The following is a 72,089-nucleotide window of genomic DNA, read 5'->3' on the forward strand; positions in this document are numbered from 1 at the left end:
TATATGGGGTGCGATTAAACTCGCACTCCATATGGAATAGCCCCTGAGCCTTAGGTTGAATCGAAGACACAGGCTGAGAGTGAAATTAGTCTTGAATCTTCTATCCTTATCTTCCAAAAGATTTGCAAAATAAGTCGCTAATGGCACGTGTCCCGTAGCCCTCGAGCCTTGAATCCAAATCCCAAAGATTTGGAAAAAAGGATTCAAAAAATCATGGCATGCAATATATGACGGTATTTGATGGTTAAGATGGGAAAATTGGTTCAGAAATTCGAAAATTACTTTTTCGGAACGAATTCCCAGAAAAAATGGTTGAACAAATAACTTCTCCAAAAATGCACTAAATTACCGCTCAAATCAAACACATTCCCTTGATTTAATGGCTAGATAACACCTCTAGGTTAAAATTTTGAAAAGCCCCTTATTTCGGAATAAAATCCCTGGTTAAACATTTATCTTCCCGAGATAAATCCTCAAAAGGCTCTTAAATTGGGTTCTTCTATAAATCTTTTGAGTACTTTTGCGGAATCCAGCCTCCGAGCGTGAGAGCTAAACGATCCACCAAAAGCACGCTGAGTGCCCTGTCGAGCCTAGCCCCCGAGCATGGGGGCTAGATGAGTCGGTGAAGGTACGCCAAGTAACCTTATTGCGCTCAGCCCCTGAGCATGGGAGCTAGATGAGCCACCGAAAAGCATGCTGAATGTCTTGTTTGTAGTTGAGATGAGGAGTCGAGGTTGCTGACGGCACGTAATACTAGTCGGGAACTAGTAAACGCAGTGTTATGGGAGCAGGGCCCCTTCAGTAAACTACTCATAGTACTAGTCGAGAACTAGTAAACGGAGTGTTACTGGAAGTATGAGAGAGAGGCCCCTTAATAAACTGCACGTAAGGCTAGTCGAGAACTAGTAAACAGAGTGTTACTGGGAGTATGAGAGCGAGGCCCATTCAGTAAACTACGCGTAAGACTAGTCGAGAACTAGTAAATGAAGTGTTACTGGAAGTATGGGAGCGAGGCCCATTCAGTAAACTACGCGTAAGACTAGTCGAGAACTAGTCAATAGAGTATTACTGGAAGTATGGGAGCGAGGCCCATTCAGTAACCTAGAATACTAGTCGAGAACTAGTAATTAGAGTGTTACTGGAAGTATGGGAGCGAAGTCCCTTTAATAACATAGAATACTAGTCGGAAACTAGTAATCTAAGCATTACTGGAAGTAGGGAGCGAGGCCCCTTCAGTAAACTACGTGTAGTACTAGTCGAGAACTAGTAAATGGAGTGTTACTGGAAGTATGGGAACGAGGCCCGTTCAGTAACCTAGAATACTAGTCGGGGAATAGTAATCTGAGTGTTACTAGAAGTATGGGAGGGAGACCCCTTCAGTAATATAGAATACTAGTCGGGAACTAGTAATATGAGCGTTACTGGAAGTAGGGAGCGAGACCCCTTCAGTAAACTACGCATAGTACTAGTCGAGAACTAGTAAACGGAGTGTTATTGGAAGTATGGGAGCGAGGCTCCTTTAGTAAACTACGCGTAAGACAAGTCGAGAACTAGTAAATGAAGTATTACTGGAACTATAGGAGTGAAGCCCCTTTAGTAACATAGAATACTAGTCGGGAACCAGTAATCTGAGCATTACTGGAGTAGGGAGCCATGCCCCTTCAGTAAACTGCGCGTAGTACTAGTCGAGAACTAGTAAACGGAGTGTTACTAGAAGTATAGGAACGAGGCCCGTTCAGTGACCTAGAATACTAATCGGGAACTAGTAATCTTAGTGTTACTGGAAGTATGGGAGCGAAACCCCTTCAATAAACTACGCATAGTACTAGTCGAGAACTAGTAAATGGAGTGTTATTGGAAATGTGGAAGCAAGGCCCTTCAGTAACCTAGAATACTAGTCTGGATCTAGTAATCAGAGTGTTACTGGAAGTATGGAAACGAGACCCGTTCAGTAAACTACAAGTAAGACTAGTCGAGAACTAGTAAACGGAGTGTTACTGGAAGTATGGGAACGAGGCCCGTTCAGCAACTTAGAATACTAGTCGGAAACTAGTAATCAGAGTGTTACTGGAAGTATGGGAGCGAAACCCCTTTAGTAACATAGAATACTAGTCGGTAACTAATAATCTTAGCATTACTAGAAATAGAGAGCAAGGCCCCTTCAGTAAACTACGCGTAGTACTAGTCGAGAACTACTAATTGGAGTGTTACTGGAAGTATGGGAGCGAGACCCCTTTAGTAAACTACGCGTAAGACTAGTCGAGAATTAGTAAACGGAGTATTACTAGAAGTATGGGAGCGAAGCCCCTTCAGTAACATAGAATACTAGTCGGGAACTAGTAATCTGAGCGTTACTGGAAGTTGGGAGCGAGGCCCCTTCAGTAAACTATGCGTAGTACTAACTAGTAAACGGAGTATTACTGGAAGTATGGGAACAAAAGCCCCTTCAGTTATATAGAATACTAGTCAGGAACTAGTAATCTGAGCATTACTGGAAGTAGGGAGCAAGGCCCCTTCAGAAAACTACGCGTAGTACTCGTCGAGAACTAGAAAACAGAGTGTTATTGGAAGTATGGGAGCGAGACCCCTTCAGTAAACTACACGTAGTACTAGTAGAGAACTAGTAAACGGAGTGTTACTGGTAGCATGGGATCAAGGCCCCTTTAGTTACCTAGAATACTAGTCTGGAACTAGTAATCAGAGTGTTACTGGAAGTATGGGAGCGAGGCCTCTTCAGTAAACTACGCGTAGTACTAGTCGAGAACTAGTAAACGGAGTGTTACTGGAAGTATGGGAACGAACCCCCTTCAGTAACATAGAATACTAGTCGGGAACTAATAATCTGAGTGTTACTGGAAGTAGATATAGGTGACTGGAAATCAATTGACAAAGGAGAAATCAATCTTGCTTGTAGCTTAGTCGATTCCTTGGGCGGGCCATGAGAATTCACATGTTGCCATGTGAAAACTTCACGGTTGGCCCGAAGGAAGTCACGACGATGTCCTTCATGTGATTTTGATCAGTTCCTTGGGCGGGCCATGACAGGTCGTATGTTGCCATTCGAAGATGTCTCGGTTGGCCCGAAGGAATAGATTACGCAATCCTTCACATGCGTTGTTACGAAAGTGGTCGTCATGCGAAGATGACTCGATTGGTCCAAAGGAATTCCTTGGGCGGGCCAAGACAGTTCGTACGGCACTGAAATGTGGATGAACGGACAAAGGCTTTATTTTGTGTAAATTCATTGAGTCCCTGACCAAATGGATAAACGGGTTCTTTGGGAAGAAACCCCTTGTTTCGAGATAAAACTCAAGATAATGGTTAAATAAGTTCCCTAAAGATCTCCGAAAAACCTCCTTGAATCGGGTCTCAGTCTTCGTTGAGTGGTGGAGCTCCCAGGGCCCTTTGGAGGGTTTGACATTCAAAGGTGGAATGCTTGCTCTTCGGGTGCCATGGGCATCGCTTGTGCAGAGCCTCCTCGAATCGCTTCTTTGAGTTGAAGGTTCTCTTTCTTTGGGTGGGTTGTTCCCCTGCTTCTAGCTTGCGCTTTCAAGTTGTACCCAGGTAGTCGAGGTGGATATGATAGTTGGTGGGGCTATAGGCCTCCACCTCATCGCGCTCCTGCTGCCTGGCTATGATGATGTTGCGGGCATCCCGGCCACGCGTTGATGATAGTGCGGAGATCACTCGTGGAGGAGTCGTAGAGGTTGCCTTGCTCTTGCTGGTGTTGCTCGACTATGCAGTGGCTGCGTTCGGCGCACTTGTGTTTATAAGCCTACCGCGTTCATTTCGCACGCTGTCCTCGTTTTCCTTCTTCGTGGTGTCAATGGTGTTGAGAGCGAATTCGGGTGGCTTCGTGTGTCGCGGTTCGGCGTTGTAGGGGTGTTAGAGATGTAGTCATCATCGTCAAGGTAGAAGTTGTCGAGTTGGACGCGATCTGATCCTTCCGCCTCTTTGAATGGGATTTCTTCAATGAAAGCCATAAAGATCTCCTGATCTGGCGAGGAGCTTTTGGCGATCCACCCCTCTTCTTCGTTGAAGGAATCGAGGGGCCTGCCTTCCTGGAATGGTAGTTCATCGGGGTTGATGGCGCAGAAAGTTGGGCTGAGGTCGGGTAGCTTGGAGGACTCCGTGCCCTTCCGATGCTCGAGCCCACCTGACCAAGCTGATGGCACAGGAAGGTGGGCTGAGGTTGGGTAGCTTGGAGGACTCCGTGCCCTTCCGATGCCCGAGCCCACCCGACCAATGTGGTGGCGCAGAAAGGTGGGCTGAGGTCGGGTAGCTTGGAGGACATTGTGCCCTTCCGATACCCGAGCCCACCCGACCAAGTTGATGGCGCAGGAAGGTGGGCTGAGGTCCGGTAGTTTGGAGGACTCCATGCCCTTTCGATACCCGAGCCCGCCCGACCAAGTTGATGGTGCCCTCAGGCCCTGGTGGCAGCTTGATAAGGGCGATGCGTCGTCATTGAAGTCCGAGTAGTCAACGGAGACAGGAGCCCTCCGATAGACGTTGGCTAGTCCTCCTCTGACTTGTAGTGGACGATCCAAATCCTCCTCCGACTCAGAGAGGGACTTGTGGTACGGGACCTCGGACCGAGGAGGACTCGGTTCGAGGGGTTCTAGGTTGTCGATAAAGTCGTCGATTGCACGGTTTACGTCCATGGCGGGTGCTTCAGGCTACTTCTGATTGGAAAGCTGAAGACTTGTTTCCACGAGCCCAATGCATTCCGCGATGTTGCAGTCGACTCGATCGATACGAGAGTAGATGTCGCCAGAAGCAGCAAAAAAAATGCGAGAAATCTCAGGGCTAATTGGGGGAAGCTGATTACCGGAGTGTTGAAGGGCGGCCTCTGCAAGCTTGATGCACGCAGTGATGTTGCGGTCGACCCTGTCCACTCCGGCGATCAGGTCATCAGCGTTGACCTGTGGACGTGGGATCGCTCCGAGGTGACTCGTGTGGTTTCCGATTAGATCGGAAAATTGAATTCCGCCGAGACTGTCTGCGGGATCGTCGGTGTCGCGACGTGATGGTGTAGTTGGCACCTCCGGCTCCTTGGTGTCGGCCAGGCGGCTGTTGTAGCTACCTGAACTGTTGGCGATGCAGACCCAGGAGCCAAAAATGAAAGTTGTGCCCTCGTCGAGCACAGCGCTGGTAAAGTCGAAAGATGCCATGGATGCTCGATAAACACCCCTACCTAGCGCACCAACTGTCAGTGTTTTACTGCTAAGCCCACCGAGAGATACCCCCGAGGTGCTGAGTTGTAGGTGGGGTGTCATCGAGATCAGGAACTCAAAGGTGCAAGGAACACAAAGTTTACACAGGTTCGGGCCCGTAATACCCTACGCCCTGTGTGGTGGTTTGTATTGCCTTAGGTGTGTATATGGAGGGGGTCCCTGCCCGCCCTTATATAGTCTAGGGGGACAGAGTTATATGGAAATCCTAGCTAGATACGAGCTTAGGAGTCATACCCGAGTACTACTCGGGTAGTTTCCTTCTATTCCGACTAGTTCTACTACGATATGAGTAGTTACGACTGATGTAGGGCGTGGGCCATATCCCATCCCTTATCCTAGGATATGTACGCCATGTGCGCAGATCCATGGCCCGAGGTCTGACAGCCGACCCGTTCATTAGTGTTTTTCAAGGCATGGAATATGACCATGATGTTAATCAAGACGACCCAAAATTTGAAAGCAGAGATCTTGATGATGAGGAGGCTAAAGGCAGCAAAGAATCTGACCTGAATGCCATGCAAGACGTCCTCCGAATACAATCCAGAGACCAAAACGTCCTCAGAAGACATGGATCCTGATGACGAGATTCCTAGAGGCAGCAAGGGTGACCGTAAAGAGAGCATGGAAGTGGATGAGGAACGTGAAGAGAAAACAGAAAGTCAGAATAGCAACAAGGACACTGACACTGACAACAAAAACAATATGGAAGTGGATGAGGAGGGCAGTGAAGTGAAACCGGAGAGCCGGAAGACTGATGAGAATAGGAATGAGGAGAAGTTGGAAGACAAGACTTTTGAGAATCATCAACACAGCAAAGATGTCCGTGAAAAGCAGAAGCGAGCTATTAAGGAACTTGACCAAGGGTTGGTACTTCCTTCAGTGACAAAGAGGGCCACAAAGAAAAGGCCAAACCGAGCTACAACAGACACAGAGAATAAGATACTAGAGAGGTGTTTAAATAAAAAAACAGAGAATGAAAAGTGGTTGCAAAGATATGTGAAATGGCCTTGAACTAGTAAGCTTCTCGAGACTTACATGATGTTTTCTTGGGAGTTGTAGAACTTCCTATACTGACTGACATTATATTTTCAATCTGAAAAAGTGATGAACAGGTAATATTTAGTTTGGGTGAGATGTCACTGACTGGCACTCAAATGAAGCAGTCATTAGAGGGAGGTGAAAATGCCATAGACCTTCTCTGGGGATTCGTGGAATGCTTCAAGCATGATGCTGATAGGACCAAGATCTTTCTCCCGCCAATGAATGTGGTGAATGTGGTAAGTATTCTGTAGAAAACTTTAAGAATGATAGCAAATAACTTGCACTTATTATTTCACCGTGAGTGCAGGACAACATGTATATTGTAGAAATATTGTACCCGCACTCCCCGCAAAAGGCACCAATCTGTCCTTAACTGACGTAAGTTGTGCCACATTTTATTACATGTTTGTTTTAGGGTTTAGGGGAAGTGATACAAGATGTGTTACATGTTTGTTTTTCAGATATTTTGCGCTGTCTTCTCTGAAAAATGGATTGGGTATTGTATCCAAGTTGGAGGACAAGCCCAGATCCATGCTTTGTACGACAAGGCTCTAGATCAAAGGAAGGTTCAAACTTTGGGCATTTCTGTCGCATGCAAAATAGATGAAGCCTTAGAACAAAAGGGCCACAAAAAGGAAGGTTTTGATGGCAAGACAAGGATGGGAGCAATATTTTTCAAAGAAACAATTCCCAATGACTGTGTTGCTGTCGTGTATTTTTTTTCAAAAATTCCAAGGTAATTCATTAGGACCCAAAGAGCAGAATCACCAAAAGGTTGGTGTACTTTCTAGAAATTAATCTCCTTTTAACCTGCTATGACGTGCACAAAAATACTGACTAACCTGCTTTCAAACTTCTTTGCAGTGTTTGTTGGACAAATAGTTGCAACAATACAAGGCAACAGTTACGACATACCTTGTTGCTCATGAAGCAAACAAAGCAAAGTTGCCTACAGAACTTTCAGATTGCATTGCCAAAGGACGAGCTGAGAAAGGTAGCAGGAAAAAGAGCGACTGGAGCTTGCAAGAGTGATTCATTACGACTCAAAGAGCGTACATGAGTTGGAACAAAATACTTTAGATTTTGAAATACTTTACTGGAATTATACATCGTGATGTGACATTTGGTCGATGTGAGGAGCTGTTTCTTGATCCTTTACGATGCCTAGCTGTTCCTTGACCAATGCTACTTGATATACTTCTCATGTTGTGTGCCCAATTCTACTTTTCTTAAGATAAGGATGTTATTGTACCAATCCGTTTGTACTGTTGTGGGATATGAACTTCTCATGTTGTGTGCCCAACAGGCTGCTGAACTTATGAGGAAGGTTTCACTATAGGCTTTTTCTACGTAAAATAAACTTCTAATGATAAAACCAGCATGCAGGCTGTTGATAGAACCGTTATGACGATAGAACGCTGCATGAACGAGGCCAACACCACACGGTGTTCACTTCAGCCAACTGTGGTTCCTGGCGACGCAGCGGTGGTGGTGGTGGCTCTTCTTTTGGTCACCGTACCGCTCCGCATTGCCGTCCGACCATGGTGTATCCGGGAGGGGCAGACTTGGCAACACAGATTATTTGGAGGGCCAATGATCCGCAGCGCCCCGCCCTAGGCCAGGCACCGGCTTCCTGTTGCCACGCCGCCTGTCGTCCTCAATCCGTTTGTGAAAAAGCAACATCTCAAGAAACAGCAACACCTTGGGAAAAGCAGCACGATAGGAAAAAAGTGACAGAACGGTAAAAAAGCAACATTACAAATGTGTGTTACTTTATATTGATGTGTCGCTTTGAAAAGTAGCTGTCCGCATCAGAAACCGCCGAGCTTTTTCGACAGCGCACTTCGTGAGTTCTAGCCCTCCAAGATCTGCGCCTAGGGTTTGGGACGGTGGCGTGGAGCATGGCTGACAGCGGGAAGCCGAGTCCGACAAGGCGGCAACGGAGAGCTAGCCAGGGAGGGAGTCTGGAGGCGTTGCCGCGAGCTTGGACGACGGCGGATTGGTTCCGACGCGGCGGGCCGGCGGCGTGCGCGAGCGAGCCGCTGCGGTGCGCGGCAGCACCCTCCAAAGCTCTGCCGGCGCTGCGGCCTGCGGCATTGCGGCGGCTCGGCACGATCGCCACTTGGTGGCTCGGCCGGCACTGCGGCGGCGCGGCGCACTTCGCCCCTCAGTAGCGTGCAGGCCACCAGGAAGAACTGAAAGGCGCCATTCGCATTACCATTTGCAAATTGCTAGCATCAAGACACCAATCGAAAAGTTGGAAGGTAATTAGCTCGCAGTCTCGCACTACATGACTACGAATTTGCAGTTGGTAGCTTCTAATTCAAGATTGGTAGCCAATTACTGGTAGCATCAACTGGTAGAAATGTTTGCTTGGGGGTTGGTGCAACGGAAAATTATTGGCCTGGTCCGAGCTTGTTTGGGAGTTGGCGCAGGCTTTCACCTTTTACTCCCTAAAAGGTTGGCGCAACAAATTGTTTGGAGCTTGTTTTCTGATTTTTCTTATCTCTTTCATTGCTTACACGAGTCATTTCAGATGTACGATCTCAAAGTGTGGATACTGGATGACTGACAAGGATTCGACAAGTCTATTTCAGATGGAGGCGATGGAGGGCACAAATGTATGGTGGATGAGGAGATCGGTTCTTGATTGTTATTTCAATATGCGATTTGTTAGCGTAGGATTTTGAGCAAGACTGAATATCTTCTTGTTTCATTCTTCTTTTAGCATAGGTTCTCATCAGTTAGTGATGCAAAGTTCCCAGATGTATGCCCTATGGAGCAATCAAATAACACGCTGAAACATTCTTGGCACTCTAGGAAGATCCGAGAATTCGAGAGGTACAATGAAACACTCCGCCTGGAAGTGATGATGGTGGAGCAGAAATTAGAGGTAATTACCGAACTTTAGCAGGAAGTAGCAGCAGGGATCGATGATTTGAAGGTATGTAAATATCATCTCTCTCGTAGGTCATTTGTTATTGCTGAAATCTGCATGGTGATTTTGAGTATGTGATCACTAAACATGGTCAACATGTTATTGCAGAATTCTTCTTTTGCCAACATGTTATTGATGAAAGCAGCAGGTGTCAACATGTTATTGACGAAAGCAGCAGTTGGCCTCGCTACAGTTCATCTGGGTTGAAATGTTGATACTGATGTTGTCAGCTTTCTGTTGTAAACTATGTTCCTGTAAATGCCATGATGTTGTCATGAAAGCAGCAGTTGTCCTCATGTACCCATTTAGTCTGTCTTATTCAAACTAGCTGTGTTTGAATTTAAATTTAAATACCTTACTGATCCTTTTTGGAAAACAAAATGGTACATTTGTAAGAAAATTGGATAGAAAATTGGAAATGTTAGACAGTTTGGCTTTAGAAGTGGATAGAAAGGAAGAAGAACGGAAGCGTAAGAAGATTGGTAAGGGCAAGTCTTTTTTTTTCTGCTGGCAAAGATCAAAAACTGTCCCATCAGTTAGTGCCGGCAAGTGGATGTGTACTCTGCATATTCTGATGTGGCCTCCACAGCCGTCGGTTTGGCTGAGTCCTTTTATTTGGCTGTGTGCTTGTATCCGCCCAACCATTGGTAGGAGTGGTAAAAGGATCTTGATTTTTAGTCTAGATAATCTAAGGGCCGGGCTCTGATCTTATTCAATTTGAGATAAAAATATTAAAAGCCAAGTTGGATTGTGAAGAAAGAATTAGAGCCATGATCCGTTACCACCCCTAGCCATTGGTTGAGCACCAAAGAAATTTCAAAAAGCGCTGAAGATAACAAAGCGAAGTCTGTCCCAGGCTCCCAGCTAAGTATGTTGGGCTGAATTCCTACCACCGGCCCGTGCGTTCTTCCCTATCTCACCAGCACATGTCGTCTTCCCTATCTTCTCTCTGGTCTCCTCCCTCTTCCCTATCTACTTCCCCCCCTCCCCCACCCCCCCCCCGCCACGGTCTCGCCGCCGCCGCCTCTCTCTCTCTCTCCCTCCCCCTCCCTCCATGGGCCCACCTTCCCTATCTGCTTTCCCGATCGTGCGCTACCACGGCCGGTCACCATGGCAGTACAGAGAGTGATTCATCTGGCAGTCACAATGGCAGCCTATCTTTGCTCGCTACCCTGTAGATTGTGGTATGTGTTCTATCTTACCCTGGCAGTATGGAAATTCCATTCATTCTTTCGTGCTCAAAATGTTGCTTAATCCAGCATTGTGCATAACTGCTACAGGATTGTGCCTACCAGCACTCGAGATGAATGCTTCGCCAACCATGGTTCATCTGATAAGTGGATGGAAAATCAATGTAAGATGGGTGAACAAATCCAATCGCTTCAAGAGGAGATAAGTAAACTGAAGCAGAAAATATTTACGCTGAAGTGTGAAGCTGAAGAAATGCATGATGCATTTGTAGAGGCAAAGGATATGCTGAGAATTGTCCGTGTATGTGATCTTTTGCCATTTCCAGATTTTCTTACATATAAATTGTACCTAATGCTGTCTTGTTTTTAGAAATTTCTTACATATTTCAAACCTCCTGCGAATGCTTCTCATTAACTTTTTCTTATCAGAGGGTGATAGAGATGCAGAGATGACTTATTTTTGGGTATGTTATCAGAGGTGCTTCTTTACATTAGTCAAGACATAAAAAAATTTAGTATACAGTTTTGTTGTTCCAGGAATTTTTCAGCTACTTCATCCCTGGAGAGCTTCTACAGTGAATTCATCTTCCTCGAGGAGCGTCTTCACCTGTTAGCTCGAGTGTTTTTCACCATTTGTGCAAGTTGTTACTTTTCATGTTATTTTCAGGTATGTTACCAGAGGTGCTTCTTTACATTAGTCATGACATAAAAAATCAGTTCTAATACAGTTTTGAATTTTTCAGCTACTTCATCCCTCGAGAACTTCTAATTCATCTTCCTCGAGAGAGCGCTCGAGCGTTTTTCACCATTTGTGCAAGTTGTTACTTTTCATGTCTTCTTGTATGTTTCTCTCTATAATAAATGTTTCTCCCAAAGTAATATCTAGCATCAGTGGAAATATTTAGTGCAAAATGTAACAAAGTGACAGATAGTAAAGTAACACATGGAGCGAAAAGTAATATTGTCTCACCGAGCTGACTCTAGGGCTGCGTTCACTCGTCTGGTTTCTCCCTCCCTCTCACTCCTGCATTCACTTGTTTGGTTTCTCCCTCCCTCTCCAGAGTTGCATTGAATTGCCATCTGGTTTCTCCCGTGCATTGAATTGCATTCACTCGTCTGTTTTCTTCTCCCTCCCTCTCCTGCTCTCTACCTGTCTTGCTTTCTCCCTCCCCAGCCCTCTCCCAGTCTTCCTTTCTCCTTGCTCTTGCTCTGTATGTCTGCATTCACTCGCTTGCTCCCTCTCCTTGCTCTCTCCCTGTCCTGATTTCTCCCTCCTTAGTCCTCTCCCAGTCTTACTTTCTCCTTGTGCTCTGTATGTCTGGTTTCTCCTGCATTCACTCACTTGCTCCCTCTCCTGCTCTCTCTCACTGTCTTGCTTTCTCCCTCCCAGCTCTCTCCCTGTCTTACTTTCTCCTTAATCTTGCTCCTTATCACTCATGGATAAGGTAATGATTGTCGTTTTCGATGGACAGCTCAAGGTTAGTAATTTTTACTTCTCTTACAGTAGTTGCATTTGTTTCCATCTCTAATGTTGCTTTCTATTATCTAATATTCTTGTTTCGCCTTGATGTAACTTTATCTAAAAAGGTTTATTGCTGTTGCTATTTCTTGAGAATGTTGCTTTTAATTGTGTTGCTTTTTTCTGAGACTATTTCTTTTACACTCTTTTCTCGTACAATGTTACTTTCTACCATTCTATCACTGTTTTCCTAGCATGTTGCTTTTCCTTCGGTGTTGCTGTTTCTTGAGAACTATTATCTAATATTCGTGTTTCGCCTTGATGTACCTTTATCTAAAAAGGTTTATTGCAAGAACCATGCACAACCTTCCTTGCATCCCAAAATAGTGTTGAAAGATCTTTTAATGAATTTTTACCATTATGTCACTGTTTTCCTAGCGTGTTGCTTTTCCTTAGGTGTTGCTATTTCTTGAGAACTATTATCTAATGTTCCTATTTCGCCTTGATGTACCTTTATCTAAAAAGGTTTATTGCAAGAACCATGCACAACCTTCCTTGCGTCCCAAAATAGTGTTGAAAGATCTTTTAATGAAGCACTATCCAACTAGAGCAGAATCTTCTAATGACGTTGTTGTCGGTCAAAACCTACCAGCGAGCAGCGACAGGCAACACGAGGAGCCGGGAGGCTTCCGAGACGGCTGGTGGGTCCCGGTCCCTCGGTCAACGACCCAGAAGTCCGGCACACGCCCTGGCTTGATGAAATGCTAGGCGTGCCACCTGACCTATACCTGATCAGGGAGGTGAAGAAGTCGTTATCAGTTATTTCCCTGCATGCACAGCCATGTCAAACGTTAGTCCGAGCCGCGATCGGCTCTTAAAATGACTCCCAAGATCGGTTAGAAGAGCCGATGGTGCCTCCGCACTGGGTCGGACCTGTCCTTATACTAGGTCGGACCTCCGGGTAACCCTTAAAATTGGCTGAAAGAAGCTGATTGTGCCCATTTTAGCAGATCGGATCTACTAATATTTGAATGCCCGTACAAATCCGATGGAAAAGATAAAAGCCTGCTCTGTAATCACCAAGCTAATCCAATCTACGACAGTAAAAGTCTTCACCGTGCAACCGGAACATCCTACGCATGGTTAAGCCTAACGAACATGAAAGATAACAAGACGCTAACCTAAAAAGAGGCCTAAAAACCAACTAATAAGCCAATTCCCGGAACAATCCCTCCTTAGATCACCATAAAGCAGCAAACATGCAGCCGGAACATTCAACCTGTTTGAAGGGCCTAATCATACGGATATTAAACCGAATTCTTGTAGTACAAAGAATTACCATAGCAGATTAGATCTACTAGCCGAGAACAGAGCAAGGTGCTGCCCTTGCACCTGGGATCGCGCACAAGGGCAGCTAAACGATTATCTCCTTCAGCCCATGTTGCTCTCGGCCCATCCTCTGGCCCAGTCAAATTATGGCGATAACACATGCCCCCTGGTTTTGGCAATGATAATTCTAAAACCATCACCTCTTCGGCTTCTAAGGCTTGTACACGCACATGCCGCTCCCAATGCCATCGGACGCGACCCCTCGGCTTCCAGGGCCTATACGCGCGCACTACCTCCAAAACCACCGGACACGACTCTTCGACTTCTCCCTCGGAAATCGTCATAGCGCCGCTTCACCTTCCATCTCCGCCCTTATAAACTGACATCGCCGGATTTACTTTTATTCATCTCCTTCCTCCGTGCATTACCCGCACCAACGTATTCTGCATCCTCCGGCGATGGCTTCCTTTTCCTCTGCCTCCTCCGATTTCTCTTCCTCTTCTACTTCTTCCGTAATCTCCATTACCTCTCCTGACTCCGAAACCTCCTGGGAGGCGACACCGGAGTTTGATTTGGTAGCTTCATACGAGGCTCTCGCCCCTCTACATTGGGATGCAGAGGAGTGGGACTTCAACATTTGGTCAGAGGATGATGAGTCCCTGACCGATGATGAGGACCTCCAGATTCCCCTTATTGGGGATCTGGATGAAGGCGACGACGACTCCTGGGATGACGACTTCTTCTTTTCCTTAGAAGAAGACACCAAGAACACTTCAACCGACGACGAATCGGCAGCAGGAGGGTTCCTGCGCGGCGGATCATCAACTTCAGAAGACGACGAGGACGCCAGCGACGATGCCGGTCATAGCAGCGATGACGGCGGCAACAGTAGCAGCAACGGCGGTGGCGGCGATGGCAGCAGCGACGGTGACACCAGCGCGTCTCCCCCATACAAGCGTCGCAAGTCCTTAGGGACTTACTGGTGGTAGTTCGTAGGGTCATCAGCCATTATGTACAAAGCCGGTAGATCGGCTTCTTCTTTTGTAATGATTTCTTGTAGATGAACTCTTTTATTTTTTAATCCAATGTCTGAAAATCCAATCTTCTAAAGTCCGATGGCAGAACATTGGTCCACCTACTTGAATTCTCTGACTCAACCCCAAGCTTTTTAATGAAACAGACATACTCCTGTTGTTACTGTCTCCCCCAAGCCCAAATCAAGTCGAGAAATATGGTTATCAAGAAAACCCGCAAAGAAGTCGAACCTTTTCTTTCCAGATCAAGAAACCCCTGTAGTTTGCCTGGTTTGAGTCGCGCTGTGGAATCCATTCTGCCGACCTTGATAGGACACCTATAATCGACTTCCTTGCTTCTTGTCGAAGCCCGGGACTTACATGTTCCGATTATTGCTTCTAAAGTCGATGGCTTAGCATCGGCTATTCAATCTTTAGCTTCGTGCGCGGACCTGCATCTGTTCTTTTTTTTCTTTATAGGATCGACTTGTTCATCTCGTTCTACCTTACAGCCTGATGTACTGCACCAGCTCTTAAAGTACCCGATCCTGTCGACTTGCAGCCTGATGTATCACAAAGTACCCGATCATGTCAGCCCGATGTATCACATCGGTTTTCCTCACAAATACCCTTATTGTGTTGGCCCATAGCCTGACGCATTACATCAGTTTCATCACTCGTCTTCCCACATGCTCGGGAAATATTTCTTGAGATGTTGGCCATTGATAGCTACCGAAATTTGACTCCATCCAATTATTTAAGCATGTACGCATTCCCTGGTAGAACTTGATCAACTCTATAAGGCCCATGCTAATTTGGAGACTATTTACCATATGTCGCATCCTTAGTCCCCAATGGTAGCACCGCTTCCCATACTAAATCTCCAACTTGGAATTCCTTCGATTTAACCTTCTTATTGTACGCGTGGGCTACCTTGGTCTTATTTTCCTTGATCTTTTCCAGCGACCAAAGCCTGAGTTCCATAATATCTTCCACATTGTCGCTCATCAAAGCGGCATATTCTTCATCAGTCAAATCATTCTGAAACTCTATCTGTCTCGAACCGGCCGTAATTTCCCATGGTAATACGGCCTCCTGCCCATACACCAAATAATATGGTGAGGTTCTTGTTGCCCCGTGGCATGAAACACGATAAGCCTATAAGGCTTCTGATAATACTTTATGCCAACACCGTGGGTATTCATCGATCTTCCTTTTGATCAGCTCGATCCAGCTCTGATTGGATGCTTCGGCTTGTCCGTTTGCTTGAGCGTAGTACGGAGATGACCTGATCAATTTAATCCCCATGTCGGCAGCAAACTTTTTGAATTCATCAGATATAAACACCGACCCTCCATCTGTTGTAATGGTCTGAGGAATCCCGAACCTATGAATAACGTGTTCTTTGACGAAACTGATGACATCCCTCGATGTTACTGACTTCATAGGAACGGCCTCTACCCACTTGCTAAAATAATCTGTGACAGCCAAAATAAACTGATGGCCTTTACTCGATGGAGGATTAATCTTACCGATCATGTCCATGCCCCAGCCTCTTAACGGACAAGGTTTGATGATAGGATTCATTGCTGATGCTGGTACTATTTGTATTTTTCCAAACCTTTGACACGCCTGGCATCCTTTATAACACTTGAAGCAATCTTCCAGCATAGTAGGCCAATAATATTCCGAACATCTAATCAACCACTTTATCTTGTGGGCTGATTAATGAGTACCACACGCACCTTGATGGACTTCATGTAAGAGCCGATTGGATTCAATCAGCCCCAAACAGTTAAGCAATAGCCCTTCCAGAGTCCTGTAGAATAAGTCATCCCCTATCAGGACATACTTCATGGCTTTGTAACGTGTCTTCTTAGGTGCCTCCCGAGCCGGATCCTTCAAGTAATTGAAGATATCGGCTCTCTAATCCCCCTGATCCAGCAGGTTTATTGGGAAATCAGCTCCATCCGCCGTATCCTTATAACCTGAAGCCATCTGGGCAAGATCATTGGCCTCCGAATTTTGTATTCTTGGTATCCAATAGAAATTTATATATCTGAACCGGACCATTAGCTCCTGGCATTGTCTCCACAATGGAAACAACAACTCACTCTCGCATCGGTACTCTTCCGTGAGCTGAGAGATGACCAGTTTCGAATCCCCAAAAACTTCTACTGCTTCTGCTCCAGCCTCAAGAAGTAATTCCATACCTTTGTGCACTGCTTCATACTCGGCTAGATTATTGGTGCAAGGTGTTGGCAATCTGATTGAAAAGGAATATGTCGCCCCCCGAGGCGAAACGAGCAGGATACCTATGCCAGAACCATCTCCACAGATCGACCCATCAAAATACATTGCCCGTGCGCAGATGGAAAGCGCTGCTATGTCTGAGCTGGTCCTTTCTGCAATGAGGTCGGCCAGCGCCTGCCCTTTGACTGCCTTCGCAGGTTGGTACCGGATATCAAACTCTGACAAAGCAAACATCCACTTACCGAGTTGGCCTTTCAACACTGGAGCCGACAACATATGCTTGATAACATCTAATTTGCAGATGACAATCGTCTCGGTGAAAAGCAGGATGTGGCGGAGTTTTGTACAGGTAAAGAATAGACAAAGGCATAATTTCTCATTTTCGGGGTACCTGGTCTCTGCATTTAACATCCTTCTGCTGAGGTAAAAAACAACTCTCTCCTTGCCATCATGCACTTGTATGATGACCGAAGCAATAGAAGTGTCACCTACTGACAGATAAACATGGAATGGCTTACCCTGCTGGGGTGGGACTAACATGGGTGGTTTGGATAAATACTCTTTGATATCTTCAAACGCCTGTTGTTGCTCTGCCCCCAGCAGAAATTGTCGTTGGCTTTAATCTTTACCAACTCTATGAATGGCTCGATTTTTCCTGATTGGAAATAAATCTCCTGACAAAATTGATCTTGCCAATGAGTTGTTGGAGTTCCTTCTTTGTAGTAGGTGGCACCATTGTTCTTACAGCTTCTTGACTTTTTAGGCCGATCTCAATTCCTCGTTCATGAACCAGGAACCCCAGGAACTGACCGGCCGATACACCAAAAGCGCACTTCTTTAGATTCATTCTAAGCGCGAACTCCCTGGTTCGTTCCAAAACTCGCCATAGATCTCCCAAATGCCCCTCAGCCGACGCAGATTTCACTACCACGTCATCAATGTATATTTCCACCAGCTTGCTGATTAAGTCATGAAACATATAATTCATAGCCCATTGGTATGTAGCACCAGCATTTTTCAGCCCAAAAGTCATGACCACATACTCGAATAATCCCACTGCACCTGGTACTCTGAATGCGGTCTTATGGATATCCTCTGGAGCCATAAAAATTTGGTTATAACCAGTGTTGCTATCCATGAAACTTAACTTCTTATGACCAGTAGCTGCATTAATCAACGTCTCCGCAACTGGCATCGGGTACTCATCCTTTGGTGTTGCTCTGTTGAGATCTCTGAAGTCCATGCAGACTCGCCACCAGCCATCTTTCTTCTGTACAAGCACAACACTGGAAATCCATTCAGCATACCTGCATGTCCTGATGAAGCCTGCTTCTAACATTTTTTCGACTTCTTTCTTGACTTCTTCTAGGACTTCGGCCTTCATTTGCCGCGCTCGTTGCTGGAACAGCCAAAATCCTGGCTTAAGAGGGAGCCGATGCTCAACAATGCTTCTATCCAACCTAGGCATCTCTGTGTAATCCCAAGCAAAATAGTCCGCATATTCTTTCAGCAGCGTTATCATCGGCTCTCGCAACTCTGGACTCAACTTCTTGCTGATAAATGTTGGCCGTGGCTTATCCCTAGGACCAATATCGATTTCTTCCAACTCGTCAGCAGATGTAAATCCGTATCCTAGTTTTCCTTCAACTATTAAGTCAACACTACAAATAAACAATGAATATGATGTAAAAGAATTCGGCCGATCGCAGGGACCGGCCAACTTGTTCTTTTCATTAATTTGCGCCACTTTACAATCAACGTATGGCCGGCTGTTCGAGTGGGCCTCTTTGTGATCGTTATAATGATGTAACATGATTGACAAAAGCAATTCACTTCTTATTTTTTAGGGCCGATCGCAGGGATCGGCCTCTCCTGGTACCTTGGTACAATCTAACTTTGGCACCCCATCTACTCCGTAAGGCCAGTGGATAAGTGTAACATTCTAAGGTAATTTCCTTAAATCTTAATGAATTTATTTTGGGCTCAAATAAAATTTCCAGAGTTCTCCCTAATTTATCTCGCATTTAAAGTAATTTTATAACGCAAGTAAATAAAATTTATTATAGGATTAAATTGTTTGTGCATTCATGCTGGAGCATTATTTTTCTTGTGTTGAGTTTATAGGATTTGAATTCAAACTTATTTGGATTCAAATAGATTGTTTGAATGGTTTGAGTGCAAAAGAAGGAAAGGAAAAAGAACAAAAGTAGGCAGCCCAACCCAGCAGCTTTGGCCCAGCCCAGCCTCCCTTTCCCCTCTCTCCCGCATGGGCCACCCGAGGCCCAGCTCTCTCCCCTCTTTCCTCTTTTTCCCCCGCGTGGGCTGCGGCCCGACCCAACTTTTCCCCAGCCCAGCGTCTCTCTCTCTCTCTCTTTTCTCCCGCGGCCCAGCCCGCACCAGCTCCCCCTCACGCACGCGGCAGCCACGTGCGCTCGCTCTCTCCCCGCTCTCCTTTCCTCTCCCGCTGCCAGGCCGGCCCCACCTCTCATCCCTCTCCTCCCGCAACGGCCGCGCCGTCGCAACGGCCGTGAGCTCCGGATCTCCTCCGCCTCAACTGTTCCCCGAGACCCCCGGCCCTGCCCCTCTTATTTCCCTGCGCCATCCCTTGGACCCCCCCTCATTCCAAGCGCGCCGCCCCTAAGCCCTAAACGCGCCGCCGCCTTGCCTCCGCTCGGGGCAGAGCGCCGCCGCCGCGGATCCACCGCTCTGGTGCCTTTCAGCTCCAGCCAAGGGCCGTAATAGCTCCACCTTGCCATCCAGGAGCTTCCCAAGCCCGATAATTGGGTCTTACGCCCCTGCATCGTCACTTCCCGCGAGGGCCCGATCCCCTCCGCCGCGGAAGCTCGTCGCCGGCCACCCTCCACTACGGCACCGGCTACCCCAGGCCCCTGGTGAGCACCACCTGTTCCCCCGCATCTTATGCACTAGATGTCGAAGCCTGGGATCCCTCCTAGCCCCCGGAACGCGCGCACGCCGGAGTTGGTAGCCACCCCGAGCCGCCCTCTCCGTCGACACACCCTAACTGTGCCCAAATTCACCGCCTTGAGTGCATAGATAAGTTTCCCATGCCATGTTCCACCCCTAGGGCTTGATTTCATCCCGAACCGAGCCCGGAGCACCAAGATACGCTACGCGCCGGCGAAGCGCCGCCGCGGGGAGCGCGTCTCCGGCGACCCCCACCGCCACCCGAGCCTCCGGGGCATCCCAGCCGTCTGATCAGTCTCCAACGCGTAGGATTAGATCCCACATACCCCTTCACCGCGAGCCGTCCGATCCGCATCCTGCGCTCGGGATTAGATCTAGATCGTAATAGATCCCAACCGCCAGATCCCAATCCAAGGGCTGAGATTTGCGCGTACCCCTTCGGTTAATGGATCTAATCTCAGCCGCCCGCCTTAGATCTAACGGCCCAGATTAAAGCATACCCTTTCGTCCCGTCGTTTTTGCTAAAGAGCCCCTGTCCTTTAGGGAAATCAACCCGCAGTACTCTTTAGTTCAAAAGTATTTATGTTTTAGTCCTGTTTTACTCGTTTAGACCCCTGAACTTCCTGGAATTTGAACCCGCCGTCCAGCCTGAGGTTTTTAAGCCAGCTAGCCCCTGCGTCTAGGGTTTATTTATGTTTAAGTCCTCAGTTTTTGTGCAGAAGCCCCTGTAAGTCATGTTTTTCTCGCAAATAGGTCCCTGGATCTTGTTTTAAGCGTAGTTTTCGCGTTTTAGCTCAGTTTTAGGTGTTCTTTATATCAACGCGATCGTTGTAGCGCGTAGAATAGTTCTAGGCCAGTTTTATGTGCTGTTCTATTGTATTGGTGTACTGTTTCTTATATTTTGCTATTGTTTGCATGTGTGTGCATGTGTGGCCCATATATTGCTGTTACGATCGTGAATAGACGTCGAGCCACCGGAGCAGTACCAGGAGCAGCCGTCTTCCGAGCAGTTCGAGCAGCAGCCGGGAGAGTACGAGGAAGGCAAGTATAATATGAACCTCCTATCACTTTTTAAATACAATTTCATACTGCATTTTAATACTGTACGCCTATAAGGATTTCCTAGCCACTTTATATCCTATATATATATATATATATCCTTTGGGTTGCATTTTGGTTAGTTGTGCTAGGTTGCTGCGCTATAACACACTTGGTCCTTTTTAATTAATTTGTTAATGGTCTTATGCAACTTAATTCTGGAGCCGACCCTCTGTGCTGTGTGCTTGAGTGGTTTGTGCGTCCTTAAAAGATGTTTTTATTAGAAACAAGGTTTAGGGGGCCAGCATGGTGCTTAGTGCTTGGTTGGCCACTCTCCATAAGGACCGGTTCATAGAGCGACAACCTGGGACAACCGCGCAACCACAAGACTGGAATGGGACGGTCTTGACTTACTAATTAGGTCATTTTGGTTCGGGAGTAACTTACCTGCGTGGGCAAGAGGGGTGGTAAGCTTCAATGGTCCCTGCTCCTCCGGCTTGGTCTGTGCTGTGTGTCTTGTACCCCCGGAGGTGGGCCCCATCGTCGCTGATCCAGAAACCTTAGCGGTTACACCTTACCAACGTGATCCTTTGTAACGGTCTCGTAGTGTGCTTGCTAGCCATCTCACCTAAGGAAGTGTGATGAACAACTAGCGTAGCCCACGACTTGTGGGTAAAGTTGTGCAACCTCTCGAGAGTGTAAAACTGATATATCAGCTGTGCTCACAGTCATGAGCGGCCCAGATCCTCCGTCTGATTAGTGGGGTTATCAACCTTTGATTAGGGAGATTCCCCGGGTGGTTTGGTTTGGGTGGTTCTCAGTAATTCTTAATTAATACTGATTAATTTCTTATGCAATTTGGGTTATGGTAATTCATCCACTTGTAGTAATTAGCTTTAATAAAATTTGCCAAGACTAAAAGCTAATGCAGTTGAGTCAGCCAGCCTAGAGCCTCATAGTTTGTGTTATACTTGTTGAGTACTAGTTTGTACTCACACTTGCCTCTCCACTTTTCTGTTCCATCTCGGATATCTTCGACCGCTGCTCAGTGCCCGGCAACGTGGAGGACTACGTCAGCGGCTTCGACGACTTCTAGGCATTTGTCTCCCAGTCAACGTCCCTGTGGCGCCCAGCTCTTCATGTATTCATTTTACGCTTCCGCATTCCTTGAACTGATTCTTGATTCAGTTATAATAAAGATATTCATTTTATAATTTATACGCTTTTATTCGTGACATGTGTTGTGATATCTTGACAATCTGTTGTATATATGCGTGACTTGATCCTGGCGCATATATGATTGCTCGATTTATGTTCTTATAAATCGATTTATGTTTTTATAATTTATACGCTTTTATGTTCTTGATAATCTAACTTTGGCACCCCATCTACTCCATAAGACCAGTGGATAAGACCAGCCTCACCCCGTTTTTTGTAGCTTCCACGCGGTCGCAGCCCTCCAAGCTAATCCCTGAGATAGGCTCCTGGTCTTCCGCGTCCTAGACACTCATGGCGGCATATGAAACTTCAACGGAATCGTCCGCATGGACCACTTCTACTTCATCTCCATCCCATTGAATCAGACACTAGTGTATTGTGGAAGGGATACAGCAATTGGCATGGATCCAATCTCTCCCAAGCAGGACGGTGTACGAGCCCTTGCTGTTGATAATAAAAAACAAAGTAGGGATGGTCTTGCCTCCTACCGTCAAATCCACACTGAGGACTCCTTGCGCCTCCGAAGTTTGTCTGTTAAAGTCACTTAACATGATGTTGGTTTTGATCAGATCCCCAACAGAATGCCCCAATCAGCGCAGCACTGAGTACGACATTATGTTAACTGTCGCTCCTATGTCGACTAACATCCTACTGACAGGCTGGCCGTTTATGTAACCCTTGAGGTATAAAGCCTTCAGGTGCCTGTAATTCCTCTCTCAGGCCTTCTCAAATATGGCTGGCCGTGGCCCCAAGTCAAGCTGAGCTACTGGCACCTCCTCATGGCCTGGTGCATGAAACTCTGCAGGAAGAACAAACACCATGTGTGCATCAGCCGATGTCTTTACATTGGCTTTCGACTTCTTGGGGAGACACACCTTCTTAGAAGAACTCGTCTCTGCTTTTTGAGGGCGGTGAACTTTCTCCGCCAAATCCGGTTGCGCCTTCCTCAGTGTTTCCAAATATCGGGCCTCGGCTTCTTCCAGGCTGCGCAACTGCTGCACCCTCCGCTTCTGGGACCGGTTAAGCCCGTCAGGGCACCAGCGTGGTCGGTGATATTTGTCTTCCTCATCTTCTGAGTTCCCCCTCATGCGTGATGACTCGGCTTGTCCATGGCGGGGCTCCACTGGTCCTAAACGCTGAAAGACTGAGGCACTTCTGTCATCTTGTTTCTGACACTTGCACTCTGGGCAATCCTCAAGAGTGGGTAATCGTTTCATATCAGAATCCCAACAGTACTTGAAGAACGGGCAATGCCAATGATCTTGCGTATCCTCTTGCTTCCTGAGGCGTTTCCTGGTGCGCCGCTCATACTCTTCTTCTTCAGTCTTGCGTTGGAGATGCTGTTGATATTGATACTCGTACTTTCTCAGAAGATGAGAGGAAACTGGTCGTTGATTCCTGACATGCCTCACTTGCTCTTCGGTGATATAGTTCTTTTCTTCTTTTTGAGGCCGATCGCGGGAATCGGCCTCCTGCTTCCTTGCATACTGACATGATGTGTGTCCCGCCATGTTAATATCGAACGTAAAATCCAGCTGACGACGTGTTGACCGGTCGCACCCTTCCACCATGTTTACATTCGGGAATGGTTGAGTATCAACCTTCATGGCGTACTGCCCCAAGATTAATCGGCCTTGGTCAATAGCCGATTGTATATGTCGCCGGAGTTTCTTGCAGTCACAGTACTGTGAGTGAAAGAGTTATGCCACTTGCAATACGATCTCCCCTGGAGCTCCTGAGCTGTTGGGATCTTGCAGCCTTCAGGGAACTTCAACTGCTTCTCTTTCAAGAGCAAGTCAAATATTTGTTCGACCTTGCTCACATCAAAATCAAATCCTTTTGAAGGTCCTTGTTATTTCACCCACTTGCAAGACACGGGTTTTGCCCCCCGTGCCCACTCTGCAAGTGCTATCTCTTGGTCGTCTCCAAAATCTTCGGAGTCTACAGCGTCAACCATTACTACTTGACATTTGAACTTGTCTTGGTATAATTCTGGGTGGCATTGCTCGTATACCATCATTTTCTGCACCAGATGTGCTAAAGAGTTGAACTCCAGCTGGAAAACTAGATCTCTGATTGGTTTTACCAATCCCAAAGATGCCAATTCAACTGCCTCTTTTTCTGAAATCCGAGTCGAGTAGCACCGGTTCTTAACTTCTCTGAAATGCTGGATGTATTCCGCCACCGTTTCTCCCCGCTTCTGGCGGACCTGTGCCAAATTGGCAATCCCCGCCTCTGCAGCTTCTGAATGATATTATATATGGAATTGTTCCTCTAGCTGCTTCCAGGTGCGGATGGAATCAGGACCCAATGATGTGTCCTCTGTGCTTCTGGTCCCAGCTGGCCCTGTGAGAGACTGCGAGAAAAACCTCAGTCGCAATAGATCCGACACCGGGATCATCCCTAGCTGCGCCAGATATCGGCTCACGTGCTCTATGGAGCTGGATCCTTCCGCTTCACTGAACTTGGTGAACTCAGGCAGCCGATACTTGGGCGGTAGGGGAATCAAGTCGTACTCGCTTGGATACGGCTTGGTGTAGCCGATCGCTCACCTTCTCGGAAGAATGCCAAATTGATCTTTCAAAATGGCACTAATCTGATCCACTGTATGTCCTCCTGGGGCCGAGTGTGTACCTTCGTGACTCGGCTCTGTTGCGTAAGTAGCCAGCCATGCTTGTTTGTCGGCATCGACTACAGATGTTCCCCCGGTTGTTCTCTGCGTGAGTTGCGCCGGGTTACCGCCATCCGGTATGTATGCACAAACATACCCATACGGTATCTCCTTGGGGGGTTCACTGAAGAATTGGTGATCAGCAGGGTCACCTCCTACCTTGTACATGACATATGCTGGAGAACTATGTTGCTCTAGAGCTGCAAATGCGTAAGGTACTGGTGGCCTGGTTTGAGAAGGCAACTCCCCTTTGTGACTCCCCAAAGCAGGTCCTGTCGAAGAGTACTGGTATTTCATAATCTCTTGCACTACACGCACCGCGACGCGCTCAAGGGTGTTTACCAAACTCTCAGAATGTCGATGTAACGAATGAGCCACCATGTAGTTGACTTCCTAGTGGAGAGCTCGCGTGCGTTCTTCTGTAGGAGTAGACAGATCCACCTCGTCGAGCGCACCTTCAGATGAAAATCCCTTCCATCTGATGCCATGGTGGCGGGTCCTTTCGAATGAGCCGATGAGATCGGCTTCAAAGAGAGCCTTTATATCATTATACTTCTGCTCGTGCTCATCAGACAGCTCTTCATAAGTAATTGGGTTCTCGTTCGACATCTTGACAGCGGAAGTCGATGTAGCCGAAGAAGATGATGCAGTCAATTATAGTTGATGTAGTCGAAGGAAGTAGTCGAGATAGTCGATGAAGTAGTCGAAAAGGTCCCACTGAGCGTGCCAGAATGTATTGTCGGTCAAAACCCACCGGCGAGCAGCGACAGGCAACACGATCCGGGAGGCTTCCGAGACGGCTGGTGGGTCCCGGTGCCTTGGTCAACGGCCCAGAAGTCCAGCACACGCCCTGGCTTGATGAAATGCTAGGCGTGCCACCTGACCTATACCTGATCAGGGAGGCGAAGAAGTCGTTATCAGTTATTTCCCTGCATGCACAGCCATGTCAAACGTTAGTCCGAGCCGCGATCGGCTCTTAAAATGACTCCCAAGATCGGTTAGAAGAGCCGATGGTGCCTCCGCACTGGGTCGTACCTATCCTTATACTAGGTCGGACCTCCGGGTAACCCTTAAAATCGGCTGAAAGAAGCCGATTGTGCCCATTTTAACAGATCGGATCTACTAATATTCGAATGCCCGTACAAATCTGTAATCACCAAGCTAATCCAATCTATGACAGTAAAAGTCTTCACCGTGCAACCGGAACGTCCTACGCGTGGTTAAGCCTAACAAACATGAAAGATAACAAGATGCTAACCTAAAAAGAGGCCTAAAAACCAACTAATAAGCCAATTCTCGGAACAATCCCTCCTTAGGTTACCATAAAGCACCAAACATGCAGCCGAAATATTCAACCCGTTTGAAGGGCCTAATCATACGGATTTTAAACCGAATTCTTGTAGTACAAAGAATTACCATAGCAGATTAGATCTACTAGCCGAGAACAGAGCAAGGTGCTGCCCTTGCACCTGGGATCGCGTGCAAGGGCAGCTAAACGATTACGAACAGCAAGCGGAGCATAGATATACTATCAAGATCGGGGCATCATAATCGTTTAAGATAACTAGTGTTACTCGCCATCAACAACGCTTCAGCACGAGAAACACAAAGATAAGCAGATAGACACGACGCTGCCCCAACCATGCGGAGCATGATCGGGGCAGCATGTCGAGTACCTGGAGAAACCCTTGGGGAAGGGGTGGCGATGCGCCAAGAGTTCATTGTGAATGTTAGATGATTGATTATTGAATCTCATGATACATATTTATAGTCCGGAGACTTGATCTTTTTAATTAATCCTAGCTGATTACGATACAATCTCTAACTTACCATATCTAAACTATCCTTACTTAGACACACGGCCATCCCGGCCCTTAATACACTCGCACAGAAGCCGATTCGCAAACCGTCACGATTATCTCCTTCAGCCCATGTTGCTCTCGGTCCATCCTCTGGCCAGTCAAATTATGACGATAACAGACGTATATGCCACCAGGTTTCTCCATTATCATCCAACAACATGGGAAATAATATTAAACGAGTTTTGGGTGAGTGTAAATCCCTTAGAATTAAATATTAACTATGGTTGGTTAGTTGACTAATTCTCATTGTTTTTTTGACTTCAGGAGAATTCTATATGTTTGAATGAGGATAAAGTAAGTATTGTCTTAACCTTATCGTCATGGGTTTTGGGTATCCTGATTGCAACAATAGAGAACACTCATTGCATATGTCCCCAAAAAGTATACCGTGACCACATGCTTAGGGTACCAACCCTTAAAGAGGCAAGGCCTATACATGACGTCACTGAAGAAGAATATCTTAGGGTAAACTATTGCTGAAGAAGAATTCATGATGTCACTTAGAATAAATGTTTTGTTTATGCAGCATGCTCTAACAATTTAGCAAATTATCTATGCAGCATGTCCCTGAATGGCTGGAATCACGCCAACAAGTATATCGGTTAATGGTAAATTATTGGTGTACCCCAATCTTCAAAGATTCACATATGTCAAGCTTTAGGTTTTCGACTATCACGGAGTTTGTGTATGTCGATGAGACGATCATTCATGACTTAGGCATTAGAAATTTTATGTGCTGTTTGTCATGTGTTGTTGATCATCAGGTGATGTTACTGGCTTTAAATATGTATTGTTTGAATTTTTTAGGTCCTGCATTCAAGAGAAAAAAGGTATTGTTTGAAATTTTAGGTGCTTCTTAATCTGGTGATGCCATCGACTAATATAGCTTTAAATCTGTAGAAAAAATTGGAAGAACTAAGAATTTGGCCTAACTGTATGGGACAGTTATTGATCTTTGCCGACGCTATAAGCGATAAGAGTGTTGATGCTTCCAGGTTTGTAATATTCTGAACCACATAATTTTGCAAGCTGCTGTATAGGTTCAGTGGTTAATCTAGTTATTGGTCGTTGACTCCATGCATGCCTGCTGAGGATTGTTGTGGGAGCTTCTGGACTTATCATGTTGTGTGCCCAATGCTACTTTTATTAAGGATGCTATTGTATCAATCGGTCTGTACTAATCTTATTCTGAAGTGACAGAATGGTAAAAAGCAACATTACAAATGTGTGTTGCAGGATGTTTGCATCCTTTACGATGCCTAGATGTTCCCCCCTTCGTTGTCGCCCTTGGTGCGGCTCCTTTTGTAATTGTTCTCTCCTGCTGGAGATGGCTGGGTCCGTGAGAGATAGGGGGATGTTGAAATCTACGCGTACTAAAACTCTCGTTATAATTTCGGTGCTCTGAGTAATGAAATTTGGGTTCGTCTTCGCCTATTCAACTGAAGACTGAAAACTTGGCATGTATTGATGTATGCATTTGCTCGATGGTATGTATATATCAAAAGTGTCAACTGTAAATGTAATAGAACTGCAGTCCATCTTTTTGTCGTATTTTTTCTTAGTCACACGCACATGAAGCATGAAGCCACTACACAACCAAAGACTCGAGCACATAATTTTTTTCTTAGTCACACGCATGTACATGAAGAATGAAGCCACTACACAACCTAAGACTCGAGCACATACAATGATGATGAGGCAGGCAACATATATCATCATCTAGAGACTTCCAGGCACGGAAGTCACCAAGGATGAGGAACCTTTGCAGGATGATGTTTCTTTCTCAGACAATCCAGAATTTCTAGGTAATAATGTCCGAGACTGGAGAACTCGTGTGTCAAAGTCACGTCTTCAAAGTTCTCGTGACGGCTAATGAACTCGATCCATTTATCTTGAAGCTTCAGGCAGTTTCTTTGGAGTGATAAGCTGAGGATAGAAATGACATTGGACTGCTCAACCCTATCCCATATTTTCCTAGCGCAATATAGCTATAGGCTATCCATCAGGAACTTATCAGCAAGCTTCATTAGTGAAGCCAGTGCCTCATCAACTGAAGTCCATAGATTTTCAAGTGGCCATGTTTCTACGTACGAAAACTCTACCGTCGCCTTGAATGCATCAATCTCTTCGCCACTCACGCCTAGAATTGTAACTTCTTTAGCAGAAGTTTCGGACATCCCATTAAATAACAAGGATTTGAAATAATCAGACGCGCTGCAAGTGCTGATTTGTGAGCGCGAACCACCTCTCCTACAGCCAACAATGACACGTCTCAATCCCCAAACAAGGCACCGTGATCATCCGATCCAAGAACTAGCAGTACCTTTGCTATCGGGGGCGGAACGATAGTGTCGTCATGGAGGATCACCATGATACACTCGATCTGCATGTTGCCCTAGCTGTCCACCAGAGAACGAGCAATTTCATCTTCAGGATCAAGTGCCTAGTTCTCCATGATACGCCTTTTCTTCATGCTGACATAGCCCTACGTAACCATACTACGATACTTCCAATTATTGGCCTCCCCAATAAGCAGCCTAAGCTTGACTTTGATTTCATGAGCGTCCTCCATAATCTCCAGCCAAACTGCGACACTCCTAATGGCCTTCTTCTCAATCTGAACTCCAGCCAGGAAAACTTTGATCCTCCATCGGCGACCATTGAGATCGAACTCACCTGATGATATGAATTTGCCGACGACGTGCCCCCCTCAAAGATATCCACGGCTGGCATGTTGAATACCATGGATGCAGATGGCCTCAGTTCCTCCATGGTTTGTGTCGACGGTAGGAGACTCCGATGGCACTAGTGGCGGGTGTTGGGGCTGTTCAGTTCTGGCAAATGTCCACTTGCCCCAGCGAGGGAAGAGGCACTTCTCCAAATCACCACCAAATGGCGCCTATTTGGATGATGGTGCTGGCTCGCCAAAGGTGCACGGCCAGCCAATGCATTGTACGAGAACACCCATGGAGCGCCCCCTGACATGTGCGTGTTTCGTAGCGAGGACTGCAGGATTAGGAAGGAGCGCATTCTCGCAGATGCCACTGACCGTCGCAATTTATATTGTCTTGTGTTATCATGCGACTGTACGCATTTTATTTTTATGGACAATTGATCATCGGTTATCATGCGATGAAAAGAAACCAACTGTCACAAGCAAACATGGGAACCTGAACCATGAAAAGAAACACAATGCAAAGAAACATCCAGCATCAAAAGAAACATGCACGGGAAAAAGCGGGAAAAAGGAACATGAGGACGTCAAAAGAAAAATCCCAGAGGGAAAGAAACATGCATGGGAAAAGAAACATGCAGGGGGGAAATAACATGCATGGGTTAAAAGAAAAATGCCCAGTCTAGATCGGACCAGGGTGAAGAGGAACATGAAAAGAAACGTGCTATGTCGAAAAAAACATGTAGAGAAACCGTGACATGAAGAGGAAAAGAAACATTCAAGAGGGAGGCCCAACCTGTCGGTGCTAGGGAGGCCCCAACTATCCGCAAATCATGCCCCTGAGCCACTTAGCCACTGCCAGGGAGGCCCATCCAGTCGGTGTCACAATATGTTTCTTTTGACCCGTCATGTTACTTTTTATCTTCATGTTTCTTTTGACATAGCATGTTTCTTTTCCTGTGGATGTCTTCTTCGTTGCGGTCCGATCCAGATGATATTCCTCTTCGATCTGGTCCGATCTGCACTAGGCATGTTTCTTTTGACCCTTGAATGTTACTTCTGACCTGTCCATGTTATTGTTCCCCTGCATGTTTCTTTTCCTGTGGATTTTCACATGTTATTTTATCCCATGCATGTTTCTTTCCCTTCGGGATGTTTCTTTTGACCTCTTCATGTTTCTTTTTACCATCTGCATGTTTCTTTTGACCTCGTGCATGTTAATGTTCATTTTTCCCGCTTGATGTCTCTTTTCCCGTGCATGTTTCTTGACGCTGGATGTTTATTTGCATTGGTCATGTTTCTTTTCATGGTTCAGGTTTCCATGTCTACTTATGATAGTGTGCGATGGTGTGCGGGTGGACGATGAGGTTCGCGAGCAGCGCAGTTGCGTGTGTAGCTCCGCGACGTTCCAGTTGAAAGGCCGCCAAAGAATTGGCTCCGATCTAGCAGTAGGCTCGCTATGGATGATAACGCTCTGTTCACATTAGGTGTGGACCTGATCCTAAGGAAGATCGGACCGGTCTGGATAGAGGCCCAGATAGGGTTGGGCCAGCCAACCCTAAGAATCGGCCCAAAACACCAGCCTCTACCAGCTAGAGCAAGCTCGGCTCACAGCCGCACGCATTAGGTGTGGACCTGATCCTAAGGAAGATCGGACTGGTCTGGATAGAGGCCCAGATAGGGTTGGGCCAGCCAACCCTAAGAATCGGCCCAAAACACCAGCCTCTGCCAGCTAGAGCAAGCTCGGCTCACAGCCGCACGCACCTCCATCTTGCAGTTGATCTCAGTGTTCCCATCGGGGCGCCAGCCGAGGCAGACCAGGGACAGGGAGCGCCCTGCCGGCACAACACCGGTGCTGAGGAGTAGGAACAAGCTCCCCATTGGAGCGCACGGGCAAATTCCTCATCGTCGGGAGAGGCCTCGGGCACCTCCTTGAGCGCGATGGGAAGGATGAATTTGCTCAGTGGTGGCATTGGGGAGCTTCCTACAAAGGAGTTTCTATGTGGTGGTGAATTCAGTGATGGCGGTGGCGTCGAATTTGGCGTTGGCGGTGGCGGCAGTGGCGTTGGGGAGCAGCGGGGGTTGCAGGTGAGGAAGCGTAGAAAAGCCTCGCGGTCTTGTGTATTCACACCATTGCGGCAAGCGAGGCGAGGGGCGGAGGCGAGGAAAGCGATTGTGGGGATCGAGGTGTTTGGACTTCCACAATGGCGCGTGGTGTTTGGACTTCCATAATGGTGCATGGTGTTCAGATGCTCGCAGGAAGGGGCGGACCCAAAAAGGCTGGCGGCGCTGCGTCAGCTAGGGATTTCTTGGGGTCGGGGAACACTATCTGGAAAAGAGTAATCGAGCGTAGAAAGGAATATTAAGTGGAAAAGGCAACAGACTATGAAAAATCAACACTGTGGAAAAAGAGTGCAATATCTTAGGGAAAAACAATATTATCAGAGTGAAGGGGGTGCAAAGAGTGACACGTTCGGAAAAGAGTGATAGAGTGGTATTTAGCATATGTATTGTTCCATTTATTCACAACTGGAAAAGAGTGACAAAAGAGACACGGCACGGAAAAATATAAACCGCTTCCCCTTCCCCTTCCCCTGCTACTACTGCTACTACTCCCAACCGCTTCCCTGCTACGCAACTGAACAAGCAAAATCTTCCTTTTCCCCACTACGCCGGCACCCTTTGCTGCCTTCCACTTCGCCGCCTCTATCATTGCCGCGCTTCCCGACTCGCATGCCGCTTGAGCGACGCGAAGCTGTCCATACTCGCCTCGATCATTGTCCAGGCTTTCAAAGGTAAAGATTTTTGCCCCACTTTGTCACTGGTTTGGGTTCCAGAACTGTTAATTGATTGCCCTAGCACTGTATTTTAGTTTCCTTTTCCTCACTGACATTGATTGCCCTAGAACTTAACCTAGTACTGTTAATTATTTGATTGCATTAGTAATTCCAATGATTAATTTTGCATTAGTAATCATCTTGATCTGATTTTTCGCTTTGTTTCTTGTGCATTCTTCATTCAGTTGCCATCTTGATCTATTTTTTCACATTGATTCTTGTGGATGCTTCATTCAGTGGCCAAAGTCGCAAGAGTCATGGTAGAAATGCCTCACTGACATTGATTGCCCTAGAAATAAACCCAATACTACATTAGTAATTCCAATGATTTGATTTGCATTAGTAATCATCTTGATCTGATTTTTCGCTTTGTCTCTTGTGGATGCTTCATTCAGTTGACATCTTGATCTAATTTTTCGCTTTGATTCTTGTGGATGCTTGATTCAGTGGGCAAAGTCGCAGGAGCCATGGCACCCGAAAAACAAACCTAGATGCGTTGTGAACTAGGTGTTATGTATAAAACTGCTAAACTACTGTCATCTCAAGCAAAGAAGTTGGTCAGACAAATTGGTTTTGGGCATATGTTAAGAAAAATGCCACAAAGGATACCAACAAGGATGTTACCTGCATGGCTAATGAGTAAAGCAGAAGTGAAGGACAATCCCAACCGAATTACACTAAACATTGGCGATGCATCACTACACCTGACACCATATGATGTGCATCTGATTCTGGGCATTGTAAAGGGGTGTGGGACTAGTAAGAAGCTACCACGTGGAGGAGGATTTGATAAAATGTTCAATATCTTGAAAATTATTGTTGACAATTGGAGTGACAAGGCAGAGGAGGAGGACGAGCAGGACGACGACGACGACGACGACATGGACAAGCAGGATCAGAAGAAGCCAAACAAAAAATAAAAGTGACCAATCCAAAGTATTAGGCCTGCAGATAAAGTTGCACAGAAAATAACAATGAGGACGAGGAGGAGAAGCGGGATTAGAAGTAGGCAAGCAAAAAAAAATGACCAATCCAAATTTTTGTGGCTGCAGCTAAAGATCCACAAAAAAGAAATCTGGATGATGAGGATGAGGACAAGGACGATAACGATGATGATGATGACCAGGATGAGGACAATGACAATGACCAGGACGAGGACGATGACGGTGACCAGGCCGAGAAGAAGAATGAGAAGGCGAAAGATAAGGAGAAGGAGAAGGACAAGGAGGAGGTGGTGGTGGATTTAAAGCAACCAAAAAAAACTACCAATCAAAAGTATTCAGACTTTAGACAAACTGGAACAGAAAAAGAAATTGTTCACCACGAATTATATTCAAAAATTGCTTAAACATGCATAAGATGAAAAGCTGGGTGGACAACTTGATGATACCATGGCGGCCAAATTTTTTTTGATAGTGGTGTTGAACAAGCTGCTGATCCCTACAAGCTGCAATTATGCAAACGCAATGATGGTAAAGGCAGTAGACGACCTTGAAGCGTTAAAGACCGTTGACTGATGCAATTTAGTCTTCAACTGTTTGAAGGAATCTATTTTGAAATGGTAGAAAAAAGCAGATACAACCATGGTAGGTTGTACACAGCTGCTAATGGTAAGTATCTTACTAACTTTTTCTCATTTTGGGTAGAAAACCATGGTCTTACTGTAGATAGTGGCATAGCCAAGGGCCCTAAAGTTTGAGCAAACTTGTATGATGTACTAAGTGCTAATGTATTTCTAGTAGACAAACACACAAATTAGTGATTCATTGAATGATTATTGGTCATCGCTGTGTGTTGTTATGAAGTTGATATTAACTCTACATACATAAAGTGTATTTCTAATCCTAATATATAGTCTTTTGTTAATGTATTATATTTGAACTAATGTTTTTCAAACTTAAGTTAGTACACATTCTGTCTACACCACTGACTGAATCATGCTCCACCGATTCTTTTCTTAGACAACATCAAGAGACCTGATGGCATTGTGGCGGATAACAATCCCTTCCGCATCCCAAGAATCTGCACATATAGCTACAAGTTGATTAAGGCCAAGACAGACGATGAGTAAGACAACATTCAAGTAAGTAAAAAACAATTCTCCCTTTTCAGTTTATATCCCTGTCCCTTTCTCATAATATAACATATCCCTTTCCCTTTTCAGTTAATTGAATGGGAAAACACATGCTACAACAACAAGGATAAGGTGCAAGAGGATGAGCTGGTGGAGGACCTGGGTGACATGCATGAGGATGATCTAGATGAGCCTGTGTCTAAGCCTAAGCAGAGGTAAGGTGGTCTCACTACAGTTTTAAAAGGAACATGTTGCCTCAGTTATCTAATTTTCTTAACCTCTACTTCAACTTTTCAGGGAGCCAACAGCTGTGTATGAAGAATTTGTTTTTAAAAAACAAGGGATAGCATATATTTGGATATGTTTGACCATACTGTGTCGGAATCAAGATTTGTTGAATGCTTTAAGCTAGGAGGATATATGGATTCCGCAATATTAGATTTACAATGCCGCTTGTGGGGTGAAGAAAGGGATGAAATTATTATCCTTTCTCAGTCTGCTAATGTAAGTACTAATTCAACTTATTTCATGTTGTGATTTCTTTATCCATGATTTCAATTTCTTTGATTTTATTCTAGAGAGAATTGATCACTACTGGGTCTAGTATATGATCACTAAAATTAGAGCTTAGAGAAGAAAAGCTAGAGAAGGCGACGTGGGTATGTACTAACTCAACTTAGCACAATTTTATTTTTATATATATTACTAAGTTTGACAATAGTTTTTTTTCCAGATATTCATCCTGCTTCTTCATTCTAAACATTGGTTTTTGATTGTTATTTCGATTGCGGATGACACCATACAATTGCTTGACTCCTTGCCTACAGCATCCCGAGTTAAGTTGGTTTTAGATGTGCTTTCTGTACTGAGAACATCATCAAAGAATCTATACCCATGATCAATATCTTCGATTACAAGTTTAGAATACCACCAGTTCAGAAACAAAGGAACATGTACTCTTTTTCCTAATGTCTTCAATTTTCTGACAATGTTCCTTTTTCCTAATGTGTTGCCATCATTTCTTTGCTGCTGCTGCTTCCTCAAATTTTGTGGTCGATTTTTGCAGCCACGACTGTGGTTTCCATGTTTTGTTATACATAAAAGGATTTGAAAAAGGTGAAATATTAAACTATGACAAGGTAAATGCCCTTTCAATAACTATAACATTTCTATTCATGTATGAACATCCTACGGAATTACTTATACCTTAAAATTGCAGGAAAAGTTGGAAATATTTAGGATAACACTTGCAGCAGACCTCCTCACCGACAGTCGCAACAAAAAAATAGCTACAAGAGATCACAATGAAGCTCCTACTGCTGAAGATGATTTGATCATGGTGGATGAGGGTTTCACGTATCAGTTGGAACAGTTCAGCGGTGCCTTTCAAGGGGCGGAATATGACAATACCGACATGGATAATGGTGGAGGGAGCAAGAGTTACCGTACTGAAGAGGAAATGAAAAGCGAGAAAACTTCTGAGAGCAGCAAGAAAACTTCCGAGAATAACAAAAACACTGACACTGAAACAGAAAAGAGAAATGCCGACATGGATCATGGTGGAGGCAGCAAGGGTGACCGTACTGAAGAGGAAAAGGAAAGCGAGAAAACTTCTAAGAGCAGCAAGAAAACTTCTGAGAATAACAAGGACACTGACACTGAAACAGAAAAGAGCAATGCCGACATGGATCATGGTGGAGGCAGCAAGGGTTACTGTACTGCAGAGAAAAGGGAAAGCGAGAAAACTTCTGAGAATAGCAGCAAGAAAACTTCTAAGAAGTACAGTGAAGAGGACAATGAGGTTCGAGGTAGCAAGAGTATGGAAGAGGGTGAGGACAGTGAAGAGAAAAATGGAAAGCGAGAAGATTTTTGAGAAGACTGACACAGGAAAGAAGATGGAAGAGGATGAGGAAGCGGAAAGCCGGAAGACTGCTGAGAATAGCAATGAGAAGAAAATGGAAGACAAGACTGGTGAGGATGTGGAGGACGAGATGGAAGACAAGACTGGTGAGAATCGTCAACGCAGCAAAGATATCCGTGAAAAGCAGAAGCGAGCTATGAGGCTAATCACAATGGGGGGTTTTATATTTCTATTTCCAAGAATGCCACATCAGCTTGGGGGATGAATGAAACACTATGCCTCAATGGAGAGTTTCATTTCACTATTTCTAAAGCTAACCAGTGTAATTAAATGCTAATTGATCTAGAGGTCCATGGGATCCCCCATGAAACAACGGCGGTTATAGTGGTCGTTTCACGTCATTTCCAACATCTTGGAAACGAGTTAGCAGAGTGTCATGGGATGAAACTGGTTCCTTCTCTTCCCTCATTAAATCAGTGCCACATCATCAAAAATGCTGATGTGTCATGGTAATTAATGCCATGAAACTCGTCATGAAACCCCCATTATGATTAGCCTGAAGGAACTTGACCAAGGGTTGGTACTTCGTTTAGTGACAAAGAGGACCATAAAGAAAAGGCCAAACCCAGCTACAAAAGACATAGAGAATAAGATACTAGAGAGGTGTTTAAATAAGAAAAACAGAGAATGAAAAAGCAGTTGCAAAGATCTCTGAAATGACCTTGAACCAGTAAGTTTCTTGAGACTTACATGATGTTTTCTTGGGAGTTGTAGAACTTCCTATACTGACTGACATTATGTTTTCAATTTGAAAAAGTGATAAACAGGTAATATTTAGTTTGGGTGAGATATCATTGACAGGCACTCAAATGAAGCAGTCATTAGAGGGAAATGCCCTAGACATTCTCTGGGGATTAGTGGAATGCTTCAAGCATGATGCTGATAGGACGACCAAGATCTTTCTCCCGCCAGTGAATGTGGTAAGTATTCTGTAGAAAACTTTAAGAATGATAGGAAATAACTTGCACTTATTTCTCCTTGAGTGTAGGACAACATATATATACTGTAGAAGATATTGTACCCGCACTCCCCGCAAAAAGCACCAAAATGCCCTTAACTGACGTAAGTTGTGCCACATTTTATTACATGTTTGTTTTAGGGTTTAGGGGCAGTGATACAAGATGTGTTACATGTTTGTTTTTTCAGATATTTTGCATTGTCTTCTCTAAACAATGGATTGGGTATTGTATCCAAGTTGGAGGACAAGCCCAGATCCATGCTGTCGGTACACACAGATAGGGGTACCTCCTGCTAGGGTGTCCAGGCCCTTGGCTTCTCATAATCCATGAACACCCCCTCACCTCTGAGTCACGTGGCATACGGCCTCCGGGCCTGACTGCTGGGACCACGGTCTCCGGACCCTCCCCGGGCTCCATAAGGTCCGGGGCCTCTGCACACCCAGGCGGGTGGGAGAGCCCTCGGGTAGCTCCTGCAGACCCGGCCTCCCCTGGGAGGTCCGGAGCCGCCACGTGTGATGGCCAGACCATCACAGGCCAGCCCGCTCCGACCAGCCTCGGGGGCCCCGGACCCCCCTTTCCCCCGGGAAGGGGTCCGGTGCCGCCACGTGTTGCCCAGCGGGGGGAGCGGAGCTAGCCCCGCCGCGTGCCTGCGGCCTGAGGCCCCTTACGGGTCGCCTTCTCACCTACCCGCATTCAATGCGGTAGCTGAGTCGGGCGCGCCAAAGTCAAAAGGTGCGGCCTGCCACTGACACACGGGGCAGGTAAGCTGACACCGCGGTAAGCCCGCCCGTTCTGAAGACGGCGCGTCGTATCACCGCGCACAGTACGCGGACTGTGTGCAGTCCCGTCACGGCGCTGCGCGCGTGATGATGGCCTGTAATAGGCGAGTCAAGGAGTGCGCTGTAACAGTGCGCGCGCCACGGGACAGCTCCTTCTCGCCCTCTGACCGAAGGTCCCATCCCAACAGTGACAGCACGGCTTCACTGTTGGGTAACGCTGACGCCGGACACTGTACAAGACAAGGCTGTACACGGCCATATCCTGGCTGTAGATACGCACATCAACTTCTCGATCGAGAGGACTACGGAGAGGAGCTCGAGGAGATGACCTCTATATCTCTCGTAGAACAGCTCCTATTGGCCGGGCCCACCTGTCGGGGTCCCGCACGGTGTAAGCACTCCCCTTGCACTATAAAAGGGAGAGTGTACTCGTTAGAATACAGGTTCTTCAAAATTGGTGGCTCACACAGCCAATACAACACCAAAGTGGACGTAGGGTATTACGCCCCGGCGGCCCGAACCACTCTAAACCTTCGTGTCCTTCCTGCGTTCATCTGTCCACCGATCGAGCGCTCCTAAGTCTCCTCCAAACCCATCCTTAACTAGGATTAGGCGGGTGCTTTCCGCCACCCGGCTGGAGAATTCCTCCGACACATGCTTTGTACGACAAGGCTCTAGATCAAAGGAAGGTTCAAACTTTGGGCATTTTTGTCGCACGCAAAATAGATGAAGCCTTAGAACTAAAGGGCCACAAAAAGGAAGGTTTTGATGACAAGACAAGGATGGGAGCAATGTTTTTCAAAGAAACAATTCCCAATGATTGTGTTGCTGTCATGTATTTTTTTCAAAAATTCGAAGGTAATTCATGAAGTCTCAAAGAGCTTAATCACGACAAGGTTAGTGTACTTTCTAGAAATTAATCTCCTTTTAACCTGCTATGACGTGCAAAAAAATACTGACTATAACCTGCTTTCAACCTTCTTTGCAGAGTTTGTTGGACAAATGGTTGCAACAATACAAGGCAACCGTTGCGATAAACCACCGATACAGGATCAAATAAGGTTACCTCACACGAAGGTGAGTCCAGAGATACAGTCACCATCGTATTTTACATTACAGGGAATTACATTACAAGAGTTCCTAAAAGTAGTACGAAGTTTCAAATTTAGAGAATACATTACAAACTATTAAAGTTATGGTTTTTGGCAGCGGAAAACATACGCAATGATTTACAACATGTCATCAAGACGGATGTCATGCTAAGCCCGGGCACGACATCACTCGGTATCATCAGTGTTGGCCGGGGACGGATCCCATTCCACGAACCAACTGTCTGGAAGAGCACAGGGCCATGACAGGGGAAGAGTAGGGTCTTCAAAGACATTACCTGAAAAACATATAACTAGCAAGACTGAGTATACTAATACTCAGCAAGGCTTACCCGGGTTTGGATATACTTTAGCCCATATCTAGACTCATGAAGGCATTGTAAAGGTTCTGGGTTTATTTTCAGCTGAAAAGCAACAAAGAGTATAACCTACTTTCAAGTTTTAGCTTTCAGATTCTAGCTTGATTAGCCATTTTAGGTAAGCACCTATACTAAACAAGCAAGATAGAGATTATCATCCATCAAGATTATTCCATCAATAATTACACTTTTTACTCGATGTAGCAGAAGGAATAAGCAGTCTCAATCTTCGTGAGAAGCGGACGATTCTGAATCGAATTCAACCTTGCAAGGTAAACCTAACTCACACGGTTGGAACATCCAACGATAGTTCCGAAGCAACCGTTTCCCTCATATTCCGGGTTATGGATCAGGGCCACCACAAGCGACTGCAGGACCGTATGCACACCAATTGTGCAGGACATACGTCTGTAGCGCGACTACAAAACCCGTATTCCTGTCTGCCATGCAGAACGTACTCCCACACGTCGGTGCGTGTAAACATAAAATAAAAGTCGAGTGGTGGAGACGTGTTCCATTTGCCGGGCCATTCGGGTACTAGGCTTACTGCTTACCATATTTTGCGGCATGTGGCTAGTACTTCCAAACGCTTAGTCACCACTACCACACATTTTGACCTTAATCACTTTTTAACAAAACAGACAGGGTAATCTTCAGGTCATGATACAGCACATGACCCTGTCCATCGTCCTTATAATGGTTGCCGAATTGTAAACAGGCAACTCCTATATCGCGCGAGTGACAGGAAATCACCCGACTTTTACCGGCCCTATTTAGCAGAGCATCTAATCGATAAGGACTCGAGTACAATACATTGGATTCCTAAGATCTCATGCAACTAGAGTTTCACTCCAACTCCTAGACGTAATGCAATATATATAATGTATAAGTGAAATGGTAATAACTTGAAATATTGGGATATGCATCGGGGCTTGCCTTTACTGGTGGGACTGGAGTCAGGGATGTTAGTATTATTATCTTCCGAACTTTAGTTCAGGGCTTCAGATAATCCCTTGGTAACGTTTCCTTGATCTTCAGAAATATCCTCTACAGACTCCTGGGAGATCTTATAGGTACCGGTTGCGGAAGTAGTCGTATCTACATGCAATGCAATATTACATTCAAAGTGTGCACCTAAAGCTATTTTACTTTACAACAAAGTTGCAATCCAACATTCATTTAACATATTACTCGTATAACAATCAAAAGATCTGCAACTAAACTTGGATAGAGCTTTAGGTGGACAACCAATTAAGATGGGCTATTTGTTGAAGACTACCACAGAGCCAATTGGAAACAACAGGGGTTTAGTCGATAGAATTGGCAAAGAAGGGAGCTCTCTATACAGTTTTAGGAAATCTGCTGATTTCATTTCGGAAGAGAAATCGGCAGGAGTAATCTCAGTATATGAGTAGAAAGGATTAGCCGATTTGGTTCACCTAAGGTTAAATCGGCTGATATAGAGAGGAACATTGAAAGTATAGTACTTCAAGTACAGAAAAAGGAAGGATCTTGCCGATTAGATTATCAGCATGTCTTTGGTCTATCTAATTGGTTGGTGTATTGGTCTTGGCCTTAACCAAAGAGGATGTATCAGGTTTAGCCGATTGATGTGCTTAGGTTGTGCCTAACAAAGGCGTGTCTACTATGTTATCTTACTGATCTAGGGTTGTGTACTTTGGTCTGGGTAGCCGATTGATAGGTGCACCTGTTTCCTAATTGATCGATGAAAGCATCAATTACTTTAGCAGAGGGGTGATTCCTAAAGCAGCTGTGTCTTAACTGAGATGTGCTTAAGTGTTATCCTAGGTAACTAGGTGTGGTTGTATCGGCTTGATTACGTCAGTACAATAATTGAGTGACGTACACCGATGGGGTTATCTAAGTCAGATCTGTTATAAGAACTAGGTGTAACAGAACACTAACATCGGACTAGGCTGATGAGATCACAAGTGCGGAATTAGACTAAAGAGGATGTGGCTGATGGGTTTGTGCCGATGGGACATGTTCTACAGATGTGCGACTGATTGGAGTGTGGTTGTGGGTATGTAACCAATAGGTAGATAGCCGATTGCTCAGCCGATAAATCGGCTGATAGAAGTGTGTAGACAAGGATGGGAAAACTAAGGGTTGATCGGCCATATTTGACCGATATGGAAAACAATTAGAATCGGCTTGGATCGGCCGATAGCAAGAATCCTAAGATTGTGTGTACACCTTTGATACATCGACTATGTGCAGCCGATGTAGGACAGAACAACAGAATTGTATCGGCAGTAGCCGACATTAGAAAGATAACAATCGTATCGGCTAATCAGCCGATGATAGAAGCATATCAAAAGAAATGCATCGGCTGACAGCTGTTACACAGAAACATCATAGACTCAAAGGAAACGGATGCTTAGTGGCTGAGCTGATAGCCGACACTGAAGCATAGCTGCAGAGATGTATTAGCTAAGCAGCAGATATACACGAACTAACAAGGATCCTTATACAAAAAGGACCTTAAGGAAACGGCAATCAAAACAAGGACAACATCTTGATGGCAGGGACATGAGCACTCGTGTGAAAGGATTAACTAAATATCACACATCTCTACTTAAGACATACATCCTATGATTTACCTTTCAGTTACAACACATGCATATAACATAAGGTACGAATAAAGCATTCATTCCCTAATATTTAGCCTAGACCACAAATCAAAGACTTTCCACTCAAAATCACAACATAAAACTTGTAGATTTTGACCGAAGGATTCAAACAAAACTGATTTTGCATTTTATGAACTTCTGATGAATTTTTATGAAATGTAGAAGTTCACTGATTTGAAATAAAGAAGGCTCTGGAAATTTTACAAAGAACACCCTAGAACTTTCTAAATCAAAGCAATTAAATCCCAGGTCGGGGAAAACAGAGAACAGGTTGAAGACAACGATGTTCCGGCAAAGGGGGTCGCCAGTATTAGGAAGATTCAGTGGGTCAGATCAAACCTTGGGGTAGCTTTGGTTGTGGAGGAGAACAGGCAGAAAGTGAATTCCCACGGTGAACAGGATCGGCGATGAGAAGTGCTCGACAGTGGCGAGGTTCCGGTGTGGGAAGGACGAAGAAGCTTGCTAGGGAATTGTAGTGGGTGGAGGATAACCGGAGAGGTATTCCTCACGGTGATCCATGGCGATGGCGGTTGGCTTTTGCCACGGCGATGATGTTTTAGCATACAGGGATCGAAGAGGCTCGATGAGAGGGTTCACGAGCTTTCTTGAGGTGTTGTGGTCTTGCTCGGATGATCGGCGAGGAGTAGGAGCTGCTGGATGTCGTGGACTTATGGGAGGAGATGATGGAGCCGGATTGGTTCGTTATGCCAACTCCTCCGCGAACCTCAAGGTCCTCCTGCTCACAAGCTGAGCCTCCTCTGCTCGCGCACATGTGCTGCCGAAACACGGCCGGCACACCCGCGTAGCCTCCTGCAGGACCGTCGCGCCTGGTCGCATCTCCTACGCGCTGTTCTTGTTCTGCTCCCGCACCCCTGGCCCTCAACCTGCTCGCGCGTGGCTTGTTGCCTTGCCCGCGCACACGCCTGCGGGATCGAGCCGAGCCGGCCACCGGTAGAACACTCCCACTTGCACCCGCGGACGTGCTAGTCCAAATCCGCCTGTACCTCCGGGTCTTGCAACTCCGCCGCCCTCTCCACCAGCGGTGACGCCATCAGGGCCGACCTACCACCGCCGCCGGTCTTGCGCTGCGCGTCGAACCCGCACTGCGCTATTTCCGCCTTGACCGCCTCGTGCTGCTGCATAGCTTCTCCTTCCGAGCTTGCCGCGCCATACTCGCCCTCTCTGCCTCCGCAAGGGCCGTGGTCTGCTCGTACCAGGCCACCTCCATGTCCTCCACGAACAGCTCGCAGTGCCGCCTGACCTCGTCCGCTGCCTTCTCCTCAACGGTCTCCGATGTCCTCCACGCGAGGCTCTACTGCCCCCTCTGTGCGGGTCCGCGCCGAGCCACCGCGCTCCATTACCACCGCACACACGCGCCTTCGTGCTCCAGCATCGCGAGTCCCGAGCTGCCGCGCCTCAGCGACGCCAGCCCCTTGTTGCGCCCTGCACGCCGTCGCTCTGCACAGCTACTCCTCCTCCTCCTCCTTCTGCTGCCGAACCTGCGCTCACCCCGGCTGCCGCGTCTCCACGCGCGCCTGCGTGCCCCCACCAGTCCCGCAGCTCACCTCCGTCCAAGCCCGGCGCCGTCCCCTGGTGCTGCCCCCGCGCTCCAGCGCCGCCCGAGCCGCAGCCGCTCGCGTGCCACCACGCCGTGAGCTCCGCTCCCGCCGTCGCCTGCGCCAGCGCCCGCGCACGCTCACGCTGCCAGCGCCGTGCACTGCTCTAGCACCGCTAGCGCCGCGAGCCGCCCGCGCCTGCGTCGCCAGCCGCGAGCCCCAGCTCGGCGCCACCCGCGCGCCCGCTCGCCCGCGCCAGCTCGGCTCCGCTCACGCGCGCCTCCCGAGCCGCGCGCTTGAGCCGCACCACTCCTGCGCCATGCCTGCACCGCCGCCTCGGGCAGGAGCTTGGCGTCGCACGCCCCGGATCCACGCCGACCAGAGTGAGCAAAGGGAGGGAGGGAGGGGAAGACCTCCCTGGAAGAGGCGCCGCCGGTGGAAGAGAAAAAGAAAGAGACGCCAGGGAGAGAGGCAAAACAGAGAGAGAAGAAAGGAAAAGGGATTTCCCAAGGACTAATGCGCAAATTTAGAAAATTGCAGGGACCTTTCTGTAAAGCATAATTTCTCATTAATTTAAAACCCTAATGAAGAAATGCCCAAAATGAAAGTTGGAGAGTTTTTCAAACTCTACAACATTACTTTAGGTCTCAAATTCAAAAACTCAAAACTTATATCTTTACATGTGAAATTTTGAACAAAGGTTGGATTTGAATTACTTTTGTCATGAAGAGTGTAACTTCATAACATTTAGGACCTAAATGCAAGCATTTATGACACGTCATGATGACGGGATAGACACGTCATAATGATTGGATAGACATGTCATGATGACTTGCACCTTTTACACTTTAGCCCTGAGTAACTTTGAGAGTTACTTTTGTAAATCAAATACTTGCATAAAAGGACATGTACTTTTATAAAATTACATAAATACCCTTATTTTCACAACTTTACCCAAATTTTTACACACTTCAACACATACATTTCAAATGAAATTTTTACAGGGGAATAAAGTAAGAAAAACATGTTTGCAAAACCACCCTTCACTTATTTTGAAGTTACCTCCTATCCAATTACATTTTGCAAAACAACCCTAGTTTTTCCACAATTACAAAAATATCCCTTTTACTTGCACTTTAAATTTTCAAAAGCTTCACATAAACACGCACAAGCTTTACACTAACAAGCACATACTTCACACTAACAAATTATGTGCCTAGCTTACAAGTACATGAACTGTCACATTCGGTTTTAAAATGTTGGAAGTTCGGAACGGTCTAGTTGGGAAGTTGTTTCATGATTTGAGCGGAAGGTAGGGCCTAGAAAAAGAATCTCGGAGGCATAGTCCGCTTGAATCGATTAAGGACCGTCCGTGGATGACCTCGGTTTTGAGCACTTATCGTACTACCACATATCCATTCATGGGATGGATAAACCGATTACCTTCTAGTTCTAATCTTTGATGCACGGTCCTAGATGCATGGCCATAGGGCTTTGTAGAGAGGCTTAGAGGTGTTTCCGGTGGACCTAGGTAACTCTTCGCGCAAGTTAGGCGTGATGTTCAAGGATTAAAACTTGTCGGGAAAGGTTGATGCGAGTACCCCCTTGCTCAACGTGATCAGTTGAGTGAGTCGCATGGTCCTTGTGTCGTGAGGGTAAAGAAGTACACCCTTGCAAGGTTGTTGAATCAATTCGAATTGCCACACTCTCGGTTATGAGCAAGCTCAATATCCAATGAATTCTTCGTAGAAGTATTGGTTTTATCCGGATGTGGTATATGTCATTTCATATATGATGTTTAGTTGTTGGATAATTCACTAAACTAAAACTTGAGTTGGTTTGGGCAAGATAATTAAAATGTTAGGAAGCTAGGTGGTGGAATTAGGGAGCTCATACTTATATAAATTACTTAACCTTAAAGTCTTATTTTTGTGAGCCTTCATGTGCATAATCTTTGGTTATTATTTATTCGCGTAAGTCTTGAGAGTATCTTTTGTACGCTTTATTAACTAAGTTGCAGATGAGCTGGAAGTAGCGTTTGGCCACTTCTACCCCGCCGACACCGGCGCGGGTGAGGAGTAGGCCGATGCGGTCATGATGGTATCCTTGAGCAAGATGACATTATTCTATCTCGTTAATTTTATCCGCTGCACAATCGTGTTTGGGGATGTCACTTTGAACATTAAACTTTATGGTTTATGTCCCTTCTTAATGTTAATCGTGAGCCCAAGGCTTGTATCTCGTATTTGAACCTTTAATTTTCATATTTGAATCATTCCTTTACATAAATCTTGTAATGACTAGTTGTTTAACTTTGTGTTAAAACTTGCTCTTTGTGGGTCATCGGTGATATATGAGCTTATGACGGTATGTGTATATGCATAATCTTTGGCATATGGTGGAGCACGTATCAAGACTACCGGATTTGATATCATTTTTGGAGAGTGACGGGTTGGTCATTTATAATCTAGATGTGGGTTAACCCGTGGCATGCCCTTGGAGCGAGCGCGTGTTAGGTCTCATCTTTATGATAATGACCGGCGGTTCGCTTAAAATGATGTTAAATTGGACGTTTCAAAAAAAAAAGATAGTCATTTTCTAGTGCAGGGTTTTACATAAGTGAAAACAAAGCATGTGCAGAAACGCTGAAACGGTACCTTCTCCAAGGTTGAGGAGCTGAAGTGTTTGCTCAGCGCTTTCCACAACGTCTTCCCGCAGACCTTAACACATGCTTCACGCTATAACCAAAAAAAAATGATACAAAAAAATGATACAATCAGCTGGGACGCGGTTTCGAAGAGGTCACGCACGGTGAGCGGGATGATGCCCGGGTCGGCGTCACAGTCGCTCATGGTGTACGTCTTGCCGCTGCTGGTCTGGCCGTAGGCGAAGACGGTGCTGTTGAACCCGTCGATGGCCGCGCGGATGATGGACCGGACGAGCGCGCTGCAGATGCGCGCGTTGGTCGCGGCCCCGTCGAACACGTGGCCTACTCGCCGCATCAAATCAGCCAGTCGCGGGAGCACGCGCAGAATCAAATCATCCAGCCACGGGAACACGCGCCGGAGGTGGGGGAGGGAGACGCGGGTGTCGTCGATTCGCCACACGCGGTCGCCGCAGCCTGAGGTGGAGGAAGCGCCAGCGGGTCTGGGGCTGGGCGGCTGTAAGCGGACGGCGACGGGGATCTTCTCCATGGGAGGAGTTCGGGCTCCGGCGAGAGGGGGCGGGCTGGTCGGGCGACGGCTGGGAGGAGGTCGGGCTCCGGAGGTGGAAGGAGAGGATATTGGAAATTTCGTGTGTGCGGGCAACATGAGTAGTTTTTTGAATTTTGAAACGGAGAGCGTCGCCCGCAGCCCGCTAGGGTGAGTTTGTGGGCTTTATGGGGGCTTCATAAGCTAGTAGGCTAGATATGAGTTTTTTTTAAAAAGGGGATAAAAAAAAAACAAAATTCGAAAAAGGGGTGCCAGTTGGAGAAATTTAGGGAAATGGTGCCTCCCGCCCGCTGGGAGGGCGGAAAGAGGCATCCCGCCCAACCATAGGGCGGGATGCTCAAAAAAAATTTCCAGGGACCTCTTCGCGAATAAAAAAACTTTTTTTATTCGCGAAGTGGTCCCTGAAGCAGGCCTCCCGCCCGGCCACTGTGCGGGATGCCTCCCGTTACACTGTTATTTCATGTGTATGTGTTTTCTGGCTTCCAAAATTCGTAACAATTCACAGAAAAATCCAAAAATAGCAAAACTAGTTTTGTTAGAAAGTAGATTTCAAACTCTATAACTTTTGTTAATGGAGTTTAGTTTGAAACAAAATACTTTTACTCCTATTTTAAAACTAAGATTAAGTAAAGTTTATGCATAACTTTAGGATTTCATGCTTTGTTGTTTATGAAGTTTGGTATGACTATTCTATAAACTCTAGGTACCTTTGTGCAAAGTTTCAAACTCAAATTTGATGTAAATTTAACTTCTTTTGTCTTGAATTTTTCAAATTTGAAATGTTAACTAAACCTAATTATAACCCTTCTCTAATTAAAATCTATTGTTATTCTCTAATGTGATATTATTTAATATCTAATATATAGTCAAAGTTCTAAAACCTATAAAGTTCTAAAACCTATAATCTTATGCTCCTGGTCCATTTTTGTTATATTTTTTCTTAGATTATTTGTTTCAGAAACTATTTGAAATTCAGAATTTTTTCAAATATAAGATTCATTCGCCATACTCTTATGTATGCACATAAAATTTTAATTCAATTTTCCAAAGAAGATTACGGTATCGAAAACTCGTACGAAGATAGTTAAACGATAACGTTTGCAACGTAGAATCTAAATATTATGATAGTACAATACATGAAGCCATTTAAAATAAAATAATATGATAATGAACATTACAAATATTACAAATACATGAATCCAAATATTGTGTCTTCAGTCAATGCGGCAAATATTACAAATACGTATCTAGGTCTGATAGAATCTCAACGCAGCAAATATTACATATGAGCAAACAACGTTTAAATAAAATTACAACTAAATGATGCCTGATGACGTACTAGCACTCGATCGGCGACGTCTCCCACTTCTTGATGCAACCGGAGGTCTTCCATCTGTAGCATCACCTGTAGGGCCAGCTTCAGCACAACTGGGGCCAGCATCATTGGTTGGACAACGTTTATACGTATGTCCAATCTGATTACATGCACTGCAGCGTTGTATCCTCGGACGGAGCTCTGACTCATCCATATCATTACGAATACGCCGTGACTGACGGCGTCCTCTCTTAACCCATGATGATCTTGGGTCTGGAATATAGATAACAGGATTCGCTGTCTCAGTGAACGATCCAACCAAACGGAACCCATAGATCTCATACTGCCAGGTGCTAGCAATTGTCTCCTTTCTGAAGTAATTTGAAACATATATATCGACAGGATGTCCAATATCTGCACAAGCAGCCATTACATGAGAACAAGGTAAGTGCAGCAACTTGGGCCTCATGCATGAGCAACAACAAGTTCCATCGAACTTGAGAATGCACTCCTTTACAGGAGTTTGACGCCTCATGCCATGTCGCGCCCTATCTTTAGGAGATACCTCAAACTTGAGCTCCTGTGTTCCACATTGCCGTACATGGTGTAGCCGGGCGCTTTCTGCCTTCTTAGTCATGTATTCTGTTACCTTGAATCCAAAATTTCTGTCTGGATCTCGCATGAATATCTGATTTTTATTGAACCGCTCCCGAAAGTAATCGGTACACCCGCGGACAATGAATTCAACAATTGCAACCAGTGGAAGCCCACGAACACCTCGCAGCACCCAATTGTAAACTTCGGCGAAGTTGGTGGTCATTATACCGTATCTTGCACCATCGGTATCATAAAGTAACGCCCACTTCTCCTTAGGTTCATTCTCAATCCAGCACTTAACAGCTTCCTTCACCTCTTCAATTGAGTGGTACCTTGCACCCTGGATAATTTCATTCTCCTTGCAATCCGAAGGCCAGCTACATCCGTCATCTACGACAAGATGACTGAAGTCGCTGCTTACCCAATCTTGAGGCACATCATCGTCATCATCAGACGAATCGGCATTCATTGCTTCATCCAATTCACGTTCTTCGTCTTGCAGCTGTTCAACAATAAAGGGTATGTTCTCCCCCTCATCAGCCACGCATTGAGGTGCTGCGGTGCCACCTGCCTCAATGTTTGCCTCCTCGACTTCTTCATCAATATTTTCATCCCCCGGACCAGCTTCAATGTTTATCAAAGGAGGGTTTTGGTGCACACTGACAAGGAGTACCAGTGGCCACTGCCAATGACTTGCATTTTGCAGATAAGTTAGCCAGTCCTCGTTGCTTGCAAGTGGCATAAGCTCCCAGATCAAAGCGTGAGTGGTACGATTTATGACGCATTGAACACTCACAGTATGTGTCTCCTGATTAATCCTTAGTCCCCTCATTAACCAGTTGCATAGGGATTCAAATGTCCTCTCGTGCGGTCTGGTAATTCCTCTGACCGCACAGTTGAATTCACTTAAATCTACCCCATTCGGCCCATAAATCACATTTCCTTCTCCGTAATATATACTGAAAATACCCTTCTCGGAAGACATATCTGTCAATCATTAATAAACTAGTTATACTACATATTAATACACAACGAACGACGATCCTAAATTTCAGCGACTCTCAGATTATATTTTACAGATTCTAAACTATTCAGATTATAAATTATACTAAAAACAAATGAAAATACTAAAACTATTCAAAACATAACTACTCTAACAAATATTTCCTAAATTATAGTTATTTTCAAGTACTTATATGGCTAGAACGAGAATATACCTCAAAATCGACGCGTGGACAGGGCTTCGCCGCTTCTTCTTCTCTCTTTCTCTTCTCTCTTTCTCTTTTTTCTGATTTTTGCTGGATAAAATGGCATTTTTGGGGCAGGTTGGGGCTTAAATAGCCGGTGGGGGGGACCTCCCGCCCGACCAAAGGGCGGGATGCCTCCCGCCCGCTGAACGGGCGGGACGCGTGGGGCCCGGGACATCCCGCCCTTTAGTTGGGCGGGATGCCCTCCCAGGGACCTCTTCGCAAATAATTTATTTGCGAAGAGGCCCTCGGGTGACATCCCGCCCTCTGGGTGGGCGGGATGTCCCGGGCCCCACGCGTCCCGCCCGTTCAGCGGGCGGGAGGCACCCATTTCTCTAAATTTTCCCAACGGCCACCCCTTTTTCGAATTTTAATTTTTTTTTATCCCTTTTTTAAAAAAAATTCGGCTAGATATTGAGAAAGCCACAGAAACGGCCCACAGCCACACACACTCATATCATTTGTGGTTTCATCCATTTCACCTTTTATCTTTATCTCCCCTTTCTTGCTTCTTATGGGGATTTTCTGTGTTTTCGAATTTTGACCGAACAACATGGGAATCCCCCGCGGGATTTTTTTATGTATAATATAAAAAATGCATAAATATTGAATTGAACACCATAATTTTCTCTTCACAGTGCATACATATTTAATTGAACACTCCATAATTTTCTCTTCACGGTGCATACATATTTAACTGAACACTATCTTTCTTCAATAGAGCAATGGATTGATTCCATCTGCCATGTAGGTACGGAGTACTTTTCCCTCTTATCCCATTAGTTTCCTTACTTTTAAGAGATCTAACTGCTCCAAGTGAGGGGGAGCAGCCAGAGCATGGTGCCCTTGCCTTGGCGCCAGCGGCATTACACCACCCTCTCCACCTTCGCCACCGCTGCAACATTTTCGATCTCCACCTCCAGCGTTGTCAGAGCGCTACCTCCAAGTGTGTGTGTGTGTGGGGGGGGGGGGGGGGGGGGCAGCCACAGAATAGCGCCCTTGCCTTGGTGCCAGTGGCATCACACCGCCCTCTGCACCTCCGGCGCCGCAACAACGTTCTCCCTCTCCACCTTCGGCGTCACCAGAGCGCGCTTCCTTGGTGTCGTCCGGCTACATCAGCACCGTTTCGGAGGATAACAGGCGGCGAGGCTACAGGAAGCCGATACTTAGAGGCGGGGCGCTGCGGATCACCAGCCCTCCAAATAACATGTGTTGCCCAGTCTGCCCCTCAAGGATGCACCGTGGATGGAACATGCTCGCCGCTAGGAAGCATGTTCTTGACATCGTGCACCACAGCAACAAGGAGCGGTACGACGACAAATACTAGAGCCATCACCGTTGGGTCGCTAGGAACCACGGTTGGCTGAAGTGAACACTGTGTGGCGTTGGCCTCGTTCATGCAGCATTCTATCATCACATCGGTTTTATCTCCAGGCTGCGCGCTGGTTTTATCATTAGTTAGTTTATTTTATCGTTTTTATTTGTATTTTACCAGCGGGGTAGTTTTATTAATAGTAGTTTATTTTACTTAGAAAAAGTTCAGCAGCGAAACCTTCCTAAGAAGTTCAGCAGCCTGTTGGGCACACAGGAGAAGTTCATATCCCACAACATTAATACTGTAGCTACAAAAGCACCATGGTCACACAACATGAGAAGCTCATATCCCACAACAGTAACACTGCAGCTACAAAAGCACCATTGTTGCCCTTAGGAGGATTCCCTGGCCATAAACAAGACTGCTAAAATGCACACAACAGCTGAAATCATTGCTGTCTTGAAGTATCTGCTCTTCAAACCAGCAGCTTGAGTGGTTTCCTTCAGCATCTTCAGTCTTGTCTCACCAACCTTCTTCTCTTCCAGCAGCATTTTCAGCTTGTTAATCTCAGCTTCCTGCTCTTTCAAAGTTTAACTAGCTTCACGAAGTGATGTAGTCAATTCAATATTCGTTCTTCTCACAGTATAAATCTTATCTCGCAACTCCAGCAGGAGGGCTTTCTCAAAGGGTGAGGGGTCATTCCTGACAAATTCAAAAAACTTACAACCGTTCGCCTACAAACAGAAAACGGAATCAAAACTAAATTGTGGAGTAACATTACACCTCATAAAGAAATAGTGGAACCAAAACAAACCTTGCCATGGTTTTTGCAGCGAATGAATCCTCTACCTGGGTGCCTATCGGTCAGCTGCAGCACCTCTTTTTGGCAATAGCAAAGTACGGTCTGGCCCGGCGGTAACCATTGCCGGTATGGCAGAGGACCAGGCCACGTTTGGCCCGTGAAGACTCACTACAGATCGAAGAACTCATCGAGAGCCTGAGAAAAATGAAGATTATTTTACCTAGAAAGCACCATACGGAGCCAGATTTCAAATGATGGTAGCAGCTACAGCAGCTGCAGCTGCCGCTACAGCAGCAGGGGCGGACTCGCCACTCGGTACCGTGCAGGCCACAGTGAAGAAGGCAGTCAGGGTCCAGAGTATGATTCGCACTGCAATTTGCAAGCAACAAAACCACTAATCGACAAGCTAGAGCAAGCCACCATGGTAATTAGCTTCCAGCCTCGTACTACCTGACTCCAAATTTGCATTTTTTAATTGTAGTTCTAGATTGGTAGCCAATTAGACCTATTAGCAATAAGTGATGTTGTACTGCAGGGTCGTAATTCGTAAGCTTCTAGCCAATTAGCCCTGGTATTAGCTTCTTTTTGGTGCAAATTTAATACTAAAAAAATATCTTGTTGGACCACCCTAACTTCAAATTCTAGATTTGCCACTGTACAGTGCTGCAGCTAGCAGCCGCTGCTGCAGCAGCCACTGCAGCAGAATCAAGTAGATTCGTGTTCTCGACAGAATACAATAACACAATGCCTACCGCAACAGTACCAAATCAATGGAGACATGAGATTAGAGAGGGTGCTCACCTGGGAGGGCTGGATCGGTCTGCACGAGTCGGCGGAGGTGGGCATTATGAGCTGAGAACGATTGGAGGTGAGGCCGGAGGCGGAGCTTCGGCTGCGCGGGGTCGCCGTCGCCGCACAAAAACGCCCGCTGCTGGTGGGAATGAAGAGGTGGAGGCGTCACTAACCCGATAACACAATGCCTATGGTAAAGATTAGTGAGGGTGCTCACCTGGGAGGGCTGGATGGGCTGCGCAGAAATCCTTCACGGACGGCGAATCGCTGGATGGTGGCCGGCCTCCAAACCGTAGAGGAGAGCCCTGCCTGCTTTGCCCGTGACCGGGAGAGAACTGAAGAGAAGCCGATGGAAAAAGAGGGCAAAAGAGCGGATGGGGGAAAAAGGTGTCGTGCTTCTGGGCCGTTGCTTTTTACCATTCTGTTACTGTTTCCTACCGTGTTGCTTTTCCTAAGGTGTTGTTGTTTATTGATAATGTTGCTTTCTAATATTCTGTCACCGTGTGTTGCTTTTTTCTGAGAATGTTTCTTTCCGCCTTGTCGGACTCGGCTTGCCGCTGGCAGCCGTGCTACGTGCCGCTGGACTCGGCTTGCCGCTGGCAGCCGTGCTCCGCGCCGCTGTCCCAAACCATAGGCACTAGATTCTGGAAGGCTAGAACTCACAAAGCGCGGTGTTGAGAAAGCTCGGGAGTTTCTGACGATGTCACCTGCTTCTCAAAAATGACACACCAAGTAACACCCATTTATAATGTTGTTTTTTACCATTCTATCACTATTTTCCTACTATGTTGCTTTTCCGAAGATATTGCTATTTCTTGAGATGTTGCTTTTTCACAAACGTAACATCCTTATCTTAAGAACAGTAGAATTGAGTACGCAACATGAGAAGTACATCAAGTAGCATTGGTCACACGGCATGAGAAGTTCATCAGTACATCAGCAAAGTCTTAAGTCTACAACACAAGCACAAAACATCAGCAGAGTCTTAAGCTCACAAAACAAGCTAAGCACAACATATTAATGCTCCAGCCTTCGGGTAAATCGTGCCACAACAAGCTCCCTTGATACACATCAGCAGGAAGAGCAGGAAGAGGCACAAGCAGGAAGACATTACTGCTCCCCTGGAGGTGTCTCCGCCAACTTGCATGAAGGTATCTTCACCACTCCACTTTCCTACAAAGATGAGAAACGCAATGTTCATATCAAGGGAAATTATAGGCTCCATAAATACCGTATTTTCCAAACAGCCCTTTACTGCTTACCAACAAGTCAGTGAGGTATTTTTTTACTTTCTCCAAAGGTCTCCATAGCTATAAACCCACGCAGAATACTTAGGTTCTCCAGTGCAACTGTATATTTATACAACTCATAACCATCGCAACCATATCAGTGCAGAATGCAAGTCAAAGCGAACTGTGGGTTTCTTTTTATTTGTCCGCACTGAACCTGAACTTGTGGCTTCATTACCACTGAATAATGAATTGAATTGCGTTTTATACTTATCAAGGAGATTATCAAGGAGATTGAAGCCCGAGGATGTACCCTGGGATGCAAAGTTTCAGTTCAAGTTAACAAACAAAACGAATAATCAACGAGCAGGAGTGAGGCAAAGAACGAGCAGGAGTGGGGCAAATACCATCTCTGTAGCTGAAGAGCAGTGTGCCTGATGTACCAAATTTTTTAAATTTTGTCTTAACCTTGTCAACAGTCAAAGGAACATATTCGGGAGGCAGATCCTCACGGCTATTCATTGCCTCTGCAAGACGACCATAAAAATGGCTTTTGCAGATCTTATACAGTTGCATCATAGAAGGATCCTTAGAACATTCCAACAGAAACTCTTCTTCCGTTGTCGACCATATATGTTTTGTCCCTGCCATATTTGCTAGACGACTTTATATATCAAAACCAGAGTCAATATTAGAGGCAGTGCATACAGTTTGTTTTATTTTAGAGAAAAAACAGTAAAGAAGTTGGCATATTTGCTAGATGAGTCTATATATCAAAACCAGAGTCAATATTAGAGGCAATGCATACAGTTTGTTTTCTTTTAGCAGAAAAAACAGTAAAGAAGTTGGCGAGTCAATATCTGCTGAATGATTCTATACCAGAGTTGGAAGATGAAACATAGCTAAGTGTCGAGAAGTGTAATGGTCTGGCTATTATTGTCTGGCTATTATTAGAGGAATGTGATATGAACGGGGGTGTCCGATCTTCCGTCAGGTGAAGGATAACTCGTTTTGGTTGGAATGCGACACACCGATCCGGCTTCAAGTCAGCAACTCGAACCCCGCAATCTTAGCACCACAACTCCTCTGGTTATCAACCGTAGTCACAATCCGGTTGACCTCGCCGAGAAGGCTAATCCCTGCCTGCGAAACGAAGAACACAAGCAAGAACTCGAAAGAAACGTAGCACTCAAATTGAAGTGACAACTGCAGATGATTGATTAAGCTCGAAAGTTGGGGTTCTACAAACCGAAGGACGGCGACTGTTCAAAGACAGATTGATCTAAAGCAAAACCCTCCTAACCTAATGGCAGCTGCTGTGTATATAGAAGAGAGAGGCTAGGGGGGGCGGCCAAGGGGGTGGCCGAGCAGCCCTAGGGAGTACAAGGACTTCGGGCCCAAAAACTGGCGTCGCTGCATCCAGATAGATTCTGGTTGTCATGTTGTTTCGACAATTCCCATCTACTCCGAACGTATTTTGATATGGGATCAGTTGGGTTGGAAAGCTTATCTCCTTAGCTTTCCAACGATACATAGAACGCCCAAAACGGAGCCCGTATGTGGCCTGGGCGTCCGTTTTCGTGAGGCCTGCTCCTGCAGTCCGAACCGGAGTCGCGAATAAATCGGACTTCAATGTGGATTGGGCTTTGAACTCTATCTTCGCTTGGGCCCTGGTCATATGCGTATTAGTCATGTCCTCATCATTCTCCCCTTCTTGGTTTTGAGTCGTCCTCGACTCAAAGTCGCTGATGCTTGCGGAAGTAGTTGTTCCCATGCTTGACATGATCCTGCGTTGCTTCCCTTCTTGAAATTGAACCTGTTGTGACAAAACAAATAAAGAAGAACAAGAGGAACTCTGCGTCATAGGATTAGTCTTAAAATAGCTCTCTTTTTCTTCAAATTGTTGCACAGCAAAAGGAGATTTCAGATTTGAACACATATAAACACGATGCACCATGTACTCTCCTTTACAATTATAATTGCCAATAAAGTGATATGTACATCGAGATAACCATGGGAACCCAACACATTTAAATTTCTCCTCCAAACTACTAAGTGCACACAAAGTATCAAACTCTATATAACCCAAAGTATTTAAAGAAACAACAATTTTCTTTCATCCTTTTCTGTAGCAATTGGAATCAAATGTTTATTTTTAGCATAAGTCTTTTGTTCCAAAATAAAAGGATCAGTTTCCTTCACAAGTTGTGGCACGGGGATAAACATAGAACTATCACACAACTCTTCTTTATCACAAAAATTAGTAGAATATTTATCATGTGACAAAATCAATTCAGATTTGGTGTCCACTAAATGTTGCTCTATTATAGCATGAGTGGTGGACAATTTCAGCACATCAAGAGAGCTCTTACCTGAGACAATTACCTATTCATTCTCTATCACCTTGTCTTCTGTTTTAGATACATGCTGCAAAATATTAGGTCCAACAGAAGACAAAGCGATATCTTTAATTTGTACAAAATCAGATTTAGAGGAAGGCACTGTAACATCTAAAATAATCCATTCTTTTCTAAAAGACTCATTCTTTCTTCTCTCTACTCTATCAAGATCGGCTTCGAAAATTTCAGTTGCGGTCATAGAGTTAAGTGTAATTTTTCTACCATTGTAGTTGAAAGAATATCTATTTGCAACCTTTTTATGTACCACATTATTTATATTAAGCCATGACGTTCCTAGCAATAAGTGACATGCTTGCATGGGTACTATATCAAAATCAGCACTACTCTTGTAAAAACCAATGCTAAATTCAGCACTACTCTTGTAAAAACTAATGCTAAATTCAATATGTGCAAATTCAGTTACCTTAATCTTATCGTAAGAATTTACCCACTGCATGTAGTATGGATGTGGATGTGGCTTTGTGGTCAGACCAAGCTTCTCGACCACCTCTAAACTTGCAAGGTTGTTGCAAGTCTCACCATCAATGATGACTCGGCAACGTCGTTCCATCACGACAAAGAAAGTCTGGAACAAATTATTGAATTGATTTTGCTCCACTTTCTCCATTTGAGAACTCAGCACTCGTTGAGCAATCTCAGTGTTTCCTGACATTGTAAGTAGACAAGAGAAAACACAAAAGGTTATCCCTATCAACTACTATATGTGGATGTGGGTGGTGGAAACACAATCTCGCACGTCTTACCAAGCTCTTACAAGTGTTCTTACCAATGCAAAGCAGAGGATGGTACAACCGGTGGCTGGTTCGTGATACCTGTGAGGAAGTGGTACCAAGATTGCAAGATCCTCTAGGTGTACTGATCTGAAGTAATATGTGGATCTTCGGGGGGCTTTATTTAGTAGCAAGGATTAGCACAATTGAAAATCAGATAGCAAAAATTGAATAAATATCCAAAATACTTATCAATGTTGCTGGCCTAAACGTGTTCCTAGAACTAGTTTAAGCAAGCAAGCGACATATACCAAGCACAAAGGACACAAAAGGATGCAAGCACTTCTGATTTTTTTCTTTTTTTTTGTGCGGCTCTTTTTTATGCACTTGCCTTTTTCTTTCTTTCTTTTTCTATTCAAAAGTGCCACAAAAGCAAGAGACAACTCCACGCTATCACAAAATTGTTGTCTGTAAATTACAGATTTGCTACACAAACTTATATAGGCTGTTTGACAAATTGAGAGACCTCAAACACGAAAACTTACAACACGAAAGTTGTAGATCCTCCTTTTCTCTTTCTTTACAATATATGGAAAGTCTCTTTTGGATAAAGGAAGTAGAAGATATTGACCCCGAAATACAGACTACTCAGAAATTTCTGGGTCACCAACAGATTGACTTCCAATACAGATTAGGCGCAGATAACTACGTTTTCTGGAATTCTCACAATTGATAAAGTTGTAGATAATTTCACAAGCTTTCCAGAAAGTACTAGAACACAAAAATCCTAGTTCGTATGCGAGAGATATCAACAAAATACCGAACTGGACAGAGACAAGTCCGAACCGGACATGATGATGGGCTGGAAAAGGACACGGTGACACGATGCAAAACTCAAACCAATCTAAGAACTCGATCTAAACCAGCAACAAGACCATGACTATAGACACAAACTCAATGATGCGGACTCCGATATCAAAATATGCAATGGCTTAAAAGGGTAATGGGATGGGAAAACAGCACGAACATAAAATTTTCTAGGGCTTTTTGGTGGACTGTGGGACAATGGTGAAATTGATGAAACTAAAGATAGATGTGAAACCTGACAGTAAACCTGAGTCTCTGACTACCACTTGATATGAACGGGGGTGCCCGATCTTCCGTCAGGTGAAGGATAACTCGTTTTGGTTGGAATGCGACACACCGATCCGGCTTCAAGTTAGCAACTCGAACCCCGCAATCTTAGCACCACAACTCCTCTGGTTATCAACCGTAGTCACAATCCGGTTGACCTCGCCGAGAAGGCTAATCCCTGCCTGCGAAACGAAGAACACAAGCAAGAACTCGAAAGAAACGCAGCACTCAAATTGAAGTGACAACTGCAGATGATTGATTAAGCTCGAAAGTTGGGATTCTACAAACCGAAGTACGGCGACTGTTCAAAGACAGATTGATCTAAAGCAAAACCCTCCTAACCTAATGGCAGCTGCTGTGTATATAGAAGAGAGAGGCTAGGGGGGCGGCCAAGGGGGTGGCCGAGCAACCCTAGGGAGTACAAGGACTTCGGACCTAAAAACTGGCGTCGCTGCATCCAGATAGATTCTGGTCATCATGTTGTTTCGACGATTCCCATCTACTCCGAACGTATTTTGATATGGGATCAGTTGGGTTGGAAAGCGTATCTCCTTAGCTTTCCAACGATACATAGAACGCCCAAAACGGAGCTCGTATGCGGCCTGGGCGTCCGTTTTCGTGAGGCCTGCTCCTGCAGTCCGAACCGGACTCGCGAATAAATCGGACTTCAATGTGGATTGGGCTTTGAACTCTATCTTCGCTTGGGCCCTGGTCATATGCGTATTAGTCATGTCCTCATCAGAATGCATACAATTTGTTTTTCTTTAGCAGAATAAAACAGTAACTTCTTGGAAAACTCATTTTTCCAACATTGAAAAGGTCTGATCTGCCTGAAGATGTAGCCATTTCTCTGCTTCCAGATGATCCAAACGTGATAAGTTTGTGATGAGGCAATGATGAAAACTTCCATGAAGAAAGGGGCTTAAAGTTTTGTGCATCTAGGGATCCAAACTTACAGTATGGAAGGTTGCCTAATTTAGCATAGCGGCTCCCTTTTTTTTGCGTGTTAAGCAATTTTTCTGATGCGAACCCAAGGGCTCCAGAACATAGCATGCTGTTTGGCTTAATGAAGTTATGATATGAACAATTACCCACATTTTCACACCTCACAAACTAGCTGCTTGTAGATGTGCAGATGATATCTATCTATTCACTGTTATTAGTGTTTTCGATGCTATATATGTTTTATCTCCTGCATCGATATCCTGATATCCAATCTATTTTAGGCCATTACAATAGTGGAAGCAGGTTAAGTCCACTGACAGAAGTGCTGGTGTTCATGTACGTTTCGCTAGTTGCTAACTTCTTTGATCAGTGCAAATACTAGTTACATGTGTTGTTTTTTCTTATTTTTTTGTGTGTTTCGGTCATGCAGGTTCCATGGATTACTCTGAATTTTTCATGCCAACTGAGATTATGCCTAATATTTTTGCTGGGATTGGGGAAGGCCACATTGAGCTTCACGAGATCCCAGCAGGTGACAGGGGAACTGTTTCCATATCTGCTTTGAGCCTAAAAGTGGGGGTGATGGTGATGGTGATGAAAAGCAGAAACTGGTTGCAATTGGCGAGGCTCATACTAACTCTGTTGTGGCCCTTAAGGATGCACTGGTGTGCAGTTTGGTCGGGATACGGCAGATGTTCGGCATTTCTATTGGGGATTTTAGTTACACCAATAGGATAACGAAGTACGGGCCATTCATGCATGCTCATGCTCAAGTAAAAGCTGCATTAAGCATATATTCAAAGTTTCATGATGCAGCGGATCAATACGTAGTACCTTAGTTGGCATTCTATCAGAATCTGCTGGTGCTACTCATCTTGGTCCAAATTGGATCAGTCTTTTGTCTGCTGTTGTATATCCGCTGGCCTATGCTTTTGACTTAGCTGAAATTGAGGTCAAGAAGTTGACAGCACCTCCTAACATCGTGGCTGATGCGGCATCCTTCTTTGATGGCGTTTCTGTTCCAATGGTAAGTAAATTCTATTCCGTTTTTCACACTTTGCATTGGTAACCTCTATATTATTTTTGTTTTGAGTCCTACATATGAGCTTTGGCACATGATATTAATGTTTGCATTTAACATAACTTTTGTATACAGTACTGTCAGTTTTATAGTTCATACCCACTAGATAGTGATGGCAGTTTCTGATCTAATTTGTTTTATTTGTAAACTCTTTTTCAATTGCCATCGTTACGAGTGTTTTTTCCTTTCTACTATATATTGCAGTTTAATGATGAGGCATCATTTTTCCTCATTCGGTTTATCTTTGACCGAGTAATGAAACGTGTGAATGGGTCTTCTCCTGTTGTTCGCACTTGTAAGCTTGCACGCAACAAGTTCCGTGCTGAGTTTGATCTTGAATGCGCTGGTGTTTCACTGGCCGGTGATGAAAGCTCCACACAGTTTGGTGCCAAGGTTCAAGCGATGTTGAAAGGGCTTCGCTTTGTTGATGACACCAGCAATTTTGTTGTGCATGATTTAACATATGACATGCTTGCTCAAATGGACTCCAAGGTACGTAGCCTTGAGTCTGACATTTGCATTATCAAGGCTACTGGCTCCCGGAAAAGGGATGCTATGTCCATTACATTTGCTGCCTTCTCAGCACTCCTTCAATCGTTTGGAATTAACGATGATGTGCTGTCATCGCATGAAGGATTTGGACCCTTGATTGGTAAAGTTGTCTTTAACCTACGGAGGAAAAGGTTGCAGCCGACAACGCATATCAAGAGCTGGCTGCCTTCCAGGTTAGGTTTATTCAATGTTCGTAACCTTTTTCACTTTGGATATACGTATTTGCCTGCATTTTATTATAGACAATGACAAATCATACAGATCATCTCAGTCTATCATGTCTTTGCATTCTTTTCTACCTCTTTGGTTCCCACAGCCAATTAGTTCTAATTGTTTTCTAAGCAATTCAGTGTGGAGCTTTAGTGGAGGAGTGATGTGCCTGTCCAATCGCGATGATCGCCGCATTCACGATAATTTCGGCTGTGAAGTTCAACTACTCTATCACGAACTTAACCTTTCAGGTTACAAGCTAAATAATTCGCTAGTCCTCAATTTCTATGTAGTGTAATGCTGTGTTGTCTATTTCATTTGGATACTTTTTCCGAACAATCTATGTAATGTGACAAGCCTCCTTTCCATGCAGTCATGTTATGTATTTGCTTTGTTTCAGCCGGATTGTATTTGCGCTGATTGTGATCTCTGTTTTGACACGCCACTTTCGTGTGTGCATCTAGCTTTATTTAGCGAAATCATAACTCCTTACTGCCTTGCTGGCGATATCATATGAACCTGTGTCTTATGATGTTAATGTTAGGGTTAAGTACTTTGTTTCAATAGATGTCTAAGGGCTGTGCCACATTTATCTACGGCGGAGGACGAGGCGAGGCTGTGCAACGTTTATCCAAGAGCTGTACCACATTGATTTTCTAAAATTTTGAAAAAATGAAAACGAATGGTCACTTTGCGCGGTTTCATTGTCGTTGCAGGCACGAGGGAAAAAATGCCAAGAACAGACTGATATATGTCTGGTTTCAGTGGCAGTTTACTGCGATTGCGTTAGGCTATTTTGGGGCGCGATTTGGTCGCAGGGATGGGCTGCATCTCATCTCATCCTACGGAAGCTGAAAAGACCATATGTGCCACTGCCAACCATTGCTTCATCTGAGCTTTGCAGCCCTTTGTACCAGTCAATCGTCACTAGTCCATTTTCATCCAAGCGAGGGGGTGCAGCTAGAGCATGGCGCCCTTGCCTTGGCGTCAGCGGCATCACACCCTGATGCACGCGATGCTCTCCCGCAGCCCCCTTGCTGAGCCTAACTTCCACGCAATCTTCGCCGCTATCTCTGAAAACTAACAAATCAATGCTGAAACAAAGAAAAACAATAATTATGCATAGCCAAAGTAAAACAAAAAATAAAACCTTTGTCTCGATCGTCCAGATGCTAATGATGGAATAATGAAGGCACGTTGTGGGTTAACCTAGCTCAACCGAGCAAAAAAAACATCCAGAAAAAGGAGGAATTGGGTCGGAGTTCCTCTAAGAACCTAGTAGGGGCCGCCATTTTGGAAATGAACTTGGGGAAGAAGAATGAGAACAAAGGAACCACAAGAACTCTGGCATAACAAAAAAGGACGGACGACACATCTCCACACGTCTTCCCGATAAACCACCAGTTGCCCCTTCCGAAGAGGCCCTTTCGGCAACAGATACGTCTTTCACGTCTTCATTAGAAACTGCTAATGGCAGGACAAACCGCTAAGTTCAGGTTGGATAGAAAATTAGAAATGTTACACAGCTTGGCTTCAGAAGAGGACAGCAGGAAGACGAAGAATAGAAGCGTAAGAAGATTGGTGCCAAGCGCTGTAAGATCAGAATTTCAAACTAAGCGCTGTTAAACATGGCAAATCAGCCCATGCCTGTACGGTTCATGGCGCTAGCGCTTCCCGACTCCTGCCCTCCCCATGGCTTGGCATCGCTCAGAGGAACGCCGAACCATCCTGCGCTATCGGTGAAAGCTACAGGGGAAAAGTAACTTGCACGGGTCAAAAGAAATGAAGAGGAACATAAAAAGAAACATGAACACAAAGAGAAACAGTAACATGCACGGGTCAAAAGAAATGAAGAGGAACATAAAAAGAAACATGAACACAAAGAGAAACAGTAACATGCACGGGTCAAAAGAAACATGCAGGTGGAAAAGAAACATCCAAGGATCAAAAGAAACGAATCATGAAGGAAAAAAGTAACATTCAAGGGTCAAAAGAAACATGCCTAGTGCAGATCGGACCAGAGCGAAGAGGAATATCGTCCGGATTGGACCGCAACAAAGAAGACATCCATGGAAAAAGAAATATGATATGTCCAAAGAAACATGTAGGGAAAACGTAACATGCTCGGGTCAAAAGAAACATGTAGGGGGAAAACGTGCAAGGATTAAAAGAAACAAAACATGAAGGGAAAAAGTAACATGCACGGGTCAAAAGCTAGGGTTTTATTGGGACTTCCGTTTATTTCCAGGTTCTCGGCTCTTCCCTACGGTAAACTTTTCATGGCATTGGTAAACTTCCAAATCGCCATTTCAAGGCACTCGAATCCTATTGCTTTTCCCAACGATGTTGCTGTTTAGCACTAAATGTTACTTTTTCATAGTCTGTTACTTTTCCCTATGGTGTTGCTGTTTAGCACTTAGTGTTGTTTTTTCAGAGTATGCGGCTCTTTAGTGGATAATGTTCCTATTTGTATTTGTGTCACTCTTTTCCTACCTTGTTGCTTTTCCCTACGGTGTTGCTATTTACCACTTAATGTTATTTTTTCGGAGTCTATTGCTTTCCCTATGGTGTTGCCCTTTAGCGGATAATGTTCCTATTTATATTTTGTCACTCTTTTCCCATAATGTTGCTTTTTACTACCGTGTTGCTTTTCTCCAACACTGTTTATGCAGTTTCAGTTGAAATTCAGAGTTTCAGTCTGTCTTATTCAAAATGGCTGTGTTTGAATTCAAATTTAAATACCTTACTGATCATTTCCAAAAAAAATGGCATATTTTTGTAGTACAAACATCTAGCTTCACAATAGTATACTTGTAGTCACTAACAATTGCATGATAGCAAAAGATCAGTTGCCACTAACACGCATAACCTACAGGTTTCTTTCATCCTATGATAATACAAGATCAATTTTTCATAAATAAAATGCATTGTTCATAAATAAAATGCGTACAATCGCATGATAACACAAGATAAGTTGCCAGTAGGATGCATAACTTGATCATTGCCCCTAGAACTTGAACCCATGGTTGCGCAACAACCACCGGTGGCGTTTCTTCAACAGTTCTGTGTTGTTGCTCTTTTTAACTTGATCGATAGCATGAGTTAGGGCACCGTTCCACTGCCATGTCGCTTGCTTCTTCCTGGTGCAGACTGGGCAAGAGGCGATCATGTTCGTTTTGTGGTCCTCAGAAAAGTGCAGATACTTGCCCTTAGGAATCTTCTTACGCTCTCATTCTTCTTCTTCCTTGCTGTCCTCCTCCTCTTCCTCACCGTCCTCCTCTAAAGAAGGCGAGGAATCGGGAACAAGGGTTGGGGAGAGGCGGAGGTTGCAACCGTATTTGTTCTGCAGAATTTCTCCAATCCCAAATGACACATAAGCGTCCAAGGCGGCGTACCTGAACTTATCCTCCATCACGTGTTGTGCATTCCAGCCGTATATGCGCAGATCTTGGGATTTTTTGTTAGGGCGGCCCACGCCCAGGACCGCTTCCAAAAGGTCGTGCATACTTGGGACTTTTGTCCACGTACCCTCTATGATCTTGAGGGGCGTCTAGGCCTGAAGCTCCGCAATATTTGAAAGCTCGATCTTGAGATCTTTCTGAAGTTTATCGTAGTCCCCGCCCATTGCGACGCTGACGAAGATGTGGTCCTCGTCCTGAAGGAATTGCTTCAGAGAGTCGGGGATGCGGTCGGCAACATGTATTTGGAACACTAGAGACCTATCTTCGACACATATCTGCAGAAGGGCTATCTTCTTCTGGTCTTGATGACAAAACTCGCAGTCCAAGCCAACGAGCAGCGGCTGACGGTCCTCGCTACGGACCTCCTACAGATAGTTCTCCACCACGGCGTCTGAGGATGTGATGGTAGTTTGGAGCTTGTGGCCAGCGAAGTCGAACAAATATTCCCGGGTCACCGCCAGGATACCGCTAGAACGCGAGAGGGAGGGGGAGCCGGAGCGAGAGGGGTTGTGGCGGGGCATTTTGTGGCCGGAGCGGGAGGGGCTGCGGTTGTGGTGGGAGCAGGAGCACGACGTACTCTCCATTGAGAGATCGAGAGTGCGATGAGGAACTGCCAAACTGGCGACGACGGGAAGTTAATTATAGGAAGTGCCTATGAGGGTCGAATCGTCACACGAACTACGAAGGGCCACCGGTGGGAACAGTCGCCTATGAACCCACGGCAAGGTGACAAACAGTGACAGGAAGTTAATTATACTAGGAAGTGCCGACGAGGATCGAACCGTCGCACGAACTACAAAGGGCCACCGCGTGGGAACAGTCACCTATGAACCCATGGCAAGGTGACAAACAGTACAAGCTAAGTAGCATATTCATGTGTGCACAAATTATCTAAGTGCACAAAGTTGCATGTACAGTGGTACAACGCCAATTGGCTTATCACATGGAGTACATACGTAAATGCCCATGCAACATGCTAGCTTGTTCCTTTTTTTCCTTCCTTGCTTTGTTCTCCTTTAGCTTAGAGATGGCACATCTGACCCATATTAGAGATGGCACAAATGTAGAAGATTTGCACAAAATCTATTCAAACACACTTGTTGAAGGTTCAGTAAGTTGGGTATTAGTTTGGCTAGACTGGCTGGACTGAGTAGGAGCTACTAGATAGTTAATTGGCATGGAGGGTGTACATGGGACAATAGCATTACTGGCTGCCTCTTCACGAGTTGTTTTCCACTCAGGTACTGTCACAAAGGGCTTCCACTCAGGTACACATCATGGGCCTAGGTCCCGGCCCAGGCACGATACGGTCCATCAGATCATGTCGGCACTGACCCTATTGGTAGTGGGCCGGGCTGGGTTAGGGTCGGGTTTTTTCGTGCCGTGCCTCGTGTGGCCCACTGGACCCAGCCCATTTGGCCAACTACAACTCCCAACGCCCCCCTCCCCCCCCCCCCCCCCCCCCCGCGCACACGGCGGCAATGGCGTCATTTGGCGGCAGCGGCGCAGCCGCTCGCAAGCACCTGTGCGTGCTGCTTCCTTTCACCTACGACAGTCTGATAAGAACCTGAGCGCCCTTGTTGTCACGCCACGCGTTCGGCCACCGGTGACTCCGGCCGTGGAAGCTGATTCATCTTGCCACTCTGCAGCGCATCCCCGATGAGCTCGCCGAGGAAATCGGCGCAGGGGTGGCCCACGTCGTCGGTCTGCCCGGCTCCGGCAAGGAGGTCTGGCCCGTTGAGGTCGCGCGGGACGGCGATGGCGGTTCTTTGGGCGCAAGTGGCTGGAGTTCGCGGATGCGTGCGGCGTCGAAGGTGGGTGGTTCTTGGACGTACGGCACTGCGGCCACGGCTTGCTCACCGTTAAGGCCTTCGACAGAAGCTGCTGCCTCCGGGAGATCGGCGCTCCACCTGCAGGTAAAGATTCCCTTTTATTCCTCATGGTACCAAATGCTCCAAGAAAATACTCTTTTTCAGTTCGTTGCAAAAGCCAAGTATACTTGGCTGAATAGCATCTTTTGAGTTCATTATGTAATTTAAACCTTCTCTTAAATGCGAACCTTGCCTCTTCTTGAAGTTGGATTGTTTCGTACTAGTATCTGTCCTAAAAAAAGATTGAACAGAGAGACCAGTAATGTTGGTGACGATCATCTTAGTAGGGAATCTTGAAGATTTGTCTGTACTTAGTATATATGCTCTTGGTTAAGTTCTAGTTCCGTACTACCAATTAGAAATTACTTGTGCAATTCTGCTTTCAGTACTCAAGCTGATTGTTTGCAGTTACATTTCATATTTGTGCAGTTGGAGCAACCTCGAGCAGCAAAGGTTCCCTCCATAAGCCACAGTTTATAAGTGTGCTTCCACCAAAATCCTTGGAAAAAATGGTTCACACACTGTTCATTGCAAATTGTTTCCTCACTTCTCTTATTGGAATGATACAACTTTATTCTTTTGATGCGTCCTTGCAGCTAATACCTGCTAAGTTTGTGCAACATTACATCCCTAAGGAGAATCTCAACAGTTCCATGACTGTTGTTCTCAGACCCCCTGGCAAAATTGGTCAAATTGAGCTCAAGATGGATTAGTCAGACCTGTTCTTAACAGGTGGTTGGTTGCAGTTTCTGGCGTCTCATGGCATTACTGATGCTAATGCTTTGCTGTTAAGGTACGAAGGCAACATGATGTTTGCAGTCAATGTCTTTGAGCCTGATGGATGCCAGAGAGGGTCCAGAATCAAAGACATCAGAATGCAACAAGGTGAGCAAAAGATAAACAGGTCTATAATATTTTTGATATTGTTGAGTAAATTAATGAATTACATGTTTCTTTTGTTGTATTGCTACTAGATATGGAAGAGCAGGCATCATCTCCTTGCACACAGAGATGTAGCAGGGACAGAGAAAAGAAACCAAAAGGGCCCATGACTCGTTTGAACGAGGCAACATTACTGATGAAATCTGTCTATGAGATTGGACCTCCATCATGGATAAAGAAGCAGATCAATGCCAACACACTTAAGGAACTTGAAAGCACAACCATTATATTATACACTTCTGATAAATTTGCTAACAGAAATATAAAATTATATAAAAGTACAGGTTTTGATATAATATAAGATGATGTACAAAATTTGAATAAGTTTGTTCCCAAAATTAGCATGAATATGAACTGAAATTTTGCTAGGATATCACATCTAAGAGGAAGCCAATATTTTCATTTGATGCCTTCATTGCCGATAATATGTATTTACATGCATGCTATCACAGGAGCAAACAAATTAGTATGTTATGGTACTTATGTCTATCATATACTATCAGCTCCTGATAATGTTTGTCATATATATGCATTTCAAGAACATGTTATCAAACCCCACATAATCAGGAATTGAGAACTATTGCTCATTGTACATGGATCGTCAACAATTCCTTACAGAAATCATTTGGTTGACCGATGAGATTGCAATTCTTGCAGTGTTTGCCATTGTCCTTCTGCAAGGTGATTGGATTACGGGAACCTTGCATGATCACACTCGAAACCTCCCCGAGTAGCACTAGCACCTCATCTTGGTTGGCGCTTCTTAATCCCTACAAGAACTGCAGCCAGCTGATTGGATCAGGTTGGGCGAGATTCTGCTATGAGAACAAGATCAGGGTGGGCGATGTCTGCACCTTCGAAATAGTTGAAACTACCCAGTGGGATGTCATCATCGAGCGTCGATAAGATAGGACGAGGTATTACCATCAGTTCACCTATAATATATGATGGTGTCTGTTATTTGAAAGCACCGGATGCTACTGCTGTTCTCATGTAACACCGTTAGGCAGCCTTTTGCAGGACCCACACGTCACCTATATATATATATATATATATATATATGATCGAATTGTGGAACTCCTGTTGTGGTTTAATGGTTTAATTGTTTTTTCCTTACGTTGTTGCTCTTTGGCACTTAATGTTGATCTTTTGAAGTCTGTTGTTGTTTAGCACGTAATGTTGCTGTTTTGGAGTCTGTTGCTTTTTTCTACGCTGTTGCTGTTTAGCGCGTAATGTTGCTTTACCCTACGGTGTTCCTCTTTAGCACATAATGTTGCTCTTTCGGAGTCTATTGCTTTCTTTTCGAACCCTGTTGCTTTTCCCTATGCTGTTGCTGTTTAGCACTTACTGTTGCTTTACCCTACGGTGTTGCTCTTTAGCATGTAATGTTGCTGTTTAGCCCTTAATGTTGCTCTTTTGGAGTCTGTTGCTGTTTAGCCCTTAATGTTGTTGTTTAGCACTTACACAATCAGCTTAACTAGACCCTAGTTGCCATGTCACATAAAAATAAATGCAAAATTGGCATCAAGCAGCTTACCCATCTCGTACGAGATGAATGCGTTGATGCAGGCGTACTCGACCTGCACCTTCGTCAGGAGGGACGCACCCCAGGCACTGCAGCTAATAGATTTGTCCTTTGGGACATCCACACCTAGCACCACTCGGCGAGCCTCTTGAGACTACGACCATGGAGGCTGACATCGTTGAGCGCCTCTGCTACCTTCACTTGAAGGTCCACAGGATTGGAAATCATGATGCCGTAGTCCTCACATAGCTTCTCACATAGCTTGTTGACGTCATTCTAGATAGCTACGCCAACGAAGACGTTGTCCTCCTTGCATAGGAAGCTCTTCAAGCCTTCGAAGAGGAACGTGGCGTGGTGGATATGGAATACAATGCAATGGAGGCCGACGCACAATGACAGATAGGTCGACGAGGAAGAAAGCAACGGGGAAGAGCTTATTACCGTGGAAGCCAACGCAACAGTGAGCTTACCGTGGAAGCCAACACAAAAGGAGAGGCCCCACCTAACGGTCTCATAGCCTCACCAGCCTCCTCGATCTTTCTTCGTTGGCAAAAGTGCGCAAAGTGACAGATAGTACCAAAAGTAAAATACAAAGCCAAAGAGTAACGCGAAATGTTGCTTCCCGTCTCAAATTTTGCTTTGTCACAGAAATGTTGTTTTTTGTGGAAAATATTGCTTTGTTGCAGAAACGTTGTTTTTTGTGGAAAATGTTGCTTTGTCGCAAAAATGTTGTTTTTTTGGAAACTGTTGCTTCTCCTTACAAATGTTGCTTTCTCGTGGAAAATGTTGGCTTTATCGCGGCAAATGTTTCTTTTGTACTCAACATCAATACCATCTTGAAGGAACGCCAACCGATCCTTGTCAGCGCTAGCATGCGCTACCAGTTACAGGGGAAAAGTAACATGCATGGGTCAAAAGAAACATGCCCCATCCAGATCGGACCAGGACGAAGAGAAACAACAAAAGAAACATGCTATGTCAAAAGAAACATGAAGGGAAACAGTAACGTGCACGGGGTCAAAAGAAATATGGAGGTGGAAAAGAAACATCCAAGGATCAAAAGAAACGAAACGTGAAGGGAGAAAAGTAACATTGCTAAGGGCAAGGTTTTTTCTCTGCCGGCAAAGATAAAAAATATTTTTGTTTCTTGATATGTTGCTTTTTACCATTATATCACTGTTTTCCTACCGTGTTACTTTTATTGGGAGAATGTTTTGATTAGTGGTTAATCTCGCCATTAGCAGTTCTAATGGAGGGACCGTGTCCGTTGCCGAAAGGGCCTGTCGGCGGTTTACCGGGGTCAAAAGAGAAACAAGGCCCAGTCCAGATCGCACCAGGATGAAGCACAGTTTTGTCTAGATCCGACCAGGGTGCAAGGAGACAACCGCCGCGTCGCCAGTCCTCGACGCTTCCGACCTGCACCGACGCAGCTCTTTTCTGCGGTCGCCGCCTCCCACCGTGCTGAATGTTCCGACAGGCATGTTTTCTTTTCCTGATGAAGTGTTGAGTGAAGGGGAAAGTGTTAAGTGAAGGGGATTCATGGCTTTGTCCGACCCGCGCCGTCGCAGCTCTTTTCTGCGGTCACCGCCTTAGCAAGTGTTAAGTGAAGGGGAAAGTGTTAAGTGAATCCGTATTCGATTTATTACTTGCCTGGAGTCAAATCCAATTTTATGAAAAGCTGAACCGTTTGTGTAGCAGATTGCACCAGCATCGAAATGCTTCACTTAGACAAAGCTGGCCAAACCTTTTTCCAACAGGTGCTATCATGGTCGGTTTATGATATTTTGAAGGGGAAACAGTGCCCTTTTAAGGTAAAATGAGCCTCTCCCAACAAGCAACATTCCTTATTTTGCACCACATCTGCATTTCAAGGTTGCCATGTTCTTGCAGGTTGAGATGATCCCCAATGAATTTGAAACCTGGGCGGACTACACAAATGCATTTCGCAATCCAACATTGGTGGAGATCTGGCATCAAATCGACTTGGGCATGGATACTATTTTCGGAGGCTTATATGTGGATTTCTATGAGGATAAGCAAGATTCTTTGTGGCCAAATGTGTACAACATCAAGCTCAAAGTACCCAAGCGAGGGGGGGGGATAATATGCCAAAACAAGGAGATCTCATGTTATTATCGGAATTGAATTCTAGAGACCAGATTATCAAGGATATCTCCTTTTGCACCATCTTGGTGGTTATGAAGGTCAACACTAATGATGAAGCTGTTGAAGCTTCAATGGATGTCTGGCTATCGTAGTCGCCATATAGGAGCATTAATGAGCAAAGTTCCTACCAGGTTATGCACCTGACTAATCTAGCAACTTGTGAATGTAATTGAGAAGTCATGATGAGAGATTCCAAAGCGAGTCCACGAATAAGCAATCTCATATTGACTAAAAATAATGGTGTATGTACTAAATTTCTCTCTCTTAGTTTGAGGAACATTTCTCTCTCTTATTGTGCACCGATATTTTTTAATATATGTTGCAGGTTGATAGAGAATATGGACGATTCGCAGATAAAGCAAAAATTGCAAAAGCTGTGTGTGCTGATTTTGAACTAAATGAATCACAGAGTGATGCAGTAGCAAGTTGCATTTCAGCAACTAAATGTTCTAAGAAATGTTCTGTACATCCAATTTGGGGCCCAACTGGCACAGGTAAAACTAAAACAGTTTCAATGAAATCTAGAACTCTTGTATGTGGTCCAACCAACACAGCTCTCTTGCAATTGGCTTCTCATCTTGTTTCTCTACTTGAAAAGTCCACTGAAACCAGTCCTTCCACTGATGACATCATTATGTTTGGTAGTGAGAAGCTTACTGCGAAGACTGATAAGGACCTGTCTAAAATATTATTGAGAGATCGTGTTGCTGGAAAGTTGGAGATGAAGAAATATAGTATGCGTTCTAGAGAGAACATCTGCTTACAAGATGCAAAACTTGTAATTGGCACTCCTTTTAAGTCATCTAGGTTGAAAAATCAGCGATTTGATATCTTGGTTATTGATGAGGCAGCAAACCTAAAAGAATGTGAATCAATGATCCCTCTCACAATTGATGGGATAAATTATGTGGTGCTTGTTAGGGATGACAATCAGCTAGAATCAGTGGTAATGAGCCCGGTATGTTTTTGTTATAAGACCATTCGAATGTATCCTTATGTTAACTGTGATTATTTTCTAATTTCTAGATTGCAGAAGAGGCTAAGTATGGACGAAGCCTTTTTGAGAGATTGTGTGAAATTGGTTACCACAAGCATTTGTTAAATTTGCAATATAGAATGCAAATTTTTATGATGGAAAAATTGAAATTGCTATAAAGGCAAGGACCCTTTTGATATTTTTATCGGTCATATGTTTGGTAATTATTCATTCATTAATGTTGAAGACGGTATAGAAGAGTGCATTGGTCAGAGTCCAAAAAATATGGTTGAAGTTGTTGTAGTAGCCAATATTATTGCCAGACTTGCTGAAGGTATAGTATGTAAGTTTTTATGAGGGTTACCTCATCCTGCTAAGGGATCACATGCGACGAAAATCTAGAAATCCTTACCTAAAAGAGTAAAAAGATCTAATTTATATGAACAGGCCAGAACTGCAAGAGATGGCCGTTTTTGGACCACCGAGCAAGAGAA

The 72,089-nt window shown here is 45.2% G+C and overlaps 2 protein-coding genes and 2 long non-coding RNA genes across 4 annotated transcripts; 2 read left to right on the plus strand and 2 right to left on the minus strand.

Moving 5' to 3' along the window:
- The first annotated feature begins 8,527 nt into the window (after positions 1-8,527).
- On the plus strand, positions 8,528-9,434 carry LOC112883893. The gene is made up of 4 exons (XR_003226989.1): positions 8,528-8,735; positions 8,812-8,896; positions 9,004-9,219; positions 9,322-9,434. It is a non-coding gene; the product is annotated as an uncharacterized LOC112883893 (long non-coding RNA).
- A 21,352-nt stretch (positions 9,435-30,786) lies between these two features.
- Positions 30,787-35,629, plus strand: LOC112885430 (probable ATP-dependent RNA helicase ddx56). Its single transcript, XM_025951051.1, has 5 exons — positions 30,787-30,943; positions 32,735-32,913; positions 33,847-33,971; positions 34,823-34,895; positions 34,976-35,629. The coding sequence occupies exons 1-5, from the start codon at positions 30,787-30,789 to the stop codon at positions 35,627-35,629; spliced, it is 1,188 nt and encodes a 395-aa protein (XP_025806836.1).
- Positions 35,630-36,531: 902 nt separating this feature from the next.
- On the minus strand, positions 36,532-46,287 carry LOC112885431 (kinesin-like protein KIN-7L). Its single transcript, XM_025951052.1, has 3 exons — positions 45,904-46,287; positions 45,751-45,831; positions 36,532-36,606 (listed from the first exon to the last, which is right to left on the minus strand). The coding sequence occupies exons 1-3, from the start codon at positions 46,285-46,287 to the stop codon at positions 36,532-36,534; spliced, it is 540 nt and encodes a 179-aa protein (XP_025806837.1).
- A 4,781-nt stretch (positions 46,288-51,068) lies between these two features.
- LOC112888087 lies at positions 51,069-52,693 on the minus strand. Its single transcript, XR_003227714.1, has 4 exons — positions 52,591-52,693; positions 52,383-52,512; positions 51,594-51,776; positions 51,069-51,513 (listed from the first exon to the last, which is right to left on the minus strand). It is a non-coding gene; the product is annotated as an uncharacterized LOC112888087 (long non-coding RNA).
- Positions 52,694-72,089: the final 19,396 nt, after the last annotated feature.

Source organism: Panicum hallii, chromosome 3 (genome assembly GCF_002211085.1).
Source record: "Panicum hallii strain FIL2 chromosome 3, PHallii_v3.1, whole genome shotgun sequence".
Taxonomy (NCBI): Eukaryota; Viridiplantae; Streptophyta; class Magnoliopsida; order Poales; family Poaceae; genus Panicum; species Panicum hallii.

Excerpts from the sequence above, each read along its gene's own strand:
- LOC112885431 (XM_025951052.1), bottom strand. The coding sequence starts at position 46,287 with ATGGAGAAGATCCCCGTCGCCGTCCGCTTACAGCCGCCCAGCCCCAGA. Across the intron at positions 45,832-45,903 it reads CGGGCATCATCCCGCTCACC|CGTGAAGCATGTGTTAAGGT; the intron begins GTGCGTGACCTC and ends TTTTGGTTATAG. Across the intron at positions 36,607-45,750 it reads GCTCCTCAACCTTGGAGAAG|AATACTTACCACATTCACTG; the intron begins GTACCGTTTCAG and ends AGTTTTCTACAG.
- LOC112885430 (XM_025951051.1), top strand. The coding sequence starts at position 30,787 with ATGGGAAGGATGAATTTGCTCAGTGGTGGCATTGGGGAGCTTCCTACA. Across the intron at positions 32,914-33,846 it reads AGGAGAAGGACAAGGAGGAG|TTAATTGAATGGGAAAACAC; the intron begins GTGGTGGTGGAT and ends TTCCCTTTTCAG. Across the intron at positions 34,896-34,975 it reads AAATATTAAACTATGACAAG|GAAAAGTTGGAAATATTTAG; the intron begins GTAAATGCCCTT and ends TTAAAATTGCAG.